Source organism: Scyliorhinus torazame, chromosome 8 (assembly GCF_047496885.1).
Source record: "Scyliorhinus torazame isolate Kashiwa2021f chromosome 8, sScyTor2.1, whole genome shotgun sequence".
Taxonomy (NCBI): domain Eukaryota; kingdom Metazoa; phylum Chordata; class Chondrichthyes; order Carcharhiniformes; family Scyliorhinidae; genus Scyliorhinus; species Scyliorhinus torazame.
The window spans coordinates 86,631,121-86,703,209 of NC_092714.1; the positions used below are offsets into that span (position 1 = coordinate 86,631,121).

At 46.9% G+C, this 72,089-nt stretch overlaps 1 long non-coding RNA gene across 1 annotated transcript; it reads left to right on the forward strand.

The window, feature by feature from the left end:
• Window positions 1-25,523: 25,523 nt before the first annotated feature.
• Window positions 25,524-57,981, forward strand: LOC140428754 (uncharacterized). The gene is made up of 3 exons (XR_011948856.1): window positions 25,524-25,589; window positions 27,522-27,587; window positions 57,282-57,981. It is a non-coding gene; the product is annotated as an uncharacterized lncRNA (long non-coding RNA).
• Window positions 57,982-72,089: the final 14,108 nt, after the last annotated feature.

The following is a 72,089-nucleotide window of genomic DNA, read 5'->3' on the forward strand; positions in this document are numbered from 1 at the left end:
GGCAGTCTTGGACGGCTTCAACATTGGGACCGCCCGTTCTGCAAATTGCACTGGATAGGTAAGGCTTTTGATCACACTGAGTGTTGGGGCTTCACAGGCAGTCAGGAGTATTAACTTTTGCTGCTCGTCTCTTCCATTACCATTCGTCTGGAAGAAATACCATACCTGTTTGATATACTGGGCCCAATCTTCCACACTTGCATCAAAGGCTTCTAGCCTTCCAAAAAGTGGCATTTTAAAATTCTCTTTGACCTTGCCCTCATGCTGAGGAATTCAAGAGCGGTCCAGAAATCCAGAATCACAGCCATAGTTTTTCCTTGTCGCCAGTATAAAACTCAGGAGATCCGAGAAGTGATTAAAATGGAGGTTTATTTGTAACAAGAAGAAAAGGCCGCACACTGCATACTGCACATAGGTCTCAACCGAGACTACTGATCATGCCAGTCTCAATCGACTGACTTTTAACGGTTGATACTATGAGCCCCAGCAGATGGGCCACCGCCCTTCAGCGGGGAGCTCGTATTTCGCAAGCCCCACGAGAAGACCAATTACATCATCCCCGGGTCTTGTGAGGGTTATTACACCAACTTTTGGCCTGGTTGCCTGTATCTGTGAAGCAGAGTAACTAGCCTAAGGTAAGGAACCTGTACAACAGGCAAACAGGAGCAGAAACACAGTCAAATTTTAAGTCACCATCCAACCTTCCTGGCTCAGCAGGGTGACCTGATGGATTTTCCTGCGCTCAGGCAGTGACAGAGTTAAACTTGCAGGTCTCTAGCTGTGCTAAATTGGTGGACAAACATTCCAGGTCTACTCTGTACGTGTCTTCAAAAGTGTTTTCTGAAATTAAAGGGCATTTTTAGCTTACTGTCCACTTCCTGGTGTTTGACGAAATTGAACCTTTGGATCCAGCACTGTCTAGCCAGTCCTTCCGGACGGGGCAGTCATCTCTCCCCGAAGTCACCATTGCTGCTCGGAGGGACTTCCGGTGGCAGTATGTAGGGAGTAGTCATACACATGTGGCTCCCGCCTGGGTACTTTATTTTTAGCCCTTTACGCCCAGTTTCTGGGGCATCTTTGGCCTTCAGCTTGAATAATTCGATGGGATATAGTTCCCACACAAGAGAAATGCCCAGAAGGTCCAGGTGAAGGAAGCCAGCAAGTAAAGAGTCGTCGACAGATTCGGAAGCTTCTCGAGGCTCTTCAGCTGAGAAAATGGCAGAGGTCACTGCTGCGACTCAGGTCACTTCACTGACGATAGAGGTGCTTAGGGGAGTTTACCCTCCATGCCTCCGAGTGACTTATGACTCAAAAGACTATTATTTTGATGTGCCAGAGGAAGTTGGTGCTTTTCTTGAAACCATGGGCTGGGGATGAATTAATTGGAATTTGTATGGGGTCTTGGTATTATTGGGGAGGGCATGTGGTTATGGAGACTTGTGGGGTTTCTTGTACCAGTTCATATTTTTTTGTTCTGGTGTGGGACGGGTGTTTTTTCTTTGTGTATTGAAGTTGGACATTGGTTGGTATTGCTATTTATTTGTCTTTACTCCGGGCAGGGGCTGTACTGCTAGCTGAAAAAGTTAGCTAATGGAAACAAAGTAGTGGGGGTAACTGAAGTTCATTATTTTAGTGTAGTTTTAGATAATGAGGCTTTTTGCTTTGCTTGGGATTCGGGGTAGTTGAGGTAGGTGTAAGGGGTTTTTGTTTGCCTTTTGGTTGTTTGTTTGTGTATTTGGATGGGATGTTGTTGGGAGATGGGGAGGTGGAGTGAAAGGGGGGGGGGGGCGGGCAGGGAGGGTTTCCTGACAGTGACTACAACTTGTTCTCTGTTCTGAATTGATGGAGGGTTTGGCGGCCATATTGGGTGGGCATGATGCCTGTACTTTTTAAGTAGTTGTCGGATTATCTTTTTTGGTAGAAATGGCTGACTCGAGTGCGGGGGGGGGGGGGGGGGAGGGGGGGGGGTGGAGGGAGGGTGGGGGGGTTGGTGGTGGTGGAGAACCACCAATTCAGCTGGTCAATTGGAATGTAAGGGGGTTGAACGACCCAGTAAAAAGGTCAAGGATTTTTGCTCACCGAAAAGTATAAATGATGATGTGGTGTTTTGGAGGAGACCCATTTGCGGGTCGGGGAAATGGAAGGTTAAGGTTATGGAAGGGATTGGTGGGAAAGGTATTCCACTCGAGTTTAGATGGTAAGGATGGGGGGCTGCAGTCATGATTAATAAAAGGGTTCCTTTTTCAGCTGCTAAGATCTTGGCGTAGCCGAATGTGGTGATTGTCAGGGGTCTTTGGAGGGCACCTCGGTGATACTAGTTAATGTAAATGCTCCAAATTGTGATGATAAGGCTTTTATTAACATGTTACTGGCTTTTATTCCAGACTTTTATTCACACCAGCTAATTTTGGATGTGTATGTGGGGAGGGGCAGGGGGTGGGGCGGGGGGGTGGGGCGTGGAACGGGACTTAACTGTGTTTTAGACCCTCGATTGGACCAATCTAGCCCTAAGTCTCTGATTCCATCAGGGGTGGCAAAGGCATTTTTGACTTCTATTGAGCAGATGAGGGCAGATCTGCGGCAGTCTTTGCATCCAAGTGATAGGGGGCTGGATTCTGCAATAATGGGGCTAAGCGTAAAAATGCTGGCGTTTCACTCTGGACTTTCCTTAAGAAAGTCTTGGGCTATTCTCTTACCAGCAGCTCTGGCTGCGGATACGGGGCCCCGCACATCCTGTCGGGAATCCGCGCTTGCAGTGGCCTGCAGTGGCAGCCCGTGGGACATGGCGGACTTGGACAGCGGAGCGGCAACAAAAATGTAGGCCCACCCGAGATCACGCGGACCTGCGAGTTCATGACGCCTGATCGCTCCCCTGGCAGTCCGTGAGGCCCTACCCCCCCTTCCCCGCTAATCGATCTGGAAAGTCTGGAAATTTTCAGTGTGGCCGTGAACTGAGTCCGCATCCCGAGCGGCATCGGTCCCGATTTCCGGGTTGACGACCATTCTCCGCCCCCGCACCGAAAGAGGCTCGGAGAATCGAACCCAGAGACTTTTCTTTTTTCTCCCATGTCGATCAAGTTTACTCTTGGATTTACTTTCCTGCAGTGGGTAGGTCTCTTCTTCCTTGGGTGAAGAGGGCGGGGTACTCGGCAATTGTAATCTCATATCATGGCCCACATTTGTGGATTTGGTATAAGAACTGGCTCCCTCTCAATGCCCGCCATGGGGATTGGACATGGCGTTGTTGGCAGACAAAGGATTTTGCGCGCATCCTCCACTATTGGGGAGTATATTACATTTAAAAAGTTAGTCTATTTCATCTTCTACATTGTGGGAGGACCTTAAGGTGGTCATTAGGGGGAGATAATTTCCTACAAGTCACTCAAGGAAAAGACTGGAAGGGTGGAGTATTAGAGGCTGGTGGATTTCATCCTTGAGGTGGGCCACCAGTTCTCGCTTGCCCCTAGACCCGAGTCGCTAGCAAGTAGGAAGAAATTGCAGACGCAATTTGAGCTACTCGCAATGGGTAAGGTAGTGATCCAGCTGCGACCCTCGAGTAGGACATTCAATGAACACGGACAGAAAGTCAGTTGCCTTTTAGCGCATCAGCTGAGGTGCCAGACTACCTTCTGGGAGATAGTGCAGGTAATGAACTCAGGTGGCAGGTTGATTTCTACCCCATCAAAGGTTAATGCAGCCTTTGAAGCCTTTGATCGAAATCTGTACTGATCGGAGCCCCCAGAAGAGAGGTCACCCATGAAGTAGTTTTTGGAAGGGTTGTCCTTCCCAGCGATAGAGAGGGAGAGAAACGAGGAGTTGGACCCCGAGGAGATAATGAAATGTATTGGTTTAATGTAGTCGGGCAAAGCTCCGGGCCCGGATGGATTTTCTATCGAGTTCTATGAGAAATTTGCAGGACAGTTGATCCCACTGCTACTGGACATGTTTAATAATTCCTAGTCCAGGAGGGTATTGCTGGATGCATTGATTCAGGCCACTATTTCTCTGAATTTGAGAAAGGACAAGGACTCTACACAATGTGGGTCACGTTGGCCTAGGCCTATCACGTTGAATGCTAATGCTAAATTGCTGGCTAAAATATTGGCAATGCGGTTGGAGCCCTGCCTTCCAAGGGGGAAGAAGAACTGACGGGGTTTGTCAAGTGCCGGCAGCTGTCAGCCAGTACATGTCGGCTACTAAATACCCTCCAACCCCTTCTCCAATGCCCAAACTGAAGGTGATTGTTTCACTGGATGGCGAAAAAACCTTTGATAGGGTCAAGTGGGGGTATCTATTTGAGATTCTTGGGAGGTTTGGCTTTGGGCCAAAGTTTATATCTTAGATTTGTTTGTTGTATAGGGCTCCCACCACTGGTGTTCGGACAAACAACTTGAGCTGGGGTTACTTTCAGTTGAATAGGTGTACGAGACAGGGTTGGCCGTTGTCTCTGCTTCTGTCTGTCTTGGAAATGGAACCACTGGCCAGAGCATTAAGATCTTCCACTGAGTGGAGGGGAATATAACGGGAAGAGAGGGAGCATGGGTGTTCTTATACACAGAGGATCTGTTTCTTTATATCACAGACCCAGTCTCCACCCTTGGATGACATAATGAAGCTACTTAGGAGTTTTGGCTCCTTCTCTGGGTATAAATTGAATTTGGATAAGAGCAAATATTTTCCGGTGAATCCCGCAGGAAGGGGAACCGACGTAGACATGTTGCCTTTTCGGCTTGCCAGATCTACCTTTCGTTATCTGGTAATTCGGGTGGCCCATGATTGGGTCTCGCTTCATTAATTAAATTATGCTGGTCTGCTGAGTGGGGTTAGAACTGATTTGCAGAAGTGGGATAACCTCCCCCTGTCCTTGGCAAGCAGGGTTCAGAAAGTTAAAATGAATATTCTTCTGAGGTTTTCATTTCTTTTTCAGTGACTCCCTATTTTTCTCCACAAGTCGTTTTTTGCTAGAGCCAACAAGAGGATAGCTTCCTTCATTTGGGCGGGCAAAAGCCCAAGGATTCTTAGGCCTTTTCATAAGAGAGAGAGAGAGACAGTCAGGTGGCTTAGCCTTACCTAATTTGTTATTCTATTACTGGGCAGCTAATATTTAAAACTGTGATGGCGCAAGGATCCGAATTCCATATGTGGGCAGATGGAGGTGAGCTCTTGTACTGGTTCTAACTTGTCAGCCTTGGTAACTGCCTTGCCTCCATTCTCCCCTTCAAAATGTACCTCGAGTCCAATAGTGGTGTCCACGCTGAGGATTTGGAGGCTGTTTAGACAATATTTTAAGCTCGATTCCATGTCGTTGTCAGCCCCTATTTGTAGGATTCATCTCTTTGCGCCAGTGGGTTTAGACTCAAAGTTCAGGCCATGGAGGAAGAAGGGACTGGAGAGATTTGGGGTCTTCTTTGTGGAGGACAGGTTTGTCGTTTTTGAGGAGCTGTTGGACAAATTACAACTCCCGAGGTCTAATTTATTCAGGTATTTTCAGATTCACGATTTCTTGCGTAAGGAGATCTCTTTATTTCCTTGCCACCTTTGCCCTCTCTCTTGAATTGGATCTTATCTCTGGCCAAGGTGGGTGAGGGAAAGATTTCGGACATTTGTGGTCAGTTCCTGTAGATGGAGCAGGCTCAGTTGGATGGGGTGAAATGGAAGTAGGAAGGTGAGCTGGGTCTGGATTTTGATGGGGGCCTGTAGAGTGAGGCTGTTCACAGGGTGAACTCAACCTCCTCCTGTGCTCGGCTCAGCTTGATTCAGTTCAAGGTGGTGCACAGGGCGCGTCTGCCCCAAGACAAGCGTTTTATTCTCGGGGGGTGGAGGATAGGTTGTTCTCAGGGTCCGGCGAATCATACCCATAAGTTCTGGCCATGGTGGGAGAGGTGAGTGCACAAAAGGCAATTAACTAATTGAATATGGCTGGACAGGTGATGTGCTGTTGCTGTATGATGATGGAACTGGTGGATCCCATTGAGACCGTCAGTGACCACATCTGCAGCAAGTGTTGGCTGCTCGAGGAACTTAGACTCAGAATTGATGAGCTGGAGACTGAGCTGCACACACTGCAGCACATCAGGGAGGGGGAAAATTACCTGGACGCTTTGTTTCAGGAGGCAGTCACACCCTGTAGAATAAGTACTGTTAATTCGGACAGTGGTCAGGGACAGAGTGGTGTGACTGCAAGGGAGGCAGGTAGGGGGATCTTGAGTTTAGGAGTTGAGGAGCCTCAGCCCTTGACCTTGTCCAACAGGTATGAGGTACTTGCTCCCTGTGTGGATGAGGAAGAGGGCTGTAGGGAGGATGCGTTGACTGACCACTGCACCGTGGTACAGGAAGCCATTCAAGAGGGGCGAGCAAAAAGACAAGTGGTAGTTGTCGGGGATTCTATAATTAGGGGGATTGATGGCATCCTTTGTAAGCCAGATCGAGAGTCCCGCATGGTATGTTGCCTGCCCGGTGCCAGGGTGAGGGACATCTCCGATCGGCTGGAAAGGATTTTGGAGAGGGAGGGGGAGGATCCAGTTGTTGTGGTCCACGTTGGGACTAACAACATAGGTAAGACTAGGAAAGAGGACCTGTTTGGGGATTAACAAACACTAGGGGCTAAATTAAAGAACAGGTCCTCCAGGGTTATAATCTCTGGATTACTACCCGAGCCACGTGCCAATTGACATAGGGTTGAGAAAATTAGGGAAGTTAACACGTGGCTAAAGGAGTGGTGCGGGAAAGAGGGATTCCATTTCATGGGGCATTGGCATCAGTACTGGGGCAGGAGGGACCTGTACCGTTGGGACGGTCTTCACCTGAACCATTCTGGGACCACTGTTCTAGCGAATAGGATAAATAGGTTGGACACAAGGACTTTAAACTAACAAGTTGGGGGGAAGGGAAGTGTAAAGCTATGGTTGGTATAATGGTTAATGGAGATCAAGGCAGCAGGTTACGTGACAGGTTATTATGTAGAGATATGGGTTCAAAGACAAGGAAAATTAGGAGAAAGGGTAAGAGGAAAAATAAATTGCGAAAAGTTACTGATCAAGGTGTTAGGATTCATAACAAAGACATAAAAAACAGCATAAGTGTACTTTACCTGAATGCTCGTAGTATACGAAATAAGGTAAATGAGTTGATGGCGCAAATCATCGTGAATGACTATGATTTAGTGGCCATTACTGAAACATGGTTAAAAGATGGTCACAACTGGGAGTTAAATATGCAAGGGTATCAGACTATACGAAAGGATAGAATGGATGGTAAGGGCGGTGGTGTAGCTTTGTTGTTTAAGGATGGCATCCGGGCAATACTAAGGGATGATATTGGTGCTATGGAGGACAAGGTTGAATCAATTTGGGTGGAAATCAGGAATAGTAAGGTGAAAAGGTCACTGATAGGAGTAGTCTATAGGCCACCAAATAGTAACAGGATGGTAGGGCAGGCAATAAGCAAAGAAATAACGGATGCATGCAGAAATGGTACAGCGGTTATCATGGGAGATTTTAATCTGCATATCGATTGGGTTAACCAGGTTGGTAAAGGCAGCCTTGAGGAGGAGTTTATAGAATGTCCCCGGGATAATTTCCTGGAACAGTATGTAATGGAACCTACAAGGGAACAAGCGGTCCTAGATCTGGTCCTGTGTAATGAGGCAGGACTGATTAATGATCTCATAGTTCGGGATCCTCTTGGAAGGAGCGACCACAATATGGTGGAATTTAAAATACAGTTGGAGGATGACAAGGTAAAATCAAACACTGGTGTTTTGTGCTTAAACAAAGGTGATTACAATGGGATAAGAGAAGAACTAGCTAAGGTAGACTGGGAGCAAAGACTTCACGGTGAAGCAGTTGAGGAACAGTGGAGAACCTTCCGAGCGATCTTTCACAGTGTTCAGAAAAGGTTCATACCGACAAAAAAGAAAGACGGTAGAAAGGGGAAAAATCGACCGTGGATATCTAAGGAGGTGAGGGAGAGTATCAAATTGAAGGAAAAAACATACAAAGTGGCAAAAATTAGTGGGAGACTAGAGGACTGGGAAGTCTTTAGGGGACAACAGAACGCTAATAAAAAAGCTATAAAGAAGAGTAAGGTAGACTATGAAAGTAAACTGGCTCAGAACATAAAAGCAGATAGTAAAAGCTTCGACAAATCTCTAAGACAAAAAAGAGTGGCTAAGGTAAATATTGGTCCTTTGGAAGATGAGAAGGGAGATTTAATAATAGGAGACGGGGAAATGGCTGAGGAGCTGAACAGGTTTTTTGGGTCAGTCTTCACAGTGGAGGACACAAATAACATGCCAGTGACTGATGGAAATAAAGATATGATAGGTGAGGACCTTGAGATGATTGTAATCACTAAGGAGGCAGTATTGGGCAAGCTAATGGGGCTAAAGGTAGACAAGTCTCCTGGCCCTGATGGGATGCATCCCAGAGTGTTAAAAGAGATGGCTAGGGAAATTGTAAACGCACTAGTGATAATTTATCAAAATTCACTAGACTCACTTGAGATGATTGTAATCACTAAGGAGGCAGTATTGGGCAAGCTAATGGGGCTAAAGGTAGACAAGTCTCCTGGCCCTGATGGGATGCATCCCAGAGTGTTAAAAGAGATGGCTAGGGAAATTGTAAACGCACTAGTGATAATTTATCAAAATTCACTAGACTCTGGGGTGGTCCCAGAGGATTGGAAAGTAGCAAACGTGACACCATGTTTAAAAAAGGAGGTCGGCAGAAAGCGGGTAATTATAGGCCGGTAAGCTTAACTTCGGTTGTAGGGAAAATGCTGGAATCTATCATTAAAGAGGAAATAGCGGGGCACCTGGAGGGAAATTGTCCCATTGGGCAGACGCAGCATGGGTTCACAAAGGGTAGGTCGTGTCTGACTAATTTGGTAGAATTTTTTGAGGACGTTACCAGTGCAGTAGATAACGGGGAGCCAATGGATGTGGTATATCTGGATTTCCAGAAAGCTTTTGACAAGGTGCCACACAAAAGGTTGCTGCATAAACTAAAGATGCATGGCATTGAGGGTAAAGTGGTAGCATGGGTAGAGGATTGGTTAACTAACAGAAAGCAGAGAGTGGGGATAAATGGATGTTTCTCTGGTTGGCAACCTGTAACTAGTGGGGTCCCTCAAGGATCAGTGTTGGGCCCGCAGTTGTTCACAATTTACATAGACGATTTGGAGTTGGGGACCAAGTGCAATGTGGCAAAGTTTGCAGACGACACTAAGATGAGTGGTAAAGCAAAAAGTGCACAGGATACCGGAAGTCTGCAGAAGGATTTGATAGGTTAGGTGAATGGGCTAGGGTCTGGCAGATGGAATTCAATGTTGCCAAGTGTGAGGCTATCCATTTTGGGAGGAATAACAGCAGAATGGATTATTATTTAAACGGTAAGATGTTAAAACATGCTGCTGTACAGAGGGACCTGGTGTGCTGGTGCACGAGTCGCAAAAAGTTGGTGTGCGGGTGCAACAGGTGATTAAGAAGGCTAATCGAGTTTTGTCTTTCGTTGCTAGAGGGATGGAGTTCAAGACTAGGGAGGTTATGCTGCAATTGTATAGGGTGTTGGTGAGGCTGCATCTGGAGTATTGTGTTCAGTTTTGGTCTCCTTACCTGAGAAAGGACATATTGGCACTGGAGGGAGTGCAGAGGAGATTCACTAGGTTGATCCCAGAGTTGAGGGGATTAGATTATGATGAGAGGTTGAGTAGACTGGGACTGTACCCATTGGAGTTTAGAAGGATGCGGGGGAATCTTATTGAAACATATAAAATTATGAAGGGAATAGATAGGATAGATGTGGGCAGGTTGTTTCCACTGGTCGGGGAAAGCAGAACTAGGGGGCATAGCCTCAAAATAAGGAGAAATAGATTTAGGACGGAGTGTAGGAGGAATTTCTTCACCCAAAGGGTTGTGAATCTCTGGAATTCCTTGCCCAGTGAAGCAGTTGAGGCTCCTTCTTTAAACATTTTTAAGAAAAAGATAGATACCTTTCTAAAGAATAAAGGGATTCGGGGATATCATAGAATTTACAGTGCAGAAGGAGGCCATTCGGCCCATCAAGTCTGCACCGGCTCTTGGAAAGAGCACCCGACCCAAGGTCAACACCTCCACCCGATCCCCATAACCCAGTAACCCCACCCAACACTAACGGCAATTTTGGACACGAAGGGCAATTTATCATGGCCAATCCACCTAACCTGCACATCTTTGGACTGTGGGAGGAAACCGGAGCACCCAGAGGAAACCCACGCAGACACGGGGAGGATGTGCAGACTCCGCACAGACAGTGACCCAAGCCGGAATCGAACCTGGGACCCTGGAGCTATGAAGCAATTGTGCTATCCACAATGCTACCGTGCTGCCCTTGGTGTGGTATACGGGCCGGAGAGTGGAGCTGAGTCCACAAAGATCAGCCATGATCTCATTAAATGGCGGAGCAGGCTCGAGGGGCCAGATCGCCTACTCCTGTTCCTAGTTCTTATGTTCTTATGTAAGCTTCCTTCTTTAACACCATGTCAGAGATCCTTGATATCGAGCTGGAGCCGTGTCCGCTGGTGGCCATTATCAGGGTTTCGGACTCGCTGATGTTGGAGACAGGGATGAAGGCGGATGTCCTCAACTTTGCGTCGTTGATAGCCTGGAGACAAGTTCTGCTGCAGTGGAGATCTTCTACTCCGTCCAGTGCCTCGGTCTCGTTGGGTGATCTAATGGAGTTCCTATAATAAAAGAAGGTCAAGTACACCATTAGAGGGTCGTTAGAAGGGTTCTACTCGAGGTGACAGCTATCCATTTCCTTTTTCAGAGAATCACCGTCAGCTGTTAAGGGGTTATTAGGGTTTGTTCGGTCATATTTTGAAGGGTTTGGAGTTGCTGGTGTTGATAATTCTGGATTGTGTTATTCATGTATTGTACCTTTATGTAGTTGTTGTCCAGTGTGGATGTATTTTGTAATAATGAAAATGTGTTTGCAATAAAAATAAACATTGCTGCTGGGAGGAGGGGCAGTTCACAACCCCAAATGTGACCTCTGCAACCCCATTTGGGATAGTGATCCATAGTTTGCAAACTCCTGGGGGTACAGAATTGCTGTACAGAGGAATAGGAGGAATTGCCAATGCTACTTTGCAAGGAAGAATATTTAGGTTTGCTTTGACACAGTGTTTGCAGCCTGGTTATACAGCCTTGTTTACAATTTACAATTAAACATAGATCATTATCTCTTCTCTTTTTTTAAAGTATATGAGTGGCACTTTGTGAGACATACTGGGAGAAATTAAACTGCTGATGATTTGATTGCTTCCACTTTCATTTTGAAAAATTATGTTTTGGTTCTTCACACTCAGCTTTGTGATGTCTGTTGAGACGTCAGATGATGTTTCACTGTCAAAATTACTTTGTAATTTGAAAACAAAAGAGCAAGCAGTCAACGGATTCATTTCTATTAATAGATAAAAACAGATGAAATCAACAGGGTTCTGATCTGTCAAGCATGCCCCACACCACCATGGTGTGTGCAGTATCACAATTAGGCACCCATCTCCACCAGTACACAGACACCCATCTGCCCATCATCGCTCATATAATCTCCTGGGAAAGGCAAACAAAGGAAAACAAATACAAAGCCAAATGGGAACAAACTAAATCTGGGAAATTGCTCTATTCCCACTGATAATTTAACTGAAGCCAAGCGACAGCATAAATCATCCCTATACCAACCTTTTATAAGCTGTAATTTTCTTCCGATCCCGAATTGTCCAGCACACTTCACAGGGCGGGAAGGCTGTCTGCATTCACCATATGAGCGGTGACTTATTCCATAGGTCGACTATTCTCATGGAAAAGAAGAACTATTTAACATCAAGCTTGGCTCTACCCTTACCTAATGCATTTGTTGATATCTGGGGCTTGATTCTCCGGTCGCCGACGCCAAAATCGCGTTCGCCGATCGGCCGGAGAATACCCGTTTCCGACAAAATCGGGGGCAGCACTGCCTTTGCGATGCTCCGCCCCCTCCATAGTGCTGCACTCTAAGAGTACGCCGCATGCCGTATCAACAGCCTCAGGATGTTGCCTGAGGCCCTCCCCCCTGATGCCCTGCCCCCAACCGGCCAAGTTCCCTCCGGCGTGGGTCTCTCATGGTATTACCTGTCGGGAATTCAGTGTGGTGGCTGCGGACTCAGTCCACAGTCGGGGGGAGGGGGGGCAATCCGCGGACATGGGAGACTTTGGCAGGGGCTGGAGGCACTGATGGGGGGTGGTCGGGGCTCGTGAGACGGCCAACGGTGGGGCACTATTTTGCAGGCTGGGTCTGCGAACGCGGACAGCGCCCTGTAGCACGGCGCGGCCGCTGCAGGCCGCCACCGTGTGCATGCGCGGCCATGGACCCGGCAATTCTCCGTGCCGTATCGGCCGCTACAGCTGGGTGCTCTATGCTGCCAAAAGGAGGATCGGTGGCCGTTTGCGCCAAATTTTCAGTCGTAAAAGGCCACCGTTGCCACGCCGGACTTAGGACACAGCCTGAGAATCGGAGAATCCAGCCCATTGTCTTTTCAGCTCGGGTTCATTCTTGTGGCCTTCCATTGGATTTTTTTCTGAAGTTTTTTTGTGACCCACCATGAGAGTAGACCAATATTATCAAAGTCCCAGGACATCACTGCAGAAGTTCCCAGTGTTCTTGGCCCAACCATCTTCATCAATGATGGCGGCCTTCAGCTGCTTCATCAATGATCTTCCTCCATCCTAAGGTCAAAATGGGAATGCTCACCGATGATCACACAATGTTCAGCACCATTCATGACTCCTCAGGTACCGAAGGAGTCCATGCCCATGTGCATCAAAACCTGAACAATATTCAGGCCTGGGCTGATAAGTAGCAAGTAACATTTGCAACACGCAATTGCCGGACAATGATCATCTCCAACAAGAGAGAACCTAATCATCTCCCCATTACATTCAATGGCATTACCCTTGTTGATCCCCACTATCAACATAGATCATAGAATTTACAGTGCAGAAGTAGGCCATTCGGCCCATCGAGTCTGCACCGGCTCTTGGAAAGAGCACCCTACCCAAGGTCAACACCTCCACCCTATCTCCATAACCCAGTAACCCCACCCAACACTAAGGGCAATTCTGGACACTAAGGGCAATTTATAATGGCCAATCCACCTAACCAGCACATCTTTGGACATCACCATTGACCAGAAACTGAATGGACCAGCCATATAAATACAGTGGCTACAAGAGCAGGTCAGAGGCTTGGAATTAAGTGGGAAGTAACTCAGCCCCTAACTCCCCACCACCTGTCCACTATCTACAAGGCTCCAGTCAGGAGTGTGATGGAATACTCTCCACTTGCCTGGATGATTGCAGCTCCAACAACACAAAAGAAGCTCAACACCATCCAGGACAAAGCAGCCTGCTTGATTAACACTGCATTCACCACTTTAAACATTATTCCCTCCATCACTAATGCACATTGGCAGCAATATATACAAGAGGCATGGCAGCAACTCACCAAGGCTCCTTCTAAATCCACAACCTCTACCACCTAGAAGGACAAGGGTAGCAGATATAAGGAAATATCACCACCTGAAAGTTCTGCTCCAAGTCACACTCCATCCTGTTTTGGAAATGCATCATCCTTCCTTTGCTGTCACTGGGTCAAAATACTGGATTTGCTCCCGAACAGCACTGTGTGTGTACCCACAACACGTGGACTGCAGTGATTCAAGAAGGTGGCTCACAACCATCTTATCGAGGGCAATTAGTGAAGGCTAATAAACGCTGACCCAGCCATGAATGAAATCTTAAAAATTGGATGCAATATTCTAAATGCAATGACCATGATCATGCACAAAGACAAGGTGGAGTATTTATTTATTTTGGATAGTTCTAAATATGCAACCTAATGACTCAGTATTATAACCTGCTGGTTTAGCACACTGGGCTAAATCGCTGGCTTTTAAAGCAGACCAAGGCAGGCCAGCAGCACGGTTCAATTCCTGTACCAGCCTCCCTGAACAGGCGCCGGAATGTGGCGACAAGGGGCTTTTCACAGTAACTTCATTGAAGCCTACTCGTGACAATAAGTGATTTTCATTTCATTTTTCACAAGACCTGCGGGGTTAGAGCAATCAGTCTCCCCATAAGTTTTGCCGGATAGGAGCTCCCCCATTAAGGGGGCAGGAAACCCAAGCACATTCACATTTGAGATCTGTATAAAGTCGGCCAGGTATGGAACCAACAGAGCAGGCCCAGTTGGGATCTGATATATATTGTAAATATAATTGCTTTTCAATAAATAAAGTTTTCTTCTGACCATGGTTGGACTCATTTGTGGCCTACTAAACTCAGTTTTCTTTGGCTATGGTTTCTTGGTCATAAACGTTAAAGAGAAGAACAATAATACGAAGATCCCTGTCTCTTTACTGTCATGGGAATGTCACTTTAAGAAATGTTTGTTTTCTCAAGAGGCTGCAGTGATGTCATTGTGTGGGTGGAGCTGGGCTCTGGCTCTGCTTTTTACTTTCGTTTTGAGCTGGAAGCTGTTTTTGGCTTTGAGTTTTTCTTTCAGTTTTCAGTTGGGGAGTTGCATCCAAACCAGGAAGGTGTATTTTGGTCTCTCTCTCTGCATGCTGAAAAATGTCTCCAGATCACTTGATAATTTCAAATTAATACCTGTTTCTGTAAGGAATGCAAACCTACTGTTTTTGTCGGGATAAAAAGATGTTTGGCTTCTGGGTGTTGTTAGGAAAGTTACTAAGGGTTACCTATAGAGTACTTAATCATTGGGGGGAGTATCAGTGTTGATAGTTGATAAGATGTGTACTGTGTATTTATAAAATGTTAAATGGATTCATAGAATAAACATTGTTTTTGTTGAAAAATACTTTAAATCTCTGTTGCACCACACCTGTAAAGTGGGCCCTTGTGCTCCCCATAACCAAAATCTATTAAAAGTTGTGGGTCAGGTGAACTCCATGATATACTTTAGTGTTCTCTAAACCCTGGCCCATAATATTACACTGATTTTAATATACTACGAGCTAGCACCTAAGTAGATGTGCTAATGCAGGCTTGTCTAACCTTCCCTAACTCAAGGGGCCAATGTTCAAATTTTGGAGAGGCAAGGTTTGGCACAACATTAAATATGAATTTTTTAAAAAGACGGAATGTGAAAAGAAACAACTTGCTGAGCAAAAGAAAGAATATCAAAGAAAATAATTGATTAAAAAAAGTAATAAAGGTAAGTATTAGAGTGTGATAGGATGTATTCACCTGCCACCCATAGTGACAGTGGATGAGAGTACATGTGGATGTGAATACTGAGACTGGGAGTGAACCAGACTTAAGTACACACTCTCCCCCTTCTCACACTCCCGCATACGCCCCCCAACTGCACTTGCTCATACACTTTCTATTCCTCTCCCCATCTCACACACCATGGGCGTCATTCTCATATCCCCCGCCGGGTCGGAGAATGGCCGTTGGCCGCCGTGAATCCCGCCCCCGCCCCCGCCGAAGTCTCCGGTACCGGAGATTGGGCGGGGGCGGGAATCGGGCCGCGCCGGTTGGCGGGACCCCCCGTTCAATTCTCCGGCCCGGATGGGCCTAAGTCCCGCCCAGAAATGACCTGTCCCGCAGGCGTAAATCAAAGCTGGTATTTACCGGCGGGACCAGGCGGCATGGGCGGGCTCTGCGGTCCTGGGGGGGGGCGCGGGGCGATCTGACCCCGGGGGGTGCCCCCACGGTGGCCTGCCCGCGATCGGGGCCCGCCGATCCGCGGGCAGGCCTGTGCCGTGGGGGCACTCTTTCCCTTCCGCCTCCGCCACGGTCTCCACCATGGCGGAGGAGGAAGTGACTCTCCCCACTGCGCATGCGCGGGAAACTGTCGGCGGCCGCTGACGCTCCCGCGCATGCGCCGCATTTCCGCGCCAGCTGGCGGGGCACCAAACGCCATTTCCGCCAGCTGGCGGGGCAACAAACGCCATTTCCGCCAGCTGGCGGGGCGGAAATCCCTCCGGCGCCGGCCTAGCCCCTCAATGTTGGGGCTCGTCCCCCAAAGATGCGGAGCATTCCGCACCTTTGGGCCGGCGCGATGCCCGTCTGATTGCCGCCGTTTCTGGCGCCAGTCGGCGGACATCGCGCCGTTGAGGGAGAATTTCGCCCCATCTCTCTCTCCCCGTCACTCTCTCACAATCTCCACTCATTCACCAAGATGCTGGTGGGCCCTGCGGGGGACCAAGCCATCCAAATTTTCAACTCACTTAATTTTACCAATGGCCAGGACAAGACCAAATTCAAGACCGTTTTGGAGAAGTTTGACAGTCACTGTGAAGTAGAAACAAACAAGACCTTTGAGCACTATATCTTCCAGCAACGCCTTCAGGGTAAGGATGAACCGTTCCAATCCTTTCTAACTCATCTCCATATATTAGCACAGTCCTGCAAATATGGTGCAACCGATGATTCCATGATCAGGGATCAGATCGTGTTTGGGGTGCACTCCAAATCCTTGCGGGAGCAACTCCTCAAAATTAAGCACATGACCCTACCAGTCGCAATCGAGACGTGTATAGTGCATGAGCATGCGAGAAATCGGTACTCCCGTTTCAAATCGTCAGAATACGAAAAACTTGCCGCCCACGAGACAGAGTGTCCAGGCCATCGCCCGGATGCAGCGCCTAAGTGTCGATGAAAGCGGCCATTTTGCGTGCTTTACCCGGGGCCCCACGCATGCGCAACGCGAACGGGAGAACGAAGCAGCCGAAAATCAAACTGCGCAGGTGCGAACGTCGGCTGACCGCATTGCACATGTGCGACGAAGCCCGGAGCGTAACGCCGTCAACGTCATGACGTGCCCGAACTGCGGCACCATCCACTTAAAGCAGCAATGCCCTGCAAAAGGCAGGCGTTTTCTAAATTGTGGGAAGCCTGGACATTATGCAGCCTTGTGCAGGTCTTCACCACCAGTCAAGGGCCAGCGATCCCAATTCCAACGCAAGCGCGTTCGATGTGTACAGCAAGGTTTACTGGATTTTGATCCTGGAAGCACTATGGATCCAGAGGAAGACTGCCTGGAGTCCCCCTATCGTTTGGGCATCATCACTACAAATTCAGCAAGACGCCTATCAATCCTCAATGTGGATTCCGCAGATGAATGGCGTGCTGTCACACAAGTAAATCAATGCAGCATCCAGTTCAAGCTGGACACTGGTGTTTCTGCCAATCTCATCTCTCAAGCTGGTTTTGACCACATTAAAAAGCAACCCGAAATTCTTCCGCCAGCCTGACAGCTCCTCGATTATAATGGCAATGCCATAACTGCACTAGGATCTTGTCATATTCGCTTCCAACAAGACCATCAATGTCACACTGCGATTCAAAGTCGTCAAGCCTGATAAGGCATCCCTGCTCGGTGCCCATGCATGCAAGCTCCTCAACCTCGTACAGCGAGTCCATGTCATGTCTTCTTCCAATGTGGCTCTTCAGGCTGACATTGATGACATCCTTGCTCAATATCCAGATGTGTTTGAGGGAATGGGCACTCTGCCATACTGCTACAAGATCCTACTCAGGCTTGATGCCACGCCTGTAATCCATGCACCACGCTGGGTGCCGGCTCCTCTGAAGGAACGTTTAAAGGCACAGCTACAGGAGCTCCATGACCAGGGCATCATCTCCAAAGATCTTAACCAGAACATAAGGCGGGAACACTACCCAACCCCGAAGCGGGAGGAACTGACCAGTGAGATGGCACATGCCAAATTCTTCACGAAGCTAGATGAATCGCGTGGTTTCTGGCAGATACAACTGGACGAGTCCAGCAGGAAGCTCTGCACATTCAACACACCATTTGGCAGGTACTGTTATAACCATATGTCATTCGGCATTGTCTCAGCCTCTGAAATCTTCCACAGGATCATGGAGCAGATGATGGAGGGCATTGAGGGTGTGCGTCCCTACGTAGATGATGTAATCATATGGTCCACGACCCCCGAGGAGCACATATCTTGTCTCAAACAAGTCTTTCGGTGTGTCCATGCAAACGGCTTCAAGCTGAACAAGGCCAAGTGCTCCTTTGTCAACCATCAAGTTCTTGGGCGACCAGATATCCCAGCAGGATGTGTGACCAGATTCGGGTAAGGTCAAGACCATTAAGGCCATGAAGACCCCGCAAGACAAGAAGGCAGTACTACGCTTCCTCGGAATAGTGAACTTCTTGGGAAAATTCATTCCCAATTTGGCCTCACAAACCACGGCTCTCAGGCATCTGGTGAAGAAGTCCACTGCATTCCAGTGGCTACCCACACATCAAGCAGAGTGGCTCGAGCTCAAAGCAAAGCTCACCACTGCTCCGGTACTAGCGTTTTTTGACCCGGACAGGGAAACAAAAATCTACAAGGACGCAAGCCAGGACGGCATTGGTGCGGTGCTCCTCCAGAGGGATGACTCCTCGTCCTGGGCTCCTGTTGCTTATGCGTCAAGGGCCATGACTCCTACTGAACAGAGGTACACCCAGATAGAAAAAGAGTGCCTGGACCTCCTAACCGGCATTGTAAAGTTCCATGACTATGTCTACAGTCTACCTACATTCACAGTGGAGACTGACCACAGACCCTTGGTCCATATCATTCAGAAGGACTTGAATGACATGACGCCCAAGCTTCAGCGCATTCTCCTTCGACTCCGAAGGTATGATTTTGAGTTAGTATACACACCGGGCAGGGAGCTGATAATTGCGGATGCCCTGTCCCACTCCATCACCTCACCCTGTGAACAGGTTGACTACATCTGCCAGATTGAGGCACAGGTGCAGCTGTGTGCCAGCAACCTCCCGGCCTCAGATGAAAGAGTGATCAGCATTCGTGAAGAGACTGCCAAAGACCCTCTTCTGCAGCGTGTAATGCACCACCTTGCAAATGGCTGGCAAAAAGGGCAATGCCCTCAGTTCTTTAATGTGAAGGTCGACCTGACAGTCATCGAGGGGATCCTCCTCAAGGTAGATCGAATCGTTATTCCTCACAGTCTGCAGAGCTTAGTGCTCAAACAAATCCACGAGAGACACCTGGGTGTCGGAAAGTGTAGGCGCAGGGCCCGGCAGGCTGTCTATTGGCCTGGAATCAGCCAGGACATATCCAACATGGTCCTCAATTGTGCGATCTGCCAGCGTTTTCAGCCTGCTCAAACAAAAGAAACACTCCAGCAACACGAGATCGTGACCTCTCCATGGTCCAAGGTGGGAATCGACCTTTTTCACGCCAATGGGCGTGACTATGTGCTGATCATAGATTACTTCTCAAATTACCCGAAAGTTGTGAAGCTGTCAGCCCTCACATCAAGGACAGTCATCAAGGCCTGCAAGGAGACATTTGCCAGGAATAGGGCGAAATTCTCCCCACCAAGCGCCGCGCGAGTCCCGCCATGCCGTCCCGACGCCCGCACGCGATTCTCCCACCCCCCCCCAAACTGGTGCGGCGCGAATCACGGCTTGCCGCTGGGAGAATCGCCGCTTGCCGTTGGTAATGGGTGAGTGGCGATTCTCCGGTGCAGATGGGCCGAGCGGCCTGCCCAACACAACAGGTTCCCGCCGGCGCCATACACGCCTGGTCGCTGATGGCCTCGCTGAAGGAGGAACTCCTTTCCTTCGCTGACCCGCAAAATCGATCCGCCATCTTCTTGCGGGGCGGCCGCGGGGAGGACGGCAACCGCGCATGCGCGAGTGACGCCATTTATGCGGCGCCGGTCATGTCATTTACGTGCCGACGGATTTACACGGCGCCAAGGCCCGGCGCGCGTAAATGACGCGGCGCCGCTCCTAGCCCCCCGGGGGCGGGAGAATAGGGGGCTGGGAACGGCCTCCGACGCCGGAGTGAAACACTCCGGTTTTCACTCCGGCATTCGGGACTTAGTCTCCCGATGGGAGAATTGCGCCCATGGTATTCCACTCACTGTCATGAGTGACAATGGTCCCTGCTTCCACAGCCAAGAGTGGTCCAATTTCGCCAAGTCGTACCAATTCAACCATATCACCTCAAGCCCACACTACCCGCAGTCCAACAGGAAGGCTGAGAAAGGGGTCCAAATAGTGAAGCAACTGCTCTGAAAGGCTGGACTCTGCTTCTGACTTCAACCTTGCGCTGTTGGCGTACAGGGCAACCCCTCTGTCCACCGGTATATCTCCGGCTCAACTCCTCATGAATAGAGACCTGCGGCCGACTGTTCCAGCCATACACTTACCAGACCTGGATCACCTCCCAGTGCTGCAAAAGATGCAGCAACTCAGGAACCGACAAAAGCTGATGTACAATGCTCATGCTACCGATTTGCCTGTGCTATCTCCGGAAGATGCTGTTCGGATCAAGCTACCTGATGGAGGCTGGTCAGCTCCAGCTGTTGTGGTTCGACAGGCTGTTCCCAGATCGTTTGTGATTCGTATGGCTGATGGCTCCATTGTCAGGCGCAACAGAAGGGCGCTGCGCAAAGTTGCCTGCCCACCATCAAATCCAACTTTTCCATGTGTTGTCATGCCTCCTCTGGACACCTCACACCATGAGGCCACCAATCTGGCAGCAATCCCGCCTGTCAAGGCGCCGTCGTCCCCACCTCCACCTCTCAGGCAGTCGACAAGGATCAGATGCAAGCCCCAAAGATTGGACATATAGAAATTTATCTTGTATATGTTATGTATATATTCATCCACTCGCCATTTAACGTAAATAGTTCCACATGTAAATACAATCGCATATGCTCCAAGCAGCCAACATTTTTTTTTTGAAAAGGGGAGATGTTATGATATGCACTCATGCACTTAATGAGATACAGACAGGCAGTGATAGACACCCAATACAGCCAATCAACACGTAGGACAGAACACAACCAATCACCAGCCAGAACACTAGAAGGTGGTCTCCCACGACGAAACACACGAGGCATCAACACTCTGCTCTTTCCACTGGTCACTACTGGAGTGACAGTCAGGGTGTATATATCAGTTAGCACCTTCTACACGTGGCTCAGAGCTAGTCTGGTCTAGTTAGTTATAATAAGCACACTTAGATGAGTAGAGTGTCAAACCCACAGCGAACTGTGTGCATTACTTAACAAGTTCAATAAAGCGTATTGAACCAACACCAAAGTTTGGCGTCTACTTTCAAGTACTTCTGCATCCAGTTGCAGTCCGTGTTACCCCTGGGTGATTAACACGACAGGACTCACTGTGAATGCAGGCAAGAACCAACCTGTGACTGGCTGAGCAGCTTTACAGCACTTTTCATACATAACTCAGTCGAATGTCCAATAAGTTGGTGGACCAAGTCCTGAGGCCTCGCGGGCCACAGTACGGCCTGTGGGCTCTAAGTTGAACAAGCCTAAGTGCAATACACTTATTTAAGTGAATGGTGTTTGGTCCATTTCCCCAGCACATTTGGATCCAGTTACAGAAATCCCTTCTCCCATGCACATCACACAAATTCTAGTGTCATCTGCAAATTGTGGACCAGTCCTGCAAAACTTCCATCTAGGTCATTCATAAAAATAGTAAAAAGTAAAGGCCCCAAGACCTGTCCCTGTGGGCATTTCCAGTAACCAGCCTCCTAACAGATCAATAACCATTCACCCCAGCCTCCTGCCGACAGAAATATAGTTAACTCATAATTATTGAAACAACTCCACTCCGATACTATAAGATTTTGTCTGAGAGTAATCTATTAAAGAGGTCTTGTGAAAGACCCTTTGGAAGTCTAAGCTGTCACCGTCCGCTAACCATGTAAGTTTTTCACATATTTATAGTGAATTAGATAGACGCTGTTCCATTTCCCAGATGATGTGTTAGGTATTTTGTTATTGATGTGGAGAGCATCTCCCACAATCTTGTCAAGCATCGTAGCTGTGAAGGGAAAGTGTGTCAATCTAATTTGATGGCATTTTTTGAGCATACGAAAAAGGAGCTTTAGAGTTAAGCCAGTGGATGTGCTGTATTTGGGTTTCAGTAATGCCTTTGATACAGTCATTCCGGGAGGATTGATACTGGAAATAAAGTAGAAATATTTTACAATGGATAAATAAATAGGTGACTGATACAGTGCAGCTGTGCAATTTCCATAAACTGCTTCATCACGATTAAATGCCAGGAATTTTTTAGATATTGAGGATCGTCAATGGCTGTGATTGTGCAGGTGTGCACACATGCAACTGTTCGTCTGTTCCTATTAGTGTTCTGGAATTCAACCCACATTATAAATAAAGTAAATTATCCTGGATTGAGAGCCCAGGCAAAGAGACTTGCATCAACTTCAGGAAGTAACATAAGGCAGATGCCTATGGGTCCTCCCAATTCAAAGAGAATGGTAGAATGATAATGTTCATTGCTGGTGTGACACCCAGTCAAGGGTCAATCTAAAAAGAACATGCCAGAAAACAGCAACTGCAGAGAGATGGACATGACCAGAAACTGTTGATTACATTCCTGAATGAGAACAAGCTTACGAGAAACTGCGCGACCACAAGATGTAGTATTTGCTGCGATATTGTAGTGCAACAATGGTTCAACAGAACTAATCGCATTTGGAGCCGGAGATGTCCTCACCATGAGGTGGAATCCATGGTGTCCCGTTGTGAAGAATAACATTAGAGATGAGTTAATCAACCAGCAGGATGTGTCCGAGAGATGAGTTAATCAACAGTATAATGTCACTGATAAGCAGATTTTCAGTGGCTGTGGTCATGCAGAAAGAAAGAAGAGTAGAAGGAAGGCAGAAGACCAGGGAAAGTACGAGAACCCGGGGCCAATTCTCCAGAAGCAGACACAAAGTGAGCAAATACCCCGTCAGCAGGCTTGATCAACCAGAGGACAGAAGGGTGATATCACAAACATAAGAAAGTATTTGGTTGATATAAATGTGATATTTAGTCATTAAGGACGTGCTGCTAGACTCAGGTCAACACTGGCTGCTGTAAGAAGTGAAATTCTGCTACTATTATATTTGTAATTTCTCATGGTAAGCTCATCATTATTAGGATGCTTTACATCAGGGTTTTTCAAAGTCAGGGTTGTGATTCGCGGGTGGGTTGTGGGCGGTTGTCAGGAGGTTTGCAAAACAATCGGTCACGCCATTCCTGTGGTGGTCCCAATCACACGAGGAGCACCCATCTTTTACATTGAGAATGGCGGCCAAGTTTGAACATGTACGTGGCTCCAGCGGAGAGGGCGAGTCAGTAATGGAGGGTGGTGAGAGGGATGGAGAGAGAAACTTAAATGTCTGTGGCTCGGGGCTCACTCCCGGTTTGTGTGGAGAGGTCCGAGTGTCAGCTGGTGTCTGCGAGGTTTTGTGCCGGGAGCTCAGGATGAGCGAAACCTGACGATTGAGATGGAGGTGAGGCCATTCCATGTCCACGGTTGGAGGAAAATCCACCCCTTGTGAATATTTTGATCTGATTCCCGGTGCACCTGCGCCCAAGGCTCAGTGTGCTGCTACTCCAACCTCTCCATACCCCCACCCTGGCACTGTTCGTCTCGGGATTTATCCGGGGAAATGAGGCTTGTGCGGGCCCAAGAGTTCATCTGCTGAGACTGAGCACTCCACCCCCAACCCCACCCCCTCGCCCCCACCCCAGCTCGGTGTGAGACCCAGCCCCTGGTTTGTGGTTTTGTTTTGGGGAGGTTACTGGACATCAGGTTTTATTATTTTAGTGGGCTGTACTTTGTAAAGCCCTGGGCTGCGCTGAGCACGATGTTCAGAAATTACAGTCAACTTAGTAATTCTCAGGAGTTGTGTCCACCACTTTTTACATTTTATTTTAGTATCTGAAGTCGCTTTTTGAAAATGAGTCCCTGTCGAAAGACTCCCCTTTTGTGATATAAACCGAACTTTGATGTAAAATGACATAAACTGTGAAATGTCTACAACTTATTTTGATATTCACACAGGAGAGCATAATGTTTGGACAATACAGCATCAGTGCTGTACCTTCTCGAGCATTAAACTTCTGTGTCACGACTCAAAATTGCTATCTTGAAGAAACTTAGCATTTTTGCATTTTGACGTGAATTATAATGAAATTGTATTCTGGAAAAATAATCAATTTTTAAAGCCAGATTGTGATACCAGCTGAAATAATACTCTTTATTATTGATTGCATTGGGAACTCTGGTGCCTACCTGTCTAAAATAAAATATTTATTGCAAACAACAACAAAAAAGAGTATGGCGGCCGCTGCTGCCTTTCAAATGAAAATAAATTAGGCTATGTGAAGTTTTCCAAAACAAAGTGGCAGCAGAGAGCAGGTCTCGTGCCCTGCATGCACACTTGACATTAAGTGCCCTCCAGGTATGTGCTTTTGGCGCCAAATCATAGAGCAGTGTTGCTTCCATTTTTCAGCTGCTGGCAAGCAAGGCACGTAAACTGTGAAGATGAATGGTTTTCTTAAAGGTAAGAGGCAACCAGATACTCAAATAGGCAGTTTACCTATTGGACAGGATCTCACAACAGAATCTGCTTGACAGGTCTGTTCAGGAGAGTCCAAGGCTGGACAGAGCTGTGCTAGTGTTTGCTTTGCACACAGCTCCAGAGCCTCTGGTTTACAACAGTATAAAGATGATTTCTTGAGGTATGGTTTTAACAATGATTTCTTGAGGTCTGGTTTTGCCAATGCAAATAAGGATGCAAAGCCTATGTTATTTGCAGGGAAGTACTGGCAAATGAGAAAAGTTTCCGATTTTGAAAGAGAAGGTTGAAAAATTATTTTTGAGGTTGAGACCCCAGGATCAGTTATTAACTTGGAGCTGATCACGGGCAGCACGGTGGTGCAGTGGTTAGCACTGCTGCCACACGGCACTGAGGTCCCAGGTTCGATCCCGACTCTGGGTCACTGTCCGGGTGGAGTTTGCACATTCTCCCCATGTTTGCGTGAGTTTCGTCCCCACAACCCAAAGATGTGCAGGCTAGGTGAATTGGCTTCGCTAAATTGCCCCTTAATTGGAAAAAATGAATTGGATACGCTAAATTTATAAATAAAACTTAGCGATGATTCCAAATTAAAAGACTATGCTGCTGTAGCTGACCTGTAATACAACATTAAAAACACGGCAAAAGCCCATGAGGCTGTCAGCATTCTGGTGCAGCATCTCCCAGGAGTATCCAATGCTGAATAAAACATGCAATTTGTTGCTATTGCCCTTCAAGACGACCAATATGTGCAAGGTTGGATTTTTCATTTTCGTAAAGATGAAGATGGCACAGAGGAACTGGCTGAAGTCTGCACTTGACATGAGCATTGCCCTCTCCTTCTTTGAACCTGATTCAAGTGAGATTGTGAGGACCAATCAGGCTCCCATTTCGCATTAAAGATAAGCAAATGTGACGTTGGTCACGAAGGTCGGCCGGCCTAGGTCCCAAAGGTTGGCTGGTTCACAATAGTGGGTCCCAGGAAAAATTGTTTGAAAAATACTGCTATACATGATTCATTCCTTCATCAATAAAATATCACTGTCAATATATTGATTTTATTTTCTCGACAGAACATGATCAAAAACCACACAAGAATATGCCATTTTATGAAAATGTCGACAACACAGCAAACATTCGTATGTATTACGGCTTACAACTGAATTCAATTAGATGTTTTGTAAAGGTTTCATTCAACAGAAAATAATGTATTTAAGTTTGTATTCCAAGCAAATCATATTGGTCATTACGTATTGATGAACAACTTAGCTCCTGATGCTTCAGTAACCAACAATTTGGTCTGATTCTGCTAAAACATACTTCAACCAAATGTGAATGATGTTACTGAAGAACAAATGTCAGGGCAAAATAATGCCAGTCATACCCAGGTGACTTTCATGGCATGACCCGAAAGGAGGTAAGGTGAAAGGTCAAATTGACACATTCCTGCCTCCGGGCGATCTTGCCGAAGATGGCTGTGAGTGGCAATGGTACCCACCTGGCAGTGGCAAGTAGCAAATTTCAATATATAAGTGCACAGTTCTGGGTAGCCAAATGGTCTGCAAAGCTTCCTACACTTAACCTGCACAGGAACTGCAGGCAATAGCAGGACACAGCCGTAGGCCATTCCGCTGAAGGGTTTTCACCCCACATTGATGACCTCGCAGCTATGGCTTCTTTTAAGAAAATGGAAACATCTACATCCCTATCCTGCTGCAGAAGTTCTCATTTTCCCTGGAGGGGCTGCCATTCTTCCAAGACTAATTGGGCCGGCAATCTCAGAAACCAACCCATCATCCTTAGACAGTGGATTTGGAGGTAGCCAGTTAGGAGGCCACTTCCCGTAAAACAGCGCTCGTGGCTGTGCAATACATGTGAGGAATCGGACCTAGAAATGGTCTTAATCAGGAATTATATTTGAAGTCAGTAATATTCCACCCTTCATGAGCTGTAGCACTACAAATATACTGAGGAGACAAAATGCATTCTCAAATATAAAAATAAATTTGACTGAGGCTGCGATTCTGACCCGAATCATTAGGGATAGCACATTAACGTACGTGGAGTCAAACACTTATTATCTGCCCTTTCTCCATTGGCACAGGTTACCCTGGCAATATCGATGTATAGCTGAAGGATTTCCGGTGTAACCTGGGAATATAGAATTGTAAGAAATTACAGAGCAAAAGTAGGCCTTTCAGCCCTTCATTTTGTGCTAACGTTTTGAAACAACTGCTAGGCTTAATCCCACCTCTTTGCTTTTTGTTCATGACCCTGCAAATTCCTCATACACCAACCTGCCCAAGCCCGTCTTACAATTACATGCTTTCAGGGAGGGCCCTGCAGGTCACGACAACCATGTGAGTGAATATATTTCCCCTCATCTCCCTTCTGTGGGCGCGATTCAGTGGAAATAACTCTAAGTCCGTTTTTGGTCGTGTTTGGCGGGGTGTTTCTCGGGCCGTCGCCATGCGCATGCACCGCCACGGATCCGGCAATCCTCCGAAGCATATCGGCAGCTAGAGACGGGTGCGCTATGCTGCCATCCTGTTAGCCCCCAGCAAAACGGTGAATCGGTGGCTGTTTTGCGCCAGTTTTTCCAGCGTAAAACACCACTGTTCCCACGCCGGCATGGGGACATAGCCCCAGAATCCGTAAATCCAGCCCCCGATCTCTAAACCGCCCTTTCCCTTTCAGGCCCCCCGACTTTATTGACTCCCCCTTCACCCACCCAATCTACTCGAGATCCCTGGAACCCCCATCATCTCCCCTTCCAATGGGCATCTTACTCACCTCTCCCAAGGGTCCAATCCCTGGCAGTGCCATCCTGGCACCCAGGCATCTTGGCAGTGCCAGCCTTGCACCCTGGAAGTGCCACCCGGGCAATCCGGTAGTGCCAGAGTGGTCTAGTGCCAGGGTGCTTTCTTGCCCTGTCCCCAACAACCTGGAGGTCTCTAATGGCCTGCGAGAGACCTCCGAGTGCCGTCACTCCTGGGTCCATATCATCAATATGTTCTGTGCTTTCACCACTGGACTCTCACTATTTATAAATTGCACTGTTTTCTCAGCAGAATGTGATCAAAACTCAGACGCAAGTATATCCATGTACGAAAATGTGGAAAATGAAGCAAATATCAGTAAGTAAGCAGTCATTTGTTAGCAAAATGGAAGCCCAATGGATTAAAGGACAGTAAATTAAAGCAAAATACTGCGGATGCTGGAAATCTGAAATGGAAACAGAAAATGCTGGATAAACTCAGCAGGTCTGGCAACATCCGTGGAGCGAATAACACTATTTCCGTTTCGGGTCTAAATGAACCTTCTACAGGCAGTGTGGGCATGTTATTGGTTAAAGGGCAGAAAGCTGCAAGTAGTGCTGGATGGTTGTTTTTCACACTGGGGGCAAGTATACAGTGATGTGTAAAGAAGTGGAGGGCAGCACGGTAGCACAAGTGTTTAGCACTGGGCTTCACAGCGCCAGGGTCCTAGATTCAATTCTCTGCTGGGTCACTGTCTGTGCGGAGTCTGCACGGTCTCCCCGTGTCTTCGTGGGTTTCCTCCGGGTGCTCCGGTTTCCTCCCACAGTCCAAAGACATGCAGGTTAGGTGGATTGGCCATGATAAATTGCCCTTAGTGACCAAAAAGAATGGTTAGGTGGGGTTATTCGATTACGGGGATAAGGTGGAGGTGAGGGCTTAAGTTAGTCGGTGCAGACTCGATGGGCCGAATGGCCTCCTTCTGCACTGTATGTTCTATGTGCCTTAAGGGTCAGCATACGTGCAAGATCCTGACAGACAGGCGACCATCAGCTGGATTAACAAATGAATGATTTATTAAAGTCAGAAGCTATTTACAGAGAGTGAGATAAAACCGACTGTGGTAGCCCGACCCCTTGAAGGGAGCAGGCTCCACAGATCACGTAACCAGCTTGGATCCAATTGCACAGGAGTGTGCAAACCCCAGCCAATGGGGAGTTTGCACAGGGCCCTAAGAGGAGGACCCCGAGTAGTGTGGACCATGGAATTGAAGAGTAAAGACCAGCTGTACAGTGTTCTGTGCCTGTTGCTTAACTGTCTTTGCCTGTCATCAATAAACTTTGTTTACTAGGAAGCTTCCAATATATGTCTCGCGTCACTACATTGTCAATGAGGTAAACATTTTTGATCACAGCCAACAGCCATCTTGAATCAGAGGGCGAAGGGAGGAACAGGTGAGAAAGTAGAGAAACTCCAGCAAGAGTCAGAATCAATTAAACCGTGAGTGGAAATGCCTATCATTTGGAAACGAGACCCATTCGATCAAGGGGTTGAGTCACAAAGTCAGTACATCGAATGGCTCCGTTTATTCCTTACCGCGAACGAGATCAGAGGCAAGGACAAGCAGCAGGTGATATTTCTGACAGTTTGCGGAACCAAAATTGTTTTGGAATCTCATGTCCCCGGAAGCAACCGATTTCATGACCAGATCATGAAATTTGTTAAAGAACATTACCACTCAAGGCCCTCGATTATCCTCCAACATTATGGCAGACCCCTTAAGACTATTGACATGCAGAGGGGTCTGGGTGTACATGTCCACAGGTCACTGAAAGTAGCAATGTAGGTGGAGAAGGTAGTCAAGAAGGCATACAGCATGACTTGCCAATTTTTATACTCAATGCCCTGGCCAATGAAGGCAAGCATGCTGCAGCTGTCTAGAACCTTAGCTAGGCCTCACTTGGTATATCGTGTTCAATTCTGGTTGCCACACTACCAGAAGGATGTGGAGGCTTAGGAGAGGGCATGGAAGAAGTTTGCCAGGATGTTGCCTGGTATGGAAGGCATTAGCTATAAGGAGAGGTTGGATAATCTCAGTTTGTTCTCACTACAAAATTATGAGGGGCATGGACAGAATGGATAGTCAGAAGCTTTATCCCAGGGTGGAAGAGTCAAATACTAGGGGAAATAGGTTTAAGCTGCAAGGGGCAAAGTTTAGAGGAGATGTGCGAGGGAGGTTCTTTGCACAGAAGGTAGTGGTGTCTGTAAACCGCTGCCAGAGGAGGTGGTGGAAGTAGGTACGATAGTTACGTTTAAGGGGCGACTTGACAAATACATGAATAGCGTGGGAATAGAGATATACAGGCCCCAGAAGTGTAGGAAGTTTAAGGTTAGATAGGCAACATAGTTGGCACAGGTTTGGAGGACCGAAGGGCCTGCTCCTGTGCTATACTTTTCTTTGTTCTGTGTTATATGTTTAACTCTGCAGTTAGGGACCATGAAGAGACTGTCTCAGTCTTCATAGCGGGGCTTCACCAGCTTTCTGAGCATTGTGAGTTTGGGACTGTGGTTAGCGACATGTTGCATGACTGGCTGGTGGTTTGTGGGACCCATAACCTTAATATCCAGAAGAAGGTTCGGGGAGAGATCACAATTACATTGGAAAAAGTGATCGAGATAGCTCAGGTGATGGAATGTGCCGAAAAAGGTGCCACTGGACTTCAAAGTGTGGCTGAAGGGGAGGCTAACCAAGTATGGGATGGTACAGTCATGAAGTCTGTAGCGGGTTCAACAGCACAGCTCAGAGCCAGACACTGTCCTCGGAACAGGACCGGAAACCAAGGAGTGGGAAGGAATCGGGGGGTCAAACCTAATCCAAGGTGGACTGCTTTTGTTTAAGGGTTACCATCCCCGGTAGACTTGCCATGTTCAGGAATTCATGTGCTTGCATTACAACCTAAGGGAGCACATTCAAGCACATTGTCACATGAGGCAAAGTGTGCCAATGTAAAAAGAAACAGCAGCAGCAATCCACAGCACCACTGCACAGCGTGGAGAAAAACTCTGAAGAAGAGCCTGCAATGCATTGGTGAATGCAATCCAATTGAATAAGGTGGCTCTAATTGAAATTGTGTTAAGGGTAAATGGTCGACCGCTTCAAATGGAGGTTGACACCGAGCCTTCGGTGACCATAGTAAGTGGGCAGACCGTTGAATATCTGCATGTAGGAACACAGGATGGGATTCTCCGACCACCCCCCCGCCGGGTCGGAGAATCGCAGGGGGGCGGCGTGAATCCCACCCCGCCACCCCGCCGCCCCGACGCTCCGACGCTCCGATGGCAGTTAGCAAATTCTCCGCCGCTGGTTTTTTGGCGGGGGCAGGGATCGGGCCGCGCGAGTTGGGGCCATTGGTAGTGGCCCCCCCCCCGGCGATTCTCCGGTCCCCGATGGGCCGAGCAGCCGCCTGTTTTCAGCCAGTCCCGCCAGCGTGAATTACACAAGGAGTGCACCGGCGGGACCTGGCTCTGAGGACGGCCTGCGGAGTCCTCGGGGGGGGGGGGCGGTGCAGGGGGATCTGGCTCCAGGGGAGGCCCCCACAGTGGCCTGGCCCGCGATCGGGGCCCACCGATCTGTGGGCGGGCCTGTGCGTGGGGCCACTCTTTCCCTCCACGCCAGCCTGTGTAAGTCTCCGCCATGGCCGGCGCAGAGAAGAAACCCCCTGCGCATGCACAGGAATCACGGCAGCAGTTCTGAAAACACACTGACGCTCCTGCGCATGCGCCAACTCGCGCTGGCCGGCGGAGGCCCTTCGGCACTGGTTGGGCACCAATCACTCCAGCGCCGGCCAGCCCGTGAAGGTGTGGAGCATTCCGCACCTTCCGGGGGGCCCGACGCCGGAGTGGTCCACGCCATTCTTTGGCACCGGTAAGGCCCGCCCGCTGGATACCGGAGAATCCCACTCACAGTCTTTAAACTTCAAGAGTACTACAGTTAAGCTTTTGGCATACACCGGGGAGATTTTGAAGATTCTCAGAACAGCCAAGACATCAGTGGCCGACAGAGGGCAGGAGGCCAGTATGCCTTTGGTTGTCATGGAAGGACATAGGCCCAGTCTATTGGGAAGAGACTGGTCACAGAAGAATTAACAGGCTGGAAATCTTCAAATTATCTGATAGTGTCCTCCAACATGTAGGAAGGAGGTAGAAAACATCTTCCACATAGAATTGAGCCCGATTGACAGTGTAAATGCCAAAATATATGTCAATACGGATACGACACCCAAGTTCTTCAGAGCCAGATCAGTGCCATATGCATTGCATCAGATGGTTGAAGCAGAGCTAAAGAGTTTGGAAGAGCTGGGTTGTGGTAGTCACCACTGATGTATATATTGTATATATAGGATGTCAATATAGGTGCTTTACGGTAAGGCCCCTGTACTACAGGTGCGGGGGTAGATCCCTGCCTGCTGGCTCCGCCCAGTAGGCGGAGTATAAATATGTGTGCACCCAGTACATTTTGTCAGCTGCGGTAGGAGGCCACGATTACATCCTACTCTCGTCTTTGTGTAATTGATCGTGCATCAATTTATTACACTGAGTTTTGCAGAAGATGGACCTCCACATCAAGCCGGATCGCCTGCAGCTGCATCCGCAAGCAGACAACGCTAAAAAGGACTTTGAACATTGGCTTTCCTGTTTTGAAGCGTACATCGGGTCTGCGCCAGACGAAATTCCAGAAGCACAGAAGCTTCAGATCCTTTACACGCGGCTGAGCTCCAACATCTTTCCACTTGTCCAGGACATGCCGACCTACGCAGAGGCCATGGATCTACTGAAGGAAAGCTACACTCAGCGGACTAACACACTCTATGCCAGGCACCTCCTCTACACACAGCTTTAACGCGGTGAGTCGGTGGAAGATTTCTGGCATGCCCTGCTCCCCCGAGTTAGAGACTGTGACTGTCAGGCCGTTTCGGCCACGGAACACTCAAATTTGCTAATGAGAGAAGCATTTGTTATGGGCATAGGGTCTGACTACATCCTCCGGCGCCTCATAGAGGGGGCTACGCTCGACCTCGCGGCGACCAGAAAACTAGCGCTTTCACTTACGGTCTCATCACGCAACATTCAGGTTATGCCCCCGACCGCGCGGCCCACCCACCCTGTGCATCATGGACTCCGCAGACAGCCGCCCTATCGTGGACCCCATCAGGGACTGCCCTCAGCCAATTCCACGCCTGTGCCGTGCGGCAGCCAACAAACCCCGGGGGGCCCAAATGCTACTTCTGTGGGCAGTCAAAACACCCCCGACAGTGCTGCCCGGCGCGGTGCGCCCTCTGCAAGGCCTGTGGCAAGAAGGGACATTTTGCTGCAGTGTGCCAGACCCGCTCAATCGCCGCTATTGTCCCGGCATCCCCCACGTGCAGCCAGTGGGCGCCGCCATCTTCCCCCCCTAGGACCACGTGCGGCCAGTGGACACTCGACTCGCAACACGTGCGGCCCGTGGGCGCCGCCATCTTGTTCCTCCCAGGACCAATGGGCGCCGCCATCTTGCTTTCCCCACAACACGTGCGGCTCATGGGCGCCGCCATCTTACCCGACTCAGGACCCATGCCCGTCGGGCACCTCACCCGGCTGCTCATCACCTGCAACCGCCAACGACCAGCCGCGTCTCGCCTCGGTCACAATTGACCAGTCTCGGCCACACAACCTCGCGACTGCTTCAACTAAAGTAAAGGTCAACGTGCACAAGATCTCTTGCCTGCTGGACTCCGGGAGCACTGAGAGCTTCATTCACCCCGATACGGTAAGGTGCTGCTCCCTCGCGGCACACCCCGCTAACCAGAGAATCCCCCTGGCCTCTGGGTCCCACTCCGTGGCGATCTGGGGGTACTGCATTGCCACTCTCACTGTCCAGGGCATGGAGTACAGTGGCTTCCGCCTCTACGTCCTCCCCAACCTCTGCGCTGCCTTGCTACTCGGCGTGGACTTTCAGTGCAACCTCCAGAGCCTAACCCTGATATTCGGCGGGCCCCTACCACCCCTTACTGTGTGTGGCCTCGCGACCCTTAAGGTCGACCCACCTTCCCTTTTTGCAAACCTAACCCCGGATTGCAAACCTGTCGCCACCACGAGCAGACGGCACAGCGCCCAGGACAGGATTTTCATCAGGTCTGAAATCCAGCGGCTGCTTCGGGAAGGCATCATCGACGCCAGCAACAGCCCCTGGAGAGCCCAAGTGGTAGTGGTCAAAACTGGGGAGAAAAACAGGATGGTTGTTGACTACAGACAGACCATCAATCGGTACACGCAGCTCGACGCGTACCCCCTCCCATTCATATCTGATATGGTCAATCAGATTGCGCAGTACCGGGTTTTCTCGACAGTAGACCTGAAATCCGCCTACCACCAGCTCCCCATCCGCAAGGCAGACCGCCCATACACTGCATTCGAAGCAGACGGCCGCATTTACCAATTTCTTAGGGTTCCCTTCGGCGTCACCAACGGGGTCTCGGTCTTCCAACGGGAGATGGACTGAGTGGTTGACCGGCACGGGCTGCGGGCACTTTCCTATACTGGACAATGTCACCATCTGCAGCCACGATCAGCAGGACCATGACTCCAACCTTGCCAAATTTCTCCACATCGCTACTCTCCTCAACCTCCCGCATACACGAGGAGAAGTGCGTGTTCAGCACGAACCGCTTAGCCACCCTCGGCTATGTGGTCCAGAACGGAGTTCTGGGGCCCGACCCCGATCGCATGCGCCCCCTCATGGATCTCCCCCTCCCCCACTGCCCCAAGGCCCTCAAACATTGCCTGGGGTTCTTTTCGTATTACGCCCAGTGGGTCCCAAACTATGCGGACAAGGCCCGCCCACTCATTCAATCCACTGTTTTTCCTCTGACGGCCAAGGCTCACCAGGCCTTTAACCGTATCAAGGCCAACATCGCCAAGGCCGCGATGTAAGCGGTCGACGAGACTCTCCCCTTCCAAGTTGAGAGCGATGCATCAAACGTCGCTCTGGCCGCCACCCTCAACCAGGCAGGCAGGCCCTTGGCATTCTTTTCCCGCACCCTCCATGCCTCCGAAATTCGGCACTCCTCCGCCGAAAAAGAGGCCCAAGCCATCGTTGAAGCTGTGCTGCATTGGAGGCAATACCTGGTCGTCAGGAGATTCACTTCTCCTCACTGACCAACGGTCGGTTGCCTTCATGTTTAATAACACACAGCGGGACAAGATCAAAAACGATAAAATCTTGAGGTGGAGGATCGAGCTCTCCACCTACAATTACGAGATTTTGTAGCGTCCCGGTAAGCTCAATGAGCTCCCCATGCCCTATCCCGAGGTACATGTGCCAGCGCACAAGTGGACCAACTCCGGACCCTGCACAACAACCTCTGTCACCCAGGGGTCACACGTTTTTCCTATTTCATCAAGGCCCGCAACCTGCCCTACTCCATCGAGGAAGTCAGAGCGATCACCAGAGACGGCCAGGTCTGCGCGGAGTGTAAACCGCACTTGTACCGGCCAGACCGTGCGTGCCTGGTGAAGGCCTCCCGCCCCTTTGAACTCCTCAGTGTGGAGTTCAAAGGGCCCCTCACCTCCTCCGACCGCAACACGTACTTTCACTGTGTGGTCGATGAATATTCCCGATTCCCCTTTGCCGTCCCATGCCCTGACATGACGTCTGCCACCGTCATCAAAGCCCTCAACATATTCTTCGCTCTGTTCGGCTTCCCCGCCTACGTCAACAGCGACCGGGGAATCCTCATTCATGAGCGATGAGCTGCGCCAGTACAGGGGCATTGCCTCGAGCAGGACGACCTGCTACAACCCCAGGGGAAACGGGCAGGTAGAGAGGGAGAATGGGAAGGTCTGGAGGGCCGTCCAGCTGGCCCTATGGTCCAGAAATCTCCCAGCCTCCCACTGGCAGGAGGTCCTCCCCGACGCACTTCACTCCATTCGGTCGCTCCTGTGCACCGCGACTAATGAAACCCCCCATGAACGTCTCTTTGCCTTCCCTAGGAAGTCCACCTCCGGGGTTTCGCTCCCGACATGGCTGGCAGCTCCAGGACCGGTTCTCCTCCGTAGACACGTTCGACTTCACAAGGCGGACGCGTTGGTTGAGAGGGTACAGCTACTTCACGCTAACCCGCAGTATGCCTACGTAGCGTACCCCGACGGCCACCAAGATATTGTCTCCCTCAGGGACCGGCACCAGCTGGTTCCACACACACACCCCCCTCCGACCCGGCGCCACCCTCCCTCCCCCCGGCGCACCCCACCGCAGCCCCTGCTCTGGGACAATCCGTCCTCCCCTTGCTCACACCTGGGGTTGAAGAGGATTTCGACACACTCCCGGAGTCACCGAAGACCAAGCCGCCGCTGGAGTCGCCTCCAGCACCACGGCACTCTCAACGACAGATCAAGGCACCGGACCGCCTGAATTTGTAATATTATCTGTACTTTTAAAACACAACTTTCTGTATATAGTTCTCCACCATCCCCGCCGGACTCATTTTTTTAACAGGGGGTGAATGTGGTAGTCACCACAGATGTATATATTGTATATATAGGATGTCAATATAGGTGCTTTACGGTAAGGCCCCTTTACTACAGATACGGGGCTAGATCCCTGCCTTCTGGCTCCGCCCAGTAGGTGGAGTATAAATATGTGTGCTCCCAATACAGCAGCCATTTCATCAGCTGCCCTAGGAGGCCACACATCTCAGTGTAATAAAGCCTCCATTACATCCTACTCTCGTCTTTTTGTAATTGATCGTGCATCATAGGTATAATCAAGAAGGTTCAGTTTTCAGAGCGGGTGGCGCCGATAGTCCCTGTCCTTAAACCTGATCAGTCGATAACAATTTGTGGGGACTACAAGCTGACCATAAATCAGGCTGACCAGGTTGATAGTATCTGATCCCCCAAATTGGGGACCTCTATGCTGTTCAAAATTGGACCTGAGTCATGCCTACCTGCAACTACAGCTGGATAAGGAATCTCAGACATTTGCTCTATTCAATATCCGCAAAGGCCTCTTCCAGTATAGCAGACTGCCATTCGGGATTGCTATAGCCTGTGCAATCTTCCAGTGCACTCTGGAAAATTTCCTCGAGGGAATTCACAATGTAATGGTTTATTTTGATGACATGCTGGTCACTGGCACTACATGGCAAGCCTAGAGGAAGTATTAAAGAGGTTTCATAATGCAGGGGTCCACCTAAAACGTGACCCTCTGGGGTCTTGCCCCTTTAAAGGGGCACGCTACCACAATAAGTATCACTGTGAATTCCTGGAAGGTACCAACAACCTAGACTTGTGTACGCAGGGCATAATTTCAAAGTTTGCAGATGACACAAAACTTGGAAATGGATAATCAGTGAGGGATATCATAACAAACTTTGGGAGGACTTAAACAGATTGGTGAACTGTGGAGATAAATGGCAAATGAAATGTAATGCAGATAAGTGTGAAGTGATTCTGTTTGATAGGAAGAATAAGGAGAGGTAATATAAACTAACTTATACAATGTTAAAGAGAGTGCAAGAATAGAGAGAGTGAGGAATGCAAATCAACAAATCTTTAGAGGTGGTGGAACAAGTTGAGAAGGCAATTAAAAAAGCACACATGAGCTTTGGCTTAATAAAATGAGATATAAGAGCACAAAAGCAAATAAGTTATGGTAAGACGTTATAAAGCGTTGATTCAGATGTGAGTGTCTAAGAGAGGGTACAGAGAAGATTTACTCATATGGCACCAGTGATGAGGGACTTTAAAAAAAATTAATTTACGTGATGTGGGCGATGCTGTTTAGGCCAGCATTTATTGCCTATCCCTAATTGTCCTTCAGAATGTGGTGGTGAGTTGCCTTCTTGAACCGCTGCAGTCCTTGATGTGTCGGTACACCCACTGTGCTGTTAGGGAGGATGTTCCAGATGTTGCCCCAGTGACAGTGCAGGAATGGCCATTCTTGCGCCTCAGGTGCGCTCTCATGGCAGTCAAAAGAGAAGCTACAATGACACTCTGAAGACTTCAGTTCAGAGTTTTGTTACTGACTTTGTCCTTGGAGAAGCTCAACCAGGATTGCTGCACCTTATGCAAGGGCACAAAAACGGTGCAGCTTCCTTCAAAAGTGAGCGGATATCAGGGGCAAAGAGAAAATACAAGAAGAGGAAACGCTGAGCCGATAATGTGTCCCAAAACTCAAGTATCTGTGCTATCCTGTCCTATTGGGAGCAGGACCTTTTGTGCACAGATCAACAGTAGCAGTCACCAGTGGGCAGCACGGTAGCATAGTGGTTAACGCAGTTGCTTCACAGCTCCAGGGTCCCAGGTTCGATTCCCGGCTTGGGTCACTGTCTGTGTGGAGTCTGCACGTTCTCCCCATGCCAGGCTGGGTTTCCTCCGGGTGCTCCGGTTTCCTCCCACAGTCCAAATATGTGCGGGTTAGGTGGATTGGCCATGCTAAATTGCCCTTATGTTAGGTGGGGCTACTGGGTTACGAGGATAGGGTGGAGGTGTGAGCTTAAGTAGGGTGCTCTTTCCAAGAGCCGGTGCAGATTCGATGGGCCGAATGGCCTTCTTCTGCACTGTAAATTCTATGATCTATACTCAGCTAAACCCACCAAACATCCCAGAGAAAAAACATGGTCATCTTCACCTCAAAGGATAAGGTGGAGGTAAATACAAGAAGCTAATTTAGTGAATGAACAGTTTGAAGTGTGCCTGCAATTCTCTGATATGCATGGTTGCCATTGGATACTATCAACTGTTAAAATTAGCCCGAAGAAATCATGGATTGATGATGTTTTAATTTAGTGGAAAAGTGGAACATCACACTCTTGTGACAATGTGCTAAAGATGCACTGTGTTCTTGAGAAAATGCTTGGTTAATCTTCTTTCATTTATAAATATCTGATGCGACGAGGTGTAACACATCACTTTCATCAATTGGGCATGATGCGATTGCGACAAAAGTAGCGCATTGTTCTTGTCCAGCCTCAAGTAAAATGTTTTGTTAGTTGTACTCTAATAAGTGAATGGGCTGATAATGTGGTTCTGACACAGTGACACCAACACCATGGCACATTGGACCTCAAGAGGTGCATGTAATCTGATAATATGAGGTCAGATCATTAAAAGAATTTGCTGGCACGACAATGCGTTTTGAGGCACATGGAATGCACTAAAGCCAGAATGGAGCATCACTCCTTTTTAACAGCATAAGGTACAATGATTAACTCCTTCAACTGAAAATTCTGCTAAAAGGGTGGCTCAGTTTTGAGCAGAGGGCCATTCTGCAATAAATAGCGTAGCCAGAGCATTCTTGGATTGAAGTGATGGAGCACATCAGTGTAGTCTAAGCTCACAAACTGGCCAGAAACAAACGTGGGGTACCAGCAGCCTGTCGATAAACTTTCAAAACTTAATTTAAATTCTTAAAATGCCAAATTGGAATCTGACCTCACGTTCCCTGCGTTATTAGTCGAGGAATTTCCCTCCCTCCTTGATAGGGGCCCCCACCGTGTCCATTTTACTTTCCACACTTTTGCTCTCACCCCTTTCCCTCCCTTCCAGAATCATGATGGGGTTCCCGCGTCTCACCTTCCACCCTAACAGCCTCCATAATCATGGAATCACCCTTTAACTTTACTGTCACCTCCAGCGTGATGTCACCTCAAATACACTTTTCGTGCCTTCCTCTTTCAGCATTCCGGAGGGACCATTCCCAGCTACAATACCCGGACTACTTTTCAGTCACCCCATCCCTTGCCTATAGCACCTTTCCGTGCAAGCGCAGGACACACAAATCCTGTCCTTGGAGCCCCTCCCATTTCACCATACAAGGCCGCAAACACTCCTTCCAAGTGAAACGATGATTTATTTGTATTTCTTTTAACTTACTGCATCCAGAACTCACAACATGGTCACCTGTACATTGGGGAGATCAAACCCCAGCCTTGGTGTTGCTGAACACCGTCATTTGGTCCGCAAGCCTGACCCTGATTTTCCTGTAGTTTGTCATTTAAATTCACCACCTTCTCCAACTCTTACCTTTCTGCCACGGTCTGTGAGAGGGTTCCAGCGAAGCTCAATGCAAGCTTGAGGAACAGCACCTCATCGTTCAACTTAGCAAGTACAGCTTTCTGGACTTATCATTTCTGTGCCTCCATTTTGTTTCCCATTTTTTACTGGTTGTATTTTCTCCTTCCTTTCTCCGTCCTTTCTTTTTTCCATCACATTGCATTCAGGTGGCTGCTCGGCCACTCCCTCTGGCTTTTATACCATGAAATCTTTTGTTATTTATTCTCTTCTGCTCTTCACCCTGTCCCAGACCTTCCATTTTATTCTTCCTCCCCTCCCCTTCCACGTGTTCTAAACGTATTACATTTCAAACTCAGTTGAGATGATGGATCATTTTTTAAAAATATATATATTTTATTGAAAATTTTTTCGATCACAATTTTTTCCCTTTACAAATCAAACATAACAGTAAAGAAAATTTAACAATAAACAAATGGCTAATCAACATGGTAATCTAATCGTTTAACATAAACTAAAACTTCCACCCCCCCCCCGGGCTGCTGCTGCTGGTCATCTGTCTTCCCTCTAACGTTCCCCTAGGTAGTCGAGGAATGGCTGCCACCGCCTGGTGAACCCTTGAGCCGATCCTCTCAGCGCAAACTTTATCTGCTCCAGTTTTATGAACCCCGCCATATCGTTTACCCAGGCCACCAGTCCAGGGGGTTTTGCCTCCTTCCACATGAGTAGAATCCTACGCCGGGCTACTAGGGACGCAAAGGCCACAACGTCGGCCTCTTTCGCCTCCTGCACTCCCGGCTCATCCGCAATTCCAAATAAAGCTAGCCCCCAGCCTGGTTTGACCCGGGCCTTCACCACCTTGGAAATCACTCCCGTCACTCCCTTCCAATACCCCTCCAGTGCCGGGCACGACCAAAACATATGTGCGTGGTTTGCCGGGCTTCCGCCGCACCTCCCACACTTGTCCTCCACTCCGAAGAACCTGCTCAGTCTTTCTCCCGTTATGTGTGCTCTATGCAGCACCTTGAATTGAATCAGGCTAAGCCTGGCGCACGAGGAAGAGGAATTTATCCTGCTTAGGGCATCAGCCCACATACCCTCCTCTATCTCCTCCCCGAGCTCTTCTTCCCACTTTCCTTTTAATTCGCCCACCAACTCCTCCCCCTCCTCCCTCATCTCTCGGTATATCTCTGTCACCTTGCCCTCTCCAACCCACACCCCCGAAAGCACTCTGTCCTGAATCCCCTGTGCCGAGAGCAGCGGAAATTCCCTCACCTGTTGTCTTGTGAACGCCCTCACCTGCATATATCTAAGGAAGTTTCCCCGGGGCAACTTATACTTTTCCTCCAATGCTCCCAAGCTCGCAAACGTCCCATCTATAAATAAATCTCCCACCCTCCTAGTTCCCAACTGGTGCCAGCTCTGAAATCCTCCATCCATTCTTCCTGGGGCAAACCTATGGTTGTTCCTGATTGGGGACCCCACCAGGGCTCCCCGCACACCTCTCTGTCGCCTCCATTGTCCCCAGATATTCAATGTTGCCGCCACCACCGGGTTCGTGGTAAACTTTTTTGGTGAGAGCGGTAGCGGCGCCGTCACCAGCGCCTCTAAGCTCGTCCCTTTACAGGACTTTCTCTCCAGTCTTTTCCACGCCGCTCCCTCTCCCTCCATCATCCATTTACGAATCATCGCCACATTGGCGGCCCAATAGTAGTCACCCAAATTCGGTAGCGCCAATCCTCCTCTGTCCCTGCTACGTTGTAGGAACCCCCTCCTTACCCTCGGGACATTCCCTGCCCACACGAAGCTCGTGATGCTCCTGCCTATTTTTAAAAAAAAGGTCTCAGTGATTAGTATAGGGAGACATTGAAATACAAATAAGAACCTCGGGAGGACCATCATCTTAATTGCCTGCACTCTGCCCGCCAACGACAGAGGCTGCATGTCCTACCTCTTGAAGTCCTCCTCCATTTGTTCTACCAATCGTGTCAGATTAAGTCTGTGTAAGGTTCCCCAGCTCCTAGCGATCTGAATCCCCAGGTATCGGAAGTCTCTTTCCACTTTCCTTAGAGGCAGGCCTTCTATCTCTCGACTCTGGTCCCCTGGGTGTATCACGAATAGTTCACTCTTCCCCATGTTAAGCCTATATCCCGAGAAATCTCCGAACTCCCTCAATATCTGCATGACCTCTATCATCCCCCCCGCTGGGTCCGACACATACAACAGTAGGTCATCCGCGTATAGCGAGACTCGGTGTTCTTCTCCCCCTCTAATCACCCCTCTCCATTTCCTGGAGTCTCTCAACGCCATGGCCAGAGGTTCAATTGCCAACGCGAACAACAGTGGAGATAGCGGGCATCCCTGTCTTGTTCCCCTATATAGTCGGAAATACTCCGATCTTTGCCGACCCGTGACTACACTTGCCGTTGGGGCCCCATAAAGAAGTTTGACCCAGCTAATAAACCCGTTCCCGAACCCAAACCTCCTTAACACCTCCCATAAGTACTCCCACTCCACCCTATCAAATGCCTTCTTTGCATCCATTGCCGCCACTATCTCTGCCTCCCCCTCCTCTGGGGGCATCATTATCACCCCTAATAGTCGTCGCACGTTGACATTCAGTTGTCTCCCCTTTACGAACCCTGTCTGGTCTTCTTGCACCACCCCCGGGACACAGTCCTCTATCCTCGATGCCAGTACCTTTGCCAGCAATTTGGCGTCCACATTCAATAATGAAATAGGTCTATAGGACCCGCATTGCAACGGATCTTTATCCCTCTTCAGAATTAGCGATATCGTCGCCTCCGACATTGTCAGGGGTAAAGTCCCTCCTTCCCTGGCCTCATTGAACGTCCTCACCAACAACGGGGCCAACAAGTCCACGTATTTTCTATAAAATTCCACCGGGAACCCGTCTGGTCCCGGAGCCTTCCCTGCTTGCATGTTCCCCAGCCCCTTAATAACCTCATACACCCCAATCGGTGCCCCCAGGCCTTCCACCTCCTGCTCCTCCACCCTCGGGAACCTCAATTGATCCAGGAACTGCTGCATCCCCTCCTCTCCCTCTGGGGGTTGGGACCTATACAGTCCCTCATAAAAGGTCTTGAACACCTCGTTTATCTTCCCTGCTCTTCGCACCGTGGCTCCCTTTTCGTCTCTAATTCCCCCTATCTCCCTCGCCGCTGTCCTCTTTCGCAACTGATGAACCAGCAGGCGACTAGCCTTTTCCCCATATTCATACCTCCTCCCCTGTGCCTTCCTCCACAGCACCTCCGCCTTTCTGGTGGTCAAGAGGTCAAACTCCGTCTGGAGTCGCCTCCTCTCCCTGTACAGTCCCTCCTCCGGGGTCTCTGCAAATTCCCTGTCCACCCTTAAAATCTCCCCCAGTAATCTTTCCCTTTCCTTGGCCTCTGTTTTCCCTTTGTGGGCCCCAATGGAGATCAGCTCTCCTCTGACCACCGCTTTTAGTGCTTCCCATACCACTCCCACACGGACCTCCCCGTCGTCATTGGCCTCCAGGTACCTCTCAATACACCCCCGCACTCTTCCACACACTCCCTCATCCGCCAACAATCCCACATCTAATCGCCAGAGTGCTCTCTGCTCCCTTTCCTCTCCTAGTTCCAGGTCCACCCAGTGTGGGGCATGGTCCGAAACCGCTATGGCTGAATACTCAGCTTCTTCCACCCTTGAGATCAACGACCTTCCCAGAACAAAAAAATCTATCCGGGAGTACACTTTATGGACATGGGAGAAGAAGGAGAACTCCCTGGCCCTCGGTCTAAGAAATCGCCATGGATCCACTCCCCCCATTTGGTCCCTAAACCCCTTGAGCACCTTGGCCGCTGCCGGCCTTCTTCCGGTCTTTGATCTGGATCTATCTAACCCTGGGTCCAGCACGGTATTGAAGTCCCCTCCCAAGATCAAGTTTCCTACCTCCAGGTCCGGTATACGACCCAACATCCGTCTCATAAATCCCGCATCGTCCCAATTCGGGGCATATACATTAACCAACACGACCTCCATTCCCTCCAGCCTGCCACTCACCATTACATATCTACCTCCGCTATCTGCTACAATGTTCTTTGCTTCAAATGCTACCCGTTTCCCCATCAATATGGCCACCCCTCTATTCTTTGCATCTAGTCCTGAGTGGAACACCTGTCCCACCCATCCTTTCCTTAACCTAACTTGGTCCGCCACCTTCAGGTGCGTCTCATGGTGCATAGCCACGTCTGCCCTTCGTCCTTTCAAGTGCGCGAGCACTCGGGCCCTTTTAATCAGTCCATTCAGGCCTCTCACGTTCCACGTGATCAGCCTCACTAGAGGGCTACCTGCCCCCCTCCCGTGTCGACTAGCCATCACCGTCTCTAGGCCAGTCCCATATCCCGCCTCCGCGCTCCCACCCGCTCCCCAGGCGTCGCATTCCATCCCCGTCCACCCACTCTTTAACCATTTCCTTTTTGATTTCCGCAGCAGCAACCCAGTTGTCCCCCCCCCCCCCCCCGCTAGATCCCTTTCTAGCGTGATTGCTCCCCCCATATTACTTCCGCAAGTCAGCTGACTTCAACTGACCCCGGCTACTCCTGCTCACTCCTTGACCGCCCCCGTGTGGGGAACTCCCAGCCGCCTTGCGCCTGTCTTCCCGCCATAATCTTTCTGGCGCGGGAACATCCCTTTATCTGACCCGCCTCTTGTGGCGCAGCTCCCTTTCCTCTCCCCCTCCCATTCCTCATTCTCCGCCTATGTCCCTTCTTTCCCCCCTCACCGGCGCCCACATTTCCTAGTGTCTCCCCCCATCCCAATTTACTTCTCTATTTACATCAACCATAACAAGCATAATAACATTCCCTACAGTATCAGTCCCTCAGTTCCAATCCAATTTCTCCTCTTTAATAAAGGTCCATGCTTCTTCCGCCGTATCGAAATAATGGTGTCTCTCCTGGTACGTAACCCAGAGTCGTGCCGGCTGCAGCATCCCGAACTTCGCCTTCTTTTTGTGTAACACCTCCTTGGCTCGGTTAAAACTCGCCCTCCTTCTCGCCACCTCTGCACTCCAATCCTGGTACAGCCGTACCACTGCATTCTCCCATCTGCTACTCCGCACCTTTTTAGCCCATCTCAGGACCTCTTCTCTATCTTTAAGGCGGCGAAATCACACGATTGTCGCCCTGATGGTTCTCCCGCTTTTGGTCTTCTCGCCGGGATCCGATGTGCCCACTCCACCTCCAAGAGGCCCGTAGGGGCCTCAGCTCCCATCAATGAGCTTAGCATCGTACTTACATAAGCTCCACAGTCCGCTCCTTCCACTCCCTAAGGGAGACCCAGTATCCGAAGGTTCTTCCTTCGCGCTCTGTTTTCTAGGGCCTCAATCCTTTCAATGCACTTTTTATGGAGTGCCTCGTGCGTCTGTGTTTTGACCGCCAGGCCCAGGATCTCGTCCTCATTATCCGTCACCTTCTGCTCCACCACGCGGAGCTCTGTCCCTGGGTCCTTTGTGCCTCCTTGAGCCACTCAATTGCCTGGAGCATCGGGGTCAGCACCTCCCTCTTTAGTAGCTCCACACACCATCTCAGGAATTCGTCTTGCTCGGGCCCCCATGTCGCCTGGGCTTTCTCCGCCGCCATCTTGTGTCTTCTCCCTTTCTGTCCCTTTCGTCGAAGATTCCTCGCGCTGCAGCCGCCGCCGCCGATATTTTCCTCTTTCGTTGGGGGGGGGGGGGACTCCCTATTCACTCACCCCACACCGGGTTTCGTCGCCCAAAAATTTCCCGTTGGGGCTCTTAAAAGAGCCCGAAGGTCCGTTGGAGCTGGAGCCGCCAAAACGTGTGGCTTAGCTGGTCATCGCCGCAACCGGAAGCCGAGATGATGGATCATTGATCTGAAATGTAAACCTCTGTTTCTCTCCACAGATTCTGCCTTGCCTGCTGAGAATTTGCAGCATTTTCTGTTTTTATTTCAGGCTTCCAGCACCTGCTGTATTTTTTATTTTATTTGTCCAGGCCTCTGGTTTACTAGTTCAATAATATAATATACTACCATACCTTAGACCTTGGATGAAAGAACATCTAATATATTTGTGTGATATTATTTTGTACACAATTTAGCGGAGTTGTGAGCACTTTTATATGGAATATTTCTGTCCATTATTTAGCAGAGGCATCACCAAATGAGCCATTAGCTTTATTTAAATAGCAGATAACAGAATTTCATAAAACCTAAATGGGAATTTTCCCAGCTAAAGAGAGGCTGGTTTGCATGAGAGTTAAATCAGCTAAAAGTGATGTTAGGTCGGGATCCAAATGTTATCCTGCTCACTTCTGGGTTTCTAAGGGCTGGGATTGAAGGCAAGCAGGGAACCCCTTAGATCTGTTGAATAGGTAATTAAGGTACTTAAAAGCCTCCTAAGAGGGTCTACGCTAGGGTTCTCTCGGAGGTGGCAGCCGTTCGTCGACTTTCTCGGGGTAAATTAAAATGTCAGCAGCAGCAGCAATCCGTAGGGGTGGGAGAGGGTTGGGGGGAGGGGGTGATGAGTGCTTCATTGGGATAGTGTGCGAAGACTGAGTCGTGTGGGGTAATGTCTATTTAATTGTTATTGTATATTCTCTTTTTGCACTATGTTAATGTTCACTCTAGTTTGTTTTGTTATTATTGTTATTACTGTTTTATCATGAAAATTCTGCAAAACCTTAATAAAAATACTTTTTAAAAAAGAAAGGTACTTAAAAGCCAATTAAGTACTGCTTTAATAGGAGCAGCGTAGTGTTGTAGTGGTTAGCACTGCTGCCTCATGGCAGCAAGGCCCAGGGTTTGATTCCGGCCCTGGTCATTGTCCGTGTGGAGTTTGCACATTTCTCCCCGTCTCGACGTGTGCCTCAACCCCACAATCCAAAGATGTGCAGGGTAGGTGGATTGGCCGTGCTAAATTGCCCCTTAATTGGAAAAATTATTATTTTTTTAAAAGTACTGCTTTAACACTTAATTCGAGATTTCCCGATCTGGCAGTAACTGATCAGGGGAGCTGAGGTGAGTTTACAATGGGAAGTGCTTCTTCACTGAAACTGACACGTTGAGAATTCTTTGTTCAGTGAGAGTTCCAATCATGGCAGGTAGGATGCTCCTGTTTAAATCGCTTCTTATCTCAGAGAATGCTCTGACTACTTGACATGAATGGTGTTATGGGCCAGGGTTTAGAGAATCCCAAAGTGTATCATGGAGTTCATCTAACCCACAACTTTTAACATATTACCACCTTTTCTGGCAACATTCTTCCCCAAACTACATAATTCCTCATCTCTGACCATTAAAGATTGACTAGCTCCCGTATCTCTTAAAATTGTGACTTCTTTACCTACTCCCCCTGATACACATGAGTAAACTTTACCCACACAAGTAAATTCTTTGAAGACATCAGGGACCTTCTTATCAATCACCTCTTGATCAGGTTGTACAATCTTTTGCACTTCCTTCGCTTCACTTGGGCTTTCCTTTACCACTTTAACAAACCTAACTGTTTTACCACATCAGCCTTCCCAGTGCTTTACTTCAACCACCAACACTGTGACTTTACATGGCCTAGTTTATTACAACGAAAACATTTGAAACTTTTCATGTCTCTTCCACCCTCCTGGATTTATTTTTTAATCTGAGGTACACTCTCCTTATTATCTCCCACAGATCACCTTTACTTTTCCCGCTTGAGTATTTCTCATGTCCCCAGTTTCTCTCCCTCACAGGCTGAAACTGATGTCGGAACCCAAGCTTTGATTTATGAACTAATTCATAATCATCTGCCATTTCTGCGGCTAATCTCGCAGTTTTAACCCTCTGCTCTTCCACATGAATTCTCATTACATCAGGAATTGAATTTTTAAACTCCTCCAACATTATAATTTCTCTGAGAGCTTCATATGTTTGATCTATTTTCAAAGCCCTTATCCACCTATCAAAATTACTCTGTTTGATCCTTTCAAACCCCATGTATGTTTGACCAAATTCTTTCCTTAAATTTCTAAACCTTTGTCTGTAGGCTTCTGGCACTAGTCCATGTGCACCTAAGATGGATTTTTTCACCTCCTCATACGTCTCAGATACCTCCTCAGGTAGTGACGCAAACACTTCACTAGCCCTACCTACCAGCTTTGTTGGAATCAGTAACACCCACATGTCCTGTGGCCATTTCATTTGTTTAGCTACCTTCTCAAATCAAATGAAAAAGGCTTCTACCTCCTTCTCGTCAAACCTTGGCAATGCCTGGACATATTTAAATAGATTCCCACCAAGCCTTCGACTTTGACGCTCTTTCTCACTATCCTCATCATTATCATCCAACTGTGCGTTTTCCTTTACGTCTGCCAATTGTGATTGATTGTCATGTTTCATGGCCATTTTCTGAAGTTCAAACTCCCTCTCTTTATCTTTTTCCCTGATCTGGATCACCCTTTCTCTTTCTTTGTGTTCTGCTAGGGCTATTCTTTCTTTTCTCGTTTCTTCTCACTCCTTTTCTTTTTCCTCTCTCTCTCTTTCATAGTCAAGCTGCTTTAATTCTTTCTCATGTTCCATTTGTTTAATTTGCAACTGAATTTTTGCCCTTTCCAATGAGTCAAACTCTATCTCAGGCAACTTTAAATGCTTAGCCACTGCCATAATTACCTCATCTTTTTGCATTTTGTCAAGTAATGTTAACTGCAATGTTTTTGCCAAATCTAACAGTCTGCTTTTAGTCTCTGTCCGTAAGGTACTGCGTGTGGCAGTCTCCACCCCCAAAAACATCTGAGCATCTGAAAAAGCCATTGTCCACAACACACTCCCATTAATTAGAAACCCTGCCTTTGACAGAATAACTGAAATACCACACCTGAAAAGCAACCACAATATGCTCAACCCTCACTGTCGTTAAGTTCACTAAGCCAGTCCAACAGATAGACTTTTATCCCCCTCGAGCCCCCAATTGTTATGGGCCAGGGTTTAGAGAATCCCAAAGTGTATCATGGAGTTCACCTGACCCACAACTTTTAATAGATTGTGGTATGGGGAGCACACGGCCCACTCTACAGGGTGGTACAGCAGAAAATGGACCAGTGGTTTTTGAAACAAAACAATGTTTATTATATGAACTCAAGTTAACCTTTTTAAAACAAACAGTGAATATCTTAGCAACCATTAATTCAAATACACCCCCAAAGAATACAACACTAAGTAATCTGTATGCTGTTCTTTTAACATCCAAAAACTTAACAAACCTCTAAACAGGAGCGCATTAGGGTTTACATTCAATACTGAAATCATTTATATTTCTGAATTCACCAAATGATTCAGATAGTCTTTGGATGGCAGACTTCAGATGCAGCTCCCTGAAACACAGACACACGCAAGCTCTTCTCAAACTGAAACTAAAAAACAGAAGTGGAGCTCAGCTCCACCCACACTCTGACTCTCACATGACAATGGTTAAATTATTAAATGGCACTTCACCTTTTTAGAGGCTTTAATAACCTTCAGCTGCACCTCTTGCTGTCAGCCTTCACCATGCCATGTCAGCAGCTCTAACAACTCTTCTCATAGAGCACAAAGGAAGAAGCAACACCAAAACCATAGCAGCAGCAGGAGCATCACCAGCAGCTGCATCACACGTCAAAAGGGATTGACACAGATATCCAAAACCAGTGAGGCCAGATCCCAACATAGGGTCTCCAGATAGAGGATCAGCTCTCTTGACATAACAGTGCCTCCAGACACTCAGGCTCTCATGCCAGATTGCTGCTGACATCTGCTCCTTCTGTAACAAAGCCTCCATCCCAGTGGAGCAGGTTGGCATGCATTGCCAGTGACCAATAAGGTGGCAGTCAGTGGAGACACAGTGCCCCCAAGCCACCCATCCATTCCCCTCACCAGGTCGCTGCTCTCATCTCCAGCAAGGACGGAAAGTAGAGAGTTATTAATGTCTGTCATGACATGAGTGCCTGTAATGGTTTGTGTGGATAGGAAGGAAGGAAATTTGTGGGGAGTAATATGGGTATGAGAGGGCATTTGACTCAGGGAAATGTGAATGTTGGCTGCTCAGAGGGAGATGAGAGGAGGAACTCTGATTGGCTGTTGCAAGGGAAATTTGCATACCTCCATTGTGGTAACCCTTACTTGAAGGTGTACCTGAGCCAAAGACCCTAGCTTTTCAAGTGAAGACAAGCATCAAGCAGAGGGCAGTAGAGCGGAGCTGCTGTTTGGCTGTTGCAAGGGAAATTTGCATACCTCCATTGTGGTCACCCTAGGTTGAAGGTGGTTTGTGGATGAGCTGTTGTCAAGTGACACTTAAACCCAGAACACTTCTTCAGTGCTTCCCTCCCTAGCCCCTCCTCTAACCAAAAAAAGCAACCACTGTCAAGATCAAGAGGAAGGTTCGAGGTCAGGTAGAAGTAGAAAGAAGTTGAACCATGACACCACAGCCTGCCGGTAAGGGATTGGCTGGTGACTGGTAAGTAGTTTTTATTTTATTTTCCCTCAGCTGTTATCGTGCAGGGCGCAGAGTTTGCTGAGTGATTGCTTGCTGAGAAGGGGAGTGAATAACAGGTAAGCTCTTTCTTTCTTTTTCTTTCTTTTTATCGAGAGGGGATGGGAGGGAAGGTAGTGCAATGTTCCTCCTGCAGAATGTTTGAGGTGAGGGATGCCAACAGTGTCCCTGCTGATTTCATCTGTGGGAAGTGCACCCATCTCCAGCTCCTCAGAAACCGCGTTAGGGAGCTGGAGCTGAATGAACTTCGGATCATTCGGGAGGCAGAGGTGGTCATAGATAGAAGTTTCAGGGATGTAGTTACTCCGAAGAATAAAGATAGATGGGTGACGGTGAGAGGGGCTGGGAGGAAGCAGTCAGTACTGGGACGTTCCCCTTAGTAACTAGTATACCGCTTTGGATACTGTTAGGGGGGGACTTACCAGGGGTAAGCCATGGGTTGCAGGTCTCTGGCACAGAGTCTGTCCCTGTTGCTCAGAAGGGAAGGGGGGAGGGAGTAGAGCATTAGTCATTGGAGGCTCCATAGTTAGGGGGATAGATAGGAAATTCTGTGGGAACGAGAGAGACTCGCGGATGTTGTGTTGCCTCCCAGGTGCCAGGATGCGTGATGTCTCGGATCGTGTTTTCGGGATCCTTAAGGGGGAGGGGGAGCAGCCCTAAGTCGTGGTCCACATAGGTACCAATGACATAGGTATGAAAAGGGATAGGAATGTATGGCAGGAATTCAGGGAGCTAGGGTGGAAACTTAGATCTAGGACAAACAGAGTTATTATCTCTGGGTTGTTACCCGTGCCACGTGATAGCGAGACGAGGAATAGGGAAAGAGAGGAGTTGAATGCGTGGCTACAGGGATGGTGCAGGAGGGGGGGTTTCAGATTTCTGGATAATTGGGGCTCATTCTGGGGTCGGTGGGACCTCTACAAATGGGATGGTCTACACCTGGACCAGAGGGGTACCAATATCCTGGGGGAAAATTTGTTAATGCTCTTCGGGAGGGTTTAAACTAGTTCAGCAGGGGCTTGGGAACCTGAATTGTAGCTCCAGTATATCGGAGGTTGAGAGTAGTGAGGTCATGAGTAAGGTTTCAAAGTTGCAGGAGTGTACCGGCAGGCAGGAAGGTGGTTTAAAGTGTGTCTTCTTCACTGCCAGGAGCATCCGGAATAAGGTGGGTGAACTTGCGGCATGGGTTGGTACCTGGGACTTCGGTGTTGTGGCCATTTCGGAGACATGGATAGAGCAGGGACAGGATTGGTTGTTGCAGGTGCCGGGGTTTAGATATTTCAGTAAGCTCAGGGAAGGTGGTAAAAGAGGGGGAGGGGTGGCATTGTTAGTCAAGGACAGTATTGCGGTGGCAGAAAGGACGTTTGATGAGGACTCGTCGACTGAGGTAGTATGGGCTGAGATTAGAAACAGGAAAGGAGAGGTCACCATGTTCGGGGTTTTCTATAGGCCTCCGAAAAGTTCCAGAGATGTAGAGGAAAGGATTGCAAAGATGATTCTGGATAGGAGCGAAAGCAACAGGGTAGTTGTTATGGGTGACTTTAACTTTCCAAATATTGACTGGAAACGCTATAGTTCGAGTACTGTATAGATGGGTCCGTATTTGTCCAATGTGTGCAGGAGGGTTTCCTGACACAGTATATAGATAGGCCAATGAGAGGCGAGGCCATATTTGATTTGGTACTGGGTAATGGACCAGGACAGGTGTTAGATTTGGAGGTAGGTGAGCACTTTGGTGATAGTGACCACAATTCGATTACGTTTACTTTAGTGATGGAAAGGGATAGGTATATACCGCAGGGCAAGAGTTATATTGGGGGAAAGGCAATTATGATGCGATGAGGCAAGACTTAGGATGCATCGGATGGAGAGGAAAACTGCAGGGGATGGGCACAATGGAAATGTGGAGCTTGTTCAAGGAACAGCTACTGCGTGTCCTTGATAAGTATGTGCCTGTCAGGCAGGGATGAAGTGGTCGAGCGAGGGAACCGTGGTTTACTAAAGCAGTCAAAACACTTGTCAAGAGGAAGAAGGAGGCTTATGTAAAGATGAGACATGAAGGTTCAGTTAGGGCGCTCGAGAGTTACAAGTTAGCTAGGAAGGACCTAAAGAGAGAGCTAATAAGAGCCAGGAGGGGACATGAGAAGTCTTTGGCAGGTAGGATCAAGGATAACCCTAAAGCTTTCTATAGATATGTCAGGAATAAAAGAATGACTAGGGTAAGAGTAGGGCCAGTCAAGGACAGTAGTGGGAAGTTGTGCTTGGAGTCCGAGGAGATAGGAGAGGTGCTAAATTAATATTTTTCGTCAGTATTCACACAGGAAAAAGACAATGTTGTCGAGGAGAATACTGAGATTCAGGCTACTAGACTAGAAGGGCTTTAGATTCATAAGGAGGAAGTGTTAACAATCCTGGAAAGGTTAATAAGAGATAGGGTGTATAATCATCTGGTAAGGAATAATTTGATTAGACATAGTCAACACGGTTTTGTGAAGCGTAGGTCGTGCCTCACAAACCTTATTGAGTTCTTTGAGAAGGTGACCAAACAGGTGGATGAGGGTAAAGCAGTTGATGTGTATATGGATTTCAGTAAAGCATTTGATAAGGTTCCCCACGGTAGGCTACTGCAGAAAATACGGAAGCATGGGATTCAGGGAGACTTAGCAGTTTGGATCAGAAATTGGCTAGCTGTAAGAAGACAAAGGGTGGTGGTTGATGGGAAGTGTTCAGACTGGAGTCCAGTTACTAGTGGTGTACCACAAGGATCTGTTTTGGGGCCACTGCTGTTTTTTATAAATGACCTGGAGGAGGGCGTAGAAGGATGGGTGAGTAAATTTGCAGATGACACTAAAGTCGGTGGAGTTGTGGACAGTGCGGAAGGATGTTACAAGTTACAGAGGGACATAGATAAGCTGCAGCGCTGGGCTGACAGGTGGCAAATGGAGTTTAATGCAGAAAAGTGTGACGTGATTCATTTTGGAAGGAACAACGGGAAGACAAAGTACTGGGCTAATGGTAAGATTGTTGGCAGTGTGGATGAGCAGAGAGATCTCGGTGTTCATGCACATAGACCCCTGAAAGTTGCCACTCAGGTTGAGAGAGTTGTTAAGAAGGTGTACGGTGTGTTAGCTTTTATTGGTAGAGGGATTGAATTTCGGAGCCATGAGGTCATGCTGCAGCTGTACAAAACTCTGGTGCGGCCGCATTTGGTGTATTGCCTGCAATTCTGGTTGCCGCATTATAGGAAGGATGTGGAAGCATTGGAAAGGGTGCAGAGGAGATTTACCAGAATGTTGCCTGGTTTGGAGGGAAGATCTTATGAGGAAAGGCTGAGGGACGTGAGGCTGTTTTCGTTAGAGAGAAGAAGGTTAAGAGGTGACTTAATTGAGGCATACAAGATGATCAGAGGATTGGATAGGGTGGACAGTGAGAGCCTTTTTCCTCAGATGGTGATGTCTGGCACGAGGGGACATAGCTTTAAATTGAGGGGAGATAGATATAAGACAGATGTCAGAGGTAGGTTCTTTACTCAGAGAGTAGTAAGGGCGTGGAATGCCCTGCCTGCAACAGTAGTGGACTCGCCAACACTAAGGGCATTCAAATGGTCATTGGATAGACATATGGACGATAATGGAATAGTGTCGATGGGCTTTAGAGTGGTTTCACAGGTCGGCGCAACATCGAGAGCCGAAGGGCCTGTACTGCGCTGTAATGTTCTATGTTCTATGTTTTATGTTCTATGAGAGGGGGATCAATGCAGCTGTAAGGCGTGATGCTTTGCCTGTAGATAATATTACATGTACTCAGCAGTGTGACCTCCCACCAGCAGGTGGCCACGTACTCAGCAGGGTAACCTCCCACTACCAAGTGGCGTCCGATATAAGCCAGGTGTCTTTCGGCTAGCAGCAGAAGGTTGTAAGATGTACATGAGGACAGTGGTGCATAAGGGTAGTTCCAGGAGAGCCTAATGTAACTCTATGATAATTTGCTCTGTATCTGATCATTACCGTACCATGTGTACATTAATAAATCCTAGTTCTGGCTTAGTCACCAGCAGTTCTGTGGAATCATTTGCTCGACTGTGGAATCATTGCTAGACAAAAACACGGAACACAACCCAGAGTATGTTGTCCTGAGAATTGTGTGCACGAGAACGTTGACACAGAATGTTGGGCTTGCCAGTTAGAAGTGTTATGCTACTCTCTACCCATATTTCCCAACCCCTTAATGCCCTGCATCCTTTTGGTGTATGGTCTCTAGTTTGGAGGGAGCACTCTCTTTCTGCTGACTTCTTGACCACTTCTGGCCATCCCTGCTTGGTTGGAGAAGTTGGCCACTTCCTCCCAATCTTGGGAAAGCTCACCTCATTGCAGCTCCTCAGATTTTGTACCAAGGTTTCCAGGTAAGAGCGCAAGATTAGGGGAGTAGACATTCTATGCTGCTTCTCCATTCCTGTGGTTGCTGCAGTTTGAAATGTCCATGTTCTGTTAAACCATTGTAACTCTAGTCATGGTCCCATTAATTAGAAACCCTTCCTTTGACAGAATAGATATGCCATTCTGCATGCCCCATCTCTAATTGGCAGGGGAACCTGGAGGCAGGATTCTAATGCCATGGCTCAGGGTGAGACCCTAGGTTAAGCCTGTCAGTTTCATAGAAACATAGAATTCCTACAATGCAGCAAGATGCCATTCAGCCCATTAAATCTGCATCGACCCTTTGAAAGAGCATTATACCTAGGCCCGTTCCCCGCCCTATTCCTGTAACCCCATAATGCCACCCAACCTGCACAACTTTGGACACAAAGAGGTCACTTAGTATGGCCAATCCACCTATCCTGCACATCTTTGGGCTGTGGGAGGAAATCTATGCAGGCATGAGGAGAAAGTGCTAACTCCACACAGATAGTCACCCAAGACTGGAATTGAACCCAGGTCCCTGGCGCTGTGAGGCAGCAATGCTAACCATTGTGCCATCATGGCACCCAAAATCAGGTTCCAGACCGCCAAATGTTCCTACTATTCCAGGAAGAGCTAAGTCCACAAAATATTTCCCTAAGTGTGCTGTAACATCTCTCGCTACCATTTTATATAATGGAATAGTTTGGAGTTTGACACTTACTGTTTAATCAGAGTATAAAGAATGTGACTCAGGAAAATATTATTTGCAATATTCCTATCTGAATGCTCAGTATAATGATGTTTATGTTTGCTATCTTTTTCCAACTGGATTAATGTTTCTGTTAAATAGTGGACAATGAAATCTCTCACAAATGCATTAGTGTTCTATACTAATTTCTTTGTCAGATATTCATGCTGTTCAGATATTTTGCTAATTAGTAGAATTTCCTCCTTTGAAATTAGGGACATGATGCAAATGGTTAATGCCAAAAAGGGTCAAATTTCCTGGGAACAGTGAAATGCAACGTCTCTTTTCATTCGGAAACAAATCAACACAGTTTCCCATTCACTCAATACTCCGCTATACATTGTGTCCTTTTTTGTTTTGTATTTACAGCTTTAGTAATGTGCTAAAAGCAGCTCATAGGTAGTATTAAGCTAGAATGTTATTTTAGCACTTCTACCCATTCCCAGCATTGTAGCTTCTAACATTGGTGTTAACAGGAAGGTGAAAAATAATTAACACTGCAGCAGACAGTAAAAAAACTTTGCTCAGTGAGTCTGCCGCTGAGATCATCAACAATCTTAGGGATTGTGATCATCCATCATCTGTTTTTGTACAATTCTGATAAAAGCCCTAAAATTCCTGGGGTTGGAGTCATTGGCCATTTGCAATAGTCTAAACATTCATGCTATTTATGCCCATATGTTTTGGCCAATTTTGAGTTCATTAATAAAGTTGTTGTGCAGTTTTGTTTTCAAGTACCTTACATGCTGCCCTTTCAACATAAACACACAAATAATGACATGCTGTTGACTTTAATTGGCATACTTATCAAGCAAAATGCAACAAAATATTTTTTAACTATTTAATTCCCAGATTTTAAAAAAATCATACAAACAAATTGCCTACTCTTTTCTCCTGGTATATGATCACCAGTGATGAGCTTTCATTGTTTTCGTCAAGAGTCATGGTTTCAAGGTGAGAAATGGTAATTATTTTAGCTTTAACCAAAGACCACATACTGCAAGGCCCCGAACATCTGAAAAGAGAAGAAATGTGTTAAAATTGCAAAGGTAGGCTCTTTATCGGAACTGTTCCAATAAAGAGTCTACACTCAAAAAGTTAATCAACATGATTTTGGACCTGTGGTATTTTTCCAACATTTTCCATTTTGTAATTAGATTTCTTTACTCGCATCCTGAAGGACAATTGTTGCCGCATTCTGATTTAAAATTATCTGGGTTCTTGCTTCATATTGTGGTATGACTAAACTTGACATCATTCTGAGCATTAACATTCCTGGTCTTGAATTATGCTCACCATACACACACTGTTTGCTCCTGTATGTGGAAGTACAAGGGGAACATTGATTGAAATTACATCATAGGATACTGTCAGAAGGGTACTTAATGCATTTGTCTCAAATGCATTTTTCTGCTATCTTAACAGAGACATTAATCTATTTATATTATTGCATCAAGTAAGGATCTTTGACTATCTTAGCTTTCTGCCATACACTAAAATTGATGAAACTAAGATTTTGGATACATATCAGAGATAGAAATTTTGGGAAATATTAGAAATTTGTTATCTGTACTAGATTCTTAGCAGACTTCATGTAAGTGCACAAATTTTTCTGAGTGGCGAAGAAACAGCTTTCATCATTCACCCTCGTGTATAGCTGCCAAGAAAATGTTCATGGACCTGTTAGGGGAGATTTCTAGCTTCCGAGCATCTGTGGTACCCATTGCAGGGGTATCTGTGACCAATGCAGGCAAAGAAAGGTTCCTAAACCAATCCTTACTCAGTCACACAGACCGCAATACAGGAAGTTAAAAACAGGAAATATAAATTACATTTAAATCATTTAACAGGAAGCATGGGACAAACACATAGGATTAAGAGGGGGAGGCATAAAGAGAAAACAAACAAACTATTTTTTAAAAAATTAAATCTTCAACATTGTTTTTCATCTAAGAAAGTGAACTTCAAAACTTATAAAAGATAATTTTTCAAAGCCTGGGACGTAGTTCAACAATAATTATCACTTACTACATCGTTAAGAATTCAGATACGATTGTTTATACAATTGAACAAGAATACTGGGAATTAGTCTAAGTTTACACCATTGTGAGGATTTCATTGGTGAGGTTTGCAATAGCGTAAACTCTGGAGGTGCAGGATATCACTAACAGTTAGACATCTGCATTAAGCTGTGCATGTTCGGAGCTAGAGTTTGTTGTCAGTTTTATCCAGTGCTCGCAGCCTAACCATTATTAGTAAAGTAAAATCTATACCAATATGTGAAACGTAATTGTTTGGTTCAAATGCTTATGGTGCAGTGAAGCACACACTATATGAATGTACACAATTGTACTTTTCTTTGTTTTACAGAAATGAAGATTAGACATGCCCATTGATAAGACTGGTGGTTTAATTTTGTCATCTCAGACAGAATGATATGCTGAAACAAACAGAACTACTTGCTGTTCAGTTTTCTTTGTTCCATTCCGGCCCCTCAGGCTTGTCACTATTTATGGTTTGCGACTTAACAGACATCTTCAGAAAGATCTGCGAATATGAACTCTTGAGTTTCCAATTACGGGATTGTGTCTTGGTTAATACTGGCCCAATTCATTTACTTTTCCTCTCTCTTTTTAATGTTTTCTTTCATTTTCTACATTTGTCTACCGTTCTCTCTTCCCTGAAGGTGCGAAGCTTTATGTACAAGCTTACGTAGTGAATGCCAGAAGGCTAATCAAAGATCAGGCACCTTATTTGGCCATGATCACAAGTCATCCAACACCCCACAAGAGCACTCTACAGCAGATGGAACCAGGCAGAAGCAATCAAAAATGAGAACTTTGTCACTTTTCTTCTCTCTGCCTCAGGAGCGCAAGTGTAAGCTTATTTACCAAAGCAACAGTTCGGTTAACTTGGAGATTGAATCTGCAACTGTGTATGAATATAGGTTTGCTTAAATCGCGATTTCCTTGTTCAACCATCTGAAAGGTTGGAGCCAGTTCAATGATCATGGGTCAAATCCTGCTGTCAAATTAACAGTGAGATTAATAGCAGCCACCATTATTGACACATAAATTCTACTGAATCTTCAGGTAAATGCGCAGATGCTCAGTTAATATCCAAACGTTGCTGCCTGAACAGCAACGCTTCACAAAAGCCATTGGCTTCACAAAAATTGCATCTCACCGCTTGCCTCATTTTGAAATGCGTTGGATGTTGTGAAGATGCTGCACTTGCATGGTGGATACAAAGTAAATTGGTTATCGAAAGTTAAGTTTTGTGAATTCAAACCTAAGTATTCTTTTAATGTGTTGATATGTGTTAATTATCACAAAACATGCTCTTTAGCACTGAAAATTAATGACTGGAATTGTGGAGTTCCTTCAATTTCTTGAGTTATTAATCTTAAAAAATCCATCCTGTCTCTTTTCTTTCTCTCTTTCATAATTCAATTTCTCATTCCCTCACTTTCTGTCCTGATACATTCACCAACATGGGGACCATGCTAGCAAAAGAGGAGGCCAAAAAGCCTATAAAGACAGTTTAGATAGAAAGACAACTGTTGGAGGGAAATTGTTGATAAGCGAATTAAACCTAGAGAGAATTAAACCTTTGGTTTGGGTGGATTGAGTTGTGTATATTAAAATAAGTTAGGGAAAGATAGCATAAGCACTGTTACACATTTAAAACAAACCATAGAAAAGACAAATGTGACAGAGGATTGGAGGATAGCTAATATTATTCCTGTATTAAAGCAGGAGCTGCAATCAGTCCAAACAACTGTAGACCATTAGCTTATCAGTAAGAAAAGATAACAGAACCTTTATTCAAAGATGTAATAAAGAAACATTTAGGAACTGACAATATAATAAAGAAAAGTCAGTGCATTTCAAAAGAAAAGGTCTTGCTTGATCAACCTTACTGAATTCTTTCGAGATGCAACAGGAAAAATAGACAAAGTTAATGAAATGGATGTAATGGCTTAAAACCTCTTCTCGGTGTCAGATCCCTGGGCGCTATCCAGTGGATTCAAGTTAAAGTCCGCTAAAGGACACGTTTAGCGAGTTGTTTCTCGGTGGCTGCAGCGCCGAGAAACATTCTCTACCCAACGGCACTTTGCTGTTTTATTTGGCGCTGGGGTTCTCCCTGCCAAAGCCACACTTAGAAGGATTTCCTGCTGGCGAGCAAAATCGGCAGACCTATTTTTTCCCCCCCTCGCTGTTTTGACCGCCCTCAACCCCCCCTCCAATCTTGGGGAGGCCCACAGGAATCCCTGCTCACCTCGCCTCTACTTGGCAAAGCCACCCTGGACCTGACCCTTGGCTGTGCCCACCTAGCGCCTGGGCACCCTGGCACTGTCAACATGGCACCGGGTGGCACTTCCAAGACGTCAGGCCAGTAGTACCAAGGCTCCCAGGTGCCAGGGTAATTGCCGGGGTGCCACCCTGCCTTGTCCCCGTCCACCCGGAGATCTCAAATGTCCTGGGAGTCCCCTTCCAGATGTCATTATGCCTGGTCCACATTTGTGTGGACCAGTAAGAAACAGTGCCCTGATGAGGTCTCCAAGGCATGACCATTGAGTCCCAGGTGCCAGGTGTAACCGGCGTCCGGGTGTTTAAATTATTCATAAGACAAGGATAACGCGTGATTGGCCCGGCGCAGAGCCTGATTTGCGGTGTGGATCCAGGTGCAATGGGGTCCCTGAATCGCAGCTTCTGATCCTGATCAGACAAAATGTACCCACTTACCTTTGTCCGATCTTCTGGCTAATCTTCCAATGAGGATCCTGCAGAACACGGTCAATGCAGGAAACGTTGGAGACATCAGCAGAGGAAATGAAATTAAATGAATGAAAATCACTTATTGTCACAAGTAGGCTTCAAATGAAGTTACTGTGAAACGCCCCTAGTCACCACATTCCGGCGCCTGTTCGGGGAGGCTGGTACAGGAATTGAACCGTGCTGCTGGCCTGCCTTGGTCTGCTTTAAAGTCAGTGATTTAGCCCAGTGTGCTAAACCAGAATCTGTGAAAGCACATCCACGTTTTGCTGCACTGGCTGCCTCATTCAATGTCTCAAAGCTTTTCAGCATGTTAGTGAATGCTTAACTGAATTACCATTCTGACCAGGAAATATATCACCGTTCCTTTACTATTACTGGATCAAAATCCTGGAACTCCCTCCCCAAAAGCACTGTAGGTTTACCTCAGGGACTGCAGCCATTCGAGGAGGCAACTCATCACCACCTTCTCAAGGGTAATTAATATTGGGCAATGAATGCTGGCTTCAGCAGCAAAGTCCACATCCCATAAATTAATTAAAAAAAAACATTCTGATAAGTGTTCACGAACACACTGAAAACCTTTGGGAGATTTAACAGTTTTACAGTATTAATGTTGGGTGTTGTATAGTGGGTGAAGTAAGTGTGTAAGGGAGTACAGTGTGTGAGGTAAGTGTGTGAGTACAGTGGGTGAGGCAAGTGTGCAAGGAAGTATAGTGGGTGAGGCAAGTGTGTAAGGGAGTACAGTGGGTGAGGCAAGTGTGTAAGGGAGCAGATTGGTGAGGCAAGTGGGAAGGGAGTGGGCTGGGTGCAGTAAGTGGGTAAAAGGGTAAGGTGGTAGCTGGGTACAGTTGTAGCTGGTAGGGTAGCAGCAGGATAGGTTGGCAGGGACAATGGGGGAGATGGGAGTCAGAGAGGGACTTGGGTAGTGGAGGAAAGTCAGATAGTGGGAGTAGTCAGATTGAGTCGAGGTGGGGGTACGTCAGGGGAGATAATCAGGGGTCAAGGCAGGAGGAGACAGGGGTGGGGTGGGCAGGGAGGTCAGTTGTATAGTTACCCAGCAATGAGTCTTGGATTTTCCTCGCCAACATTTCCTGGGTAACTAGTGGGTTCCTGGATAAGTCGGTGGAACTGTCCCGAGTCTTCAACTGTACTTCAGAGTTGGAGAGTTTTCCGGAGGGTCTCCAGGGAGCAGGGGAATTTCCCATCAGAAGTTCAAACTTCCTGGGCAATTGCCGCAGAGTCAGTGAGTGGGATTTAAGTAGGATCCTGTAGCTTATCTTGGGGCGCATAAGTTCTCCATCAATCGGGAGACCGGAAGGTCCAAGCCAATACTTTTGGACTTTCAAAATTGATAAGGAGATGCTTCTCTAAGGTCAGTTCATGTGGTGTGAAAAGGGTGGAGGAGGCTTATTTACTACATAAACCCTTCCATGATGGCTCAAACGGCCTACTTCCGTGCTGTAAACACAAATGTATGTATGTACTCTAATGTAACTTAGAGTTTGTAATACTCTAGTTTACATTAGAGTACATACAGGCATTAACATTTGCAGGACAGAAGTAGGCCATTGCAGCACTCTACTTTATACCTCCTTCTTAGTCCTTCCACAGTCAATCTTTCAACCTAATTGGAGATGCAACGTTTTCGACATTGTCCATTCAGGTCCAACATATCCAGTTTCCCATATTTATGCTATCAGCTCACACTCTCAGAAAATTGGTGTATAAAATTATTATGAGCTGAAGGATGCGGTGTCAAATCTAACCAACGACAGGCACTGTTAAAAGCACTGCAGCAGAAAAATCTGTCCCAATGTTTTATTATGGAAAATCAAGGCCATGCAACCTTGAGTCTCAGCATTGTGTAATACAATTGTCTCAACAAAATTACATTTTTGAATCACAAATGTATCCAGAACTCGATCTGATTTCAGCAGCAAAGAGGAAAAAGTGATGCCTTCCTTGATTACAGCCAATTGTACAACATGTTACACTATAATAAATACTCTATATAAACAATCTAGAATTATCATGACTTACTTCACTACAATAAAGGTGTGTTACTGCAACATTTTATTTTGAGAACCAGACTTTGAACCAAACAAACAGCAGTTGTTTACTGCAGATCAGCTACCTGGACTTCAGAGCTGAAAATAACTGAGAGAAATAAGCGAATATCCATTGGCTGGCCACAATGAGTTGGGGAATATTAGAATGTTCATTTGTTTCTTTTTTATTTTCTTTGGTGAGCTGCTGAATATTCACAGGTAAAGAAGATGCAGGAAAGAGTTCAATGAAATATACTTTGTAGTTTACCAGTTATTAATATAATTAAGGGCAAAGAAAGTGAAATATGTAAAGAAAAAAAACTCTTACAATCAAAGAGAAAACATTTCCTGGGATATTCAATATTTTAAATGGACTTTGTAAGATAGGGCGTTTCCCCAAGCACACTACACAAAAGTGAGGAAGTGCAGTAAGAAATCTTACAACACCAGGTTAAAATCCAACAGGTTTGTTTCGAATCACTAGCTTTCGGAGCACTGCTCCTTCCTCAGGTGAATGAAGAGGTAGGTTCCAGAAACATATATAGAGACAAAGTCAATGATGCGAGACGATACTTTGAATGCGAGTCTTTGTAGGTAATTAAGTCTTTACAGGTCCAGACAGAGCAACTGGAGAGAGGGATAATCACAGGTTAAAGAGGTGTGAATTGTCTCAAGCCAGGACAGTTGGTAGGATTTTGCAAGCCCAGGCCAGATGGTGGGAGGCGAATGCAATGCAACATAAATCCAAGGTCCCAGTTGAGGCCATACTCATGTGTGCGGAACTTGGCTATAAGTTTCTGCTTGCGCGTCCTGAAAGCCGCCTTGGAGAATGCTTACCTGAAGATCAGAGGCTGAATGCCCTTGATTGCTGAAGTGTTCCCCGACTGGAAGGGAACATTCCTGCCTGGCGATTGTTGCACGATGTTCGTTCATCTGTTGTCGCTGTGTCTGCATGGTCTCGCCAATGTACCATGCACCAGGACCTCCCTTCCTGCAGCGTATGAGGGAGACAACGTTGGCCGAGTCACACGAGCATGTACCACGTACCTGGTGGGTGGTATTCTCACATGTAATGGTGGTACCCATGTCGATGGTCTGGACCAGCTGGCAGAGGTGTTCGCGGACATCTTTAACCCGTTCCTACTCCACTCCGAGGTCCCCACCTGCTTCAAGAAGACCACCATCATACCGGTGCCAAAGAAGATCTAGGCAACGTGCCTTAATGACTACCGTACGATGGCCCTGACTTCAGTCATAATGAAGTGCTTCGAGAGGTTGGTCATGAAGCGCATCACCTCCATACTCCCAGAACGCCTTGATCCACTGCAATTCGCATACCTCCGAAACCGGTCCACAGGAGATGCCATTTCCCTGGCCCTACACTCATCCCTAGAGCATCTCGACAACAAGGACTCCTACATCAGACCCCGATTTATTGACTACATCTCCGTTTTCAATACCATAATCCCAGCCAAGCTCATATCAAAGCTCCAAAATCTAGGACTTGGCTCCTCATTTTGCAACTGGATCCTCGACTTTCTGACCCACAGACCACAATCAGTAAGAATAAACAACAACACCTCCTCCACAATATTCCTCAATACCATGGCCCCGCAAGGCTGCGCACTTAGCCCCCTACTGTACACACGACTGCATGGCAAAATTTGGTTTCAACTCCATCTACAAGTTTGCTGACAACACAACCATAGTGGGCTGGATCTCGAATAACGATGAGTCAGAATACAGGAGGGAGATAAAGAACCTAGTGGAGTGGTGCAGCGACAACAATCTCTCTCTCAATGCCAGCAAAACTAAAGAGCTGGTAATTGACTTCAAGAAGCAAAGTACTGTACACACCCCTGTCAGAATCAACAGGTCTGAGGTGAAGATGGTTAGCAGTTTCAAATTCCTAGGGGTGCACATCTCCAAAAATCTGTCCTGGTCCACCCACATCGATGCTACCACGAAAAAAATCACAACAGCGCCTATACTTCCTCAGGAAACTAAGGAAATACGGCATGTCCACATTAACTCTGACCAACTGCTCGGCCCAGGACCGCAAAAAACTTCAGAGAGTCATGAACACAGCCCAGTTCATCACACAAACCTGCCTCCCATCCATTGACTCCATCTACGCCTGAGGAAAGCAGACAGCATAATCAAAGACTCCGCCACCCGGCTTACTCACTCTTCCAACTTCTTCCATCGGGCAGGAGATACAGAAGTCTGAGAACACACAGGAACAGACTCAAAAACAGTTTCTTCCCCGCTGTCACCAGATTCCTAAATGACCCTCTTATGGATTGGCCTCATTAACACTACTCCCCTGTATGCTTCACCCGATGTCGGTGTTTATGTAGTTACATTATGTACCTTGTGTTGCCCCATTATGTATTTTCTTTTATTTCCTTTTCTTTTCATGTACTTAATGACCTGTTGAGCTGCTCGCAGAAAAATACTTTTCACTGTACCTCGGTACATGTGACAATAAACAAATCCAATCCAATTCAATCTTGCATAGATTATCATGGCAGGGTTGTGTGGTGTCGTGGTCGCTGTTCTGAAGGCTGGGTAGTTTGCTACAAACAATGGTCTTTTTGAGGTTGCCCGATTATTTGAAGGCAAGTGGGGGTGTGGGGATGACCTTGGCAAGATGTTTGTCGTCATCAATGACATGTTGAAGGCTGCGAAGAAGATGTCGTAGTTTCTCCACTCCGGGGAAGTACTGGAAGACGAAGGGTATTCTGTCGGTTGTGTCCCGTGTTTGTCTTCTGAGGAGGTCGGTGCGGTTTCTGCTGTGACGCATTGGAACTGTCGATCGATGAGTCGAGCGCCATATCCCGTTCATACGAGGGCATCTTTCAGCATCTGTAGCTGTCCGTTACGCTCATCCTCTTCTGAGCAGATCCTGTGTATACGGAGGGCTTGACCATTTGGATGGCTTCTTTAATGTGTTTCAGGTGGAAGCTGGAGAAGTGGAGCATCATGAGCTTATCCGTGGGCTTCCGGTAAAGCAAAATGCTGAGGTGACTGTCCTTGATGGAGATGAGTGTGTCGAAGAATGCAACCGATTCTGGAGAGTAGTCCATGGTGAGTCTGATGGTGGGATGGAACTTATTGATGTCACCATGTAGTCGTTTCAGTGATTCTTCGCAGTGGATCCAAAGGAAAAAAATATCATTGATGGATCTGGTGTATAACGTTGATTGAAGGTCCTGTGCGGTGAGGAGGTCTTGACCTCAACCAACGTTATACACCTGTTGGCACTCTTCAGAAGACAGCCCCTCTGCCAGTGGAGGGAAGCAGAGAATTTAGCCCTATGACATCACCTCCTAAAGCTGTAACTGCCTACACAAGCAAAGATAACAGTCACATTGTAACACCACCATCTTCAAGTTACCCTCTAAGTCAGTGTTTTTCAAACTTTTTTTCCGGGGACCCATTTTTACCAACCGGCCAACCTTTGGGACCCACGCCAGCCCACCTTCGCGACCCATGCCGGCCGAAATTCCCCACCTACGCCAGTCAACCTTCGCGACCCATGCCAGCCAACCTTCATGATCCACGCCGGCCAACATTCGCAATCCACCATTTTCTCTTACCTTGAATGCGAGAGAAGAGCCTGCTTGGTCCTCATGATCTCAGTCCAATCAGGTTCACAGGAGGAGAAGGTGGATTTCGTACCTCAGTTTGTAAACTCTGAGTAACTCCCCTGTTGACTGATCATTACAGTAACTCTTCAAGCGGATGACGTCCATCGTCATTGGGATTGACTATTCACTGTTTCGATTCAGTGCTTTAATGTAGTCTAAAAGGCCAGCAAAAAACTTCTAGCCACACTTCAGCACACAGAGGGCGACGATGTGATGATATCCCAGGGCTTTCATTATATCCCTTGCCAAACATCCAGATCTGTCCATGATTAAACCATGAGGAATATATACTCTCTCCAGATCATTACAGTAATGTTTAGGGATGCAAAACAGATCCAGGTCATAGCCTTGTTCATCATCGGTGATCACCACGCAGTCAGCCACCGCCATGCCGTAATCATTTGACCCATGTTCAGGTCCCAACACTCCTGGGGCGCATGCTCACTGATGAGCGGGCACGCATGCGCAGTGCACCTGCATTGTTTTAGCTGGTCGCGGCCGCCATTTTTTAAGCCACTCGCAGCCGGCATTCTTAATAGCCAGCTGCTGCGGCTGTTGCATGCGAATTCCTGCGATTGGGAAAGCCGCGATGCTTGGCTCCACGACCCTTCCAACACCCGCCCGCGACCCACCCGCGGGCCGCGACCCCCACTTTGAAATTATCTGCTCTACGTCATGCACTATCCAGACTTAGAAATGTATAATTGTTCCTTCATCGTTACTGTATCAAAATACTGGAGCTCCATCCATAACAGCACTGTGAATATACATGGACTGCAGCAGTTCAAGAAGATGGCTCATCAACACTTTCTGTGAAGGCAATTATGGATAAACAATAAATGCTGGCCTTCTCAGTGACACTCATCCCATGAGTAAGTAAAAAAAACTCACTGACATGTCCAATCAAAGGTAAGAGGTTAATCCTCTCTTATTCCAAACATCATTTTCATTGTCAAAACCTTATGGAGTGAGGATGGCGGCAATCAGAATCGAAGATCTCAATCTTCCAGTAAAAAAATTAAGAAAAAGGGCTCTATTAATCTTTCAATTTATTTAAAACCAGACCATACATCTTTAATTTAAACTGTACAAAGCAAGTGCAGTAATTAGCTCTCATCCAATTTGAAGACAATTGATTTACAACCAGGCAAGTTCTGGAGCTGTAATTTGAAAACTTTCAAAGCTGCATCTTGCTTTTTTTTAAACTTCATTGAAAATAAATTTACTCAAGCACCTTGACTTATGATTAACACTATAATGCACCTTAATAATATTGATCTCTGCAGCGTTATGAACCATACTTTCAATTTCTTTGTTAACCTGTGCCGATTTTAATGAGTTAAGTCTATATGCATGCTGTTTAATTGGAACAGCATTTCCCACATCATGTATAACCATTTTAGCACGTCCCAACTTATCTCCACAAACTTGCCCATGTGATATCAATAACTCTTTCAGGTCAGTTTGCTTTTCCTCTGGAAGGTAACTCCACAATTTATCCCAATTTTTAAGAACATCCTCATTTTAATTTGGGGGATGTCAAATTCAGAGTCATCTGGATTCGGTTCTTCACTTTGAGCTAGAATCATTAAATCTTCCTCACCTTGCTTTCCTTGGGCAGCATGGTAGTACAAGTGGCTAGCACTGTGTCTTCACAGCACCAGGGTCCCAAGTTCGATTGCCCGCTGGGTCACTGTCTGTGCGGAGTCTGCACATTCTCCCCGTGTGTGCGTGAGTTTCCTCCGAGTGCTCCGGTTTCCTCCCACAGTCCAAAGACGTGCAGGTTAGTGGATTGGCTATGATAAATTGCACTTAGTGACCAAAAAGATTAGATGGGGTTATTGGGTTACGGGGATAGGGTGGAAGTGAGGGCTTAAGTGGGTTGGTGAAGACTCGATGGGCCGAATGGCCTCATTCCGCACTGTATGTTCTATGTTCTTCCCTTTCAAAGTACCTTTCAAGCATATTCACATGACACACTCGGTGAGTTTTCCTTCCATCCGATGTTGTTACCAAATAATTCACCTCACTTAATTTCCTTTCAATCTGATAAGGTCCACAAAACCTTGCTTTCATCTACCCCTGGTAACAAAACTAAAACGTATCTCCACTGGCAAAACTACAAACTTTTGCTTTCTTGTTCGCTACCCGTTTCATCACATTTTCTGCAACTTTTAAATGTTGTCTAGCCAATTCCTCTGCTCTATTTAATTGTTCCCTAAAATTTGACACGTAATCCAATAATGTAAGATCTGTCCGACTGCTCACTCACCAATTTTTCCTCAATCAATTTACCTCATGACCAAATATTAGTTCAAAAGGACTGAATTTGGTTGACTCATGAGGTGCATCCCGAATTGCAAACAGTACGAATGGAATTCCTTTATCCCAATCCTCTGGATAATCTTGACAGTAAGCCCTCAACATTGTCTTTAATGTCTGATGCCACCTTTCTAACGCTCACTGCGATTCTGGATGGTACGCAGGTGATTTAAATTGTTTTATTCCTAAGCGATCCATAAATTCTTTGAATAACCTTGAGGTAAAATTTGATCCTTGATCCGATTGTATTTCTGTGGGTACTCAATATCTAGTAAAGAATTTAAGTAACTCCTCCACAATCTGTTTAGCTGTATATTGCGTACTGGAATGGCCTCTGGGAACCTAGTAGACACATCCATTACAGTCAAAAGATATTGATTCCCACTTTTCATTTTAGGAAGCGGTCCTACGCAATCAATTAAGACCCTTGTAAAAGGTTCCTCAAATGCTGGAATGAAATGAAATGAAAATGAAATGAAAATCGCTTATTGTCACAAGTAGGCTTCAAATGAAGTTACTGTGAAAAGCCCCTAGTCGCCACATTCCGGCGCCTGTTCGGGGAGGCTGGTACGGGAATGGGTATTAAGGGCGCTGGTTTTATCACTGCTTGAGGTTTCCCTATCATTTGACATGTGTGACATGATTGACAAAATGTAACTACATCTTTATGTAGTCCAGGCCAATAAAAATGTTTTGGAATTTAGCTTGAGTTTTCCTTACTCCCAAATGACCTCTGACTGGTACCTCATGTGCTACTCGCAACATCTCCTTTCTATGCCCTACCGGCAATAGCACTTAATGATCTTCTGTCCACTTTTCATCCGCCTGCATATGTAAAGGTCGCCATTTTCTCATCAAGACATCACTTTTACGGTAATAACATTCTGGTAGACACTCAGATTCCTCTTCCGTGTATGCTTTCTGATACATCCGTTTTATTTCTATATCTTTCTATTGTAACTCTGCCAATTTTCCTGAACTAAAAATATCCGCCTCATCCTCCACCTGTTCTTGTTCTTTTCTGATCAAAAGTCGTTTCTGATAATTGAACTTCAACTTTATCTTCACTCTTTGATTTCTCCTCTTGTCTTAACTTGTGACTTTGTGACCTTGTTCCTACACAATCCGGAAAAGTCCCAGGATATTCGTCCTTCAACACTTCAGTTGTCTGATTTTCCACTGGCTTATCAACCACAGTAGGCATCATTCCCACCTGCGATCCAGCTATATCAGTACACAGGATAAAATGTATTCCTGGACAGTTTCTCTATTACTCCTGCTACAACTTCACCACTCTTCACTGGACTTTCCAATCTTACCTTATATAATGGAACACTACTCTTCTCACCCTGAATTCCAAATATTACTACCTTTTCTGGCGATATCCCTCCAAAACTACATAACTCCTCATCTCTTACCACCACAGATTGACTAGCTTCCATATCTCTTAAAATTGTGATTTCTTTACCTGCTCTTCCTGGTACACATGAGTAAACTTTACCCACACAAGCAAATTATTTAAAGAGATCTGGCACCTCTTGATCAGGCTGTACAATCTTTTGCACCTCCTTCGCTTCACTTGGACTTTCCTTTACCACTTTAACAAACCCCACTGTCTTATCCTGTTTTACCATATCAGCCTTCCCAGTACTTTTCTTCCACCACCATCACTGTGACGTTACATGGCCTAGTTTATTACAGTGAAAACATTTGAAACTTTTCATGTCTCTTCCACCCCCTGGATTTCTTTTTTAATCTGAGGCACACTCTCCTTATTATCTCCCATCAGATCCCCTTTACCTTTACCACTTGAGTATTTCTCATGTTCCCAGTTTCTAGCCCTCACAGGCTGAAACTGATGTTGGAAACCAAACTTTGATTTATGAACTAATTCATAATCATCTGCCACTTCTGCTGCTAACCTTGCAGTTTTAACCCTCTGCTCTTCCACATGAGTTCTCACGACATTAGGAATTGAATTTTTAAACTCCTCCAAAAGTATAATTTCTCTGAGAGCTTCATACATTTGGTCTATTTTCAAAGCCCTTATCCACCTATCAAAATTACTCTATTTGATCCTTTCAAACTCCATGTATGTTGACCAGGTTCTTTCCTTAAATTTCTAAACCTTTGTCTGTAAGCTTCAGGCACTAGTTCATATGCACCTAAGATGGATTTTTTCACCTCCTCATACGTCCCAGATGCCTCCTCTGACAGTGATGCAAACACTTCACTAGCTCTACCTACCAACTTTGTTTGAATCAGAATACCCACATGTCCTGTGGCCATTTCATTTGTTTTGCTACCTTCTCAAATGAAATGAAAAAAGCTTCTACCTCCTCCTCATCAAACCTTGGCAATGCACAGACATATTTAAATAGATCCCCATCAAGCCTTCGTCTATGATGCTCAAGCTCATTATCCTCATCTCTCTCTTCAGACTGTACGTTTTTTTTCCATCAGCCAATTTTAACTGACTGTCATGTTTCATGGCTTTTTTCTGAAGTTCAAACTCACTCTATTTTTCCCTTTCTTCTCTCGCCTTTTCTTTTTCCTCTCTATCTCTTTCTCTCTCTTTTTCTTTTTCCCTGATCTGTGCCTCCCTTTCTCTTTCTTTCTGTTCTGCTAGGGCTATTCGTTCTTTTTTTCTTTCTTCTCTCTCCTTTTCTTTTTCCCTGATCTGTATCTCCCTTTCTCTCTCTTTTTCTCTCATTTCATATTCAAGCTGCTTTAATTCTTTTTCATGGTCAAGTTGCTTGATTTGTAACTGACTTTTTGCCATTTCAAATGAATCCAACTCTATCTCAGGCAATTTTAAATACTCAGCTACCGCTGTAAGTACCTCACCTTTTCGTATTCTGGCAGGTAATGTTAACTGCAATGTTTTTGCCAAATCTAAATTTTAGTCTCTGTCCATAAGGTACTGCGTGTGACATTCTCCACCCCCAAACACTTCAGAGCCTCTGAAAGCCATTGTCGACAACACACTCCCTACTTAAACTGGAATAGCACACCTGAAAAGCAAACACAAATATGCTTACCCCTCACTGTCTTTAAGTTTACTAAGCAAACCCAATCACGAAAGAGAGACTTTTACCCCATGAGCCCCCAATTTATAATGGGCCAGGGTTTAGAAAACACCAAAGTATATCATGAAGTTCACCTGACCCACAACTTTAATGGATTTTGGTTATCGGGAGCACAGTGTCCACTCTCCAGGTATTATGCAACAGAGACCTTAAGTATTTTTAAAACAAAACAATGTTTATTCTATGAATTCAGTTAACACTTCAAATAACACACAGTAAACAGTTTATCAACTACCAACACTGATAATCCCCACAGGTACAATACTCTATAGGCAACTTTCCTAATAACATCCTCAAGTCAAAAGACCCTTTTTAATAAAGACAGCAAGTTTGAAATCTCTACAGAAAGCAGGTATCACTTCTAAATTATCAAGTGATCTGAATACCTTTTTAACAAACAGAGAGCGAGGCTTCAACATCCTTGTAGTCTGAATTCAGCTTTCAACTGAAAAAAAAATTAAGACACACAGCAACTTTCAGCTCAAAACGAAAGTAAAAGACAGAATCACATTCCAGCTCCACCCACACAATGACATCACTGCAGCCCTTTGATAAAAACACTTTTCTTAAAGGGACTCTCACATGACAATACAAACGTGTATTCATACATAGAGAAAACATGACATCATGGCAGCATTTGACCAGGTGAGGCATTAACAAGTCCTAACCACAGTGAAGTCAATGGGAATCACTGGCAGGATCACAACTGGCAGAAAGGAAGATGGTTTTAGTTGTTGGAGATCAATCATCTCAGTCCCAGAACATCACTGCAGGAGTTCCTCAGGGTAATACCCTAGGCCCAACCAACTGCAGCTGTTTCATCAATGACCTTCCTTCCATCATAAGGTCAGAGTAGGGATGTTAACTATTGATTGCAGAATGTTCAGTACCAGTCACAACAGATGCTGAAGAAGTCTGTGCCAATATTCAGGCTTGGGCTGATAAGTGGCAAATAACATTCACGCCACACCCAAGTGCCCTGCAATGATGACCTCCAACAAGAGATAATCTAACCAAGTACCCTTGTAATTCAATGCATTGCCATTGCGAAATCCCCCACTATCAACACCTTGGGGAGCGACCTTTGATCCATAATGAACTGGATAGCCAGATAAATACTGTGTCTTCAAGAACAGGTCAGAGGCTGGGAATTCTGCAACAATTAATTCATCTCCTGATTCCCCAAAGTTGGTTCACTGTCCACAAAGCACAAGTCAAGAAGATGATGGAATACTTTTCTCTTGCCCAGATCATTGCAGCTCCATCAACACTCAGGAAGCTTGAT